The sequence below is a fragment of the Chenopodium album genome, chromosome 9, assembly GCF_948465745.1.
Source record: "Chenopodium album chromosome 9, dcCheAlbu1.1, whole genome shotgun sequence".
NCBI lineage: Eukaryota > Viridiplantae > Streptophyta > Magnoliopsida > Caryophyllales > Amaranthaceae > Chenopodium > Chenopodium album.
The window spans coordinates 53,618,625-53,690,713 of NC_137842.1; the positions used below are offsets into that span (position 1 = coordinate 53,618,625).

Here is a 72,089-nt window from a genome sequence, read left to right on the forward strand (position 1 = left end):
AACAGAGAATGCAAGTAGAATTTTAAAAGCATTTTACAGTATCTCTGTAGTAGATCAAAGTAGTATTTTCACATCTAATAATTGGTGTTTGTGCAGGCTGACTGTCTTGCAGCTACTGCACTTCAGCTCCTATTAAAGCTGAAGAGGAATTAGAAGATTGTGTACAATTTAGATGATGTTTGATGTCAAATTGCCAAGTAAGACTATGACAAGTATAATTTTAGCAAGGCTGGCTCAGATGGTCTATTATCAACTACTGTATTATCATTTATTCATGGAATATAATTTTGGGTTTTGAATCTTTTGATTCGAGGCATTATGTATTGAACCTTTTTACTTGCTATTGAAATGAAGGGAGTTGTTGGGCATTCTCCACAATTGCTGCTGTGGAGGGAATTAACCAGATCGTTATTGAGGATCTGTTATTGTCTGAGCAGGAACTTGTACATTGTGATGCAATTTACAATTTTGGATGTGATGGTGAACTTATGGGCTACGCATTTGAATTCATCGATAACAATGGGGTGGCATTGATACTGATGAAAACTATCCCTACAAAGGAACAAACAGCAAATGTGATCAGTACAGGGTATGTATTGTCTTATACTTCAATTAAGAACACTGAATATACCTTCCATGTATCCGATACAAGATCGACACACATATTGACACTCTTTTTTTCTTCCATTCTTGCAGAAGAATGCCAAGGTTGTTACAATTGATGGGTATGAAGATGTCCCTAAAAATGATGAAAAAGCATTGCAGAAGGAAGTTGCTCATCAACCCGTTAGTGTTGCCATTTAAGCTGGTGGCAATTCCTTCCCGTTTGATCAATCGGTATGCATTTCCCTTTGCCATCCCTTTTTCTCCTTGGAAGTGAACTGTTTGTTGATTGTTCTGCTCCTGAAGAAATGTGAATGACCAATGTTTAAATCAAATGCAGGGTGCTTTTACCGGAAGATGTGGAGCAGATTTGGATCATGGTCTTATGGCGGTTGGTTATGGCTCTGACAACGGGAAGGACTACTGGATCGTGAGGAATTTATGTGGTGCTGGTTGGGGAAATAGTTAAAAAAAAATAAGAATGAAGAGGAATGTGGAGCACTTGAAAACTGGTAAATGTGGTATTGTCGTGGATCCATCATACCCAGTCAAGACCAGCGAGAACCTCCCCTAACCCAGGTCCCACTCCTCCATCTCCCTCTTCTCCCCCTTTAGAGGATGTAACTTGTGATCCTTACTACTCATGCCCTTCTGCAACCACCTGCTGCCGTGACTACAAATATGGCCTTTACTGCTTCGCTTGGGGTTGCTGCCCATTGGAGGCTGATGTCTGCTGTGCTGACTACTCTAGCTGCTGCCCTCATGACTATCCCGTCTGCAAAAGGAGAGATGTAGAAGAGAAATAAGATTGAGAAAGGTTAGGATCAGAATAGAGAAATGAATAGTGAAAGGATAGAATGATAGAGATAGATGAATAGAGAGAGAAAAGAGAAATTAGATAGAGGATAGAGAAATGAGATAAAGTGAGAGGATTGAAAAGAGAAATGAGATCCATCCAGGTGTGCTTTCAACATATTTAGATGCATTTGCAAGCAAGTTGGAGGTTCGTGTGAAGATTCTCCAAAAATATAGATTTGCAACTTTTCAAGTTATGGAGATAGATTGATGAAGTGAGAGTTCGATGTATGTGCTTCAACATATTTTAGGTAGATGAATCAATGATTCATGAAATTGCATATTTTCACATAAACCATGTTATGGTGTTTTAAATTTTTATTTAGTTTATCTTTTTTATTTTGAGTAACCTATTATGGTCCTAACACTTCCTTCGTTTCTTTTTAGTTGACACGTTTCTTTAGTCACGTTTGCCGATGCACAAATTCAACTGTTAATATCTTTAATTGACGAGAAGCAAAAATTATAAAAAGTTGATGTTTTGAAAATATATAATGTGAAGACTCTAACAAGACTCTACATGATTATAATCTTCATTACGTATAAATCACAAAACATGGTAAAAAAATTGTATGAATAGTGCTAAAGTCAAAACGTGTCAACTAAAAAAAACGGAGGTAGTATTATATTTGTTCTGATTTGTGTACATTGCCTCTATTAAGGTGATGTAGTAAAGACAAGATTTGAAATGGTTGGATTTGTTTGATGTGAAATTAATTATTTTAGGACTATTTAGGACTATAATTAAGAAACAATGACCTTACAAAAACACAATAAGAGCGCGCGCGCGCGCACAGAGAGAGAGAGAGAGAGAGAGAGATCACTTAAAATACATGATTAGCTTCGGGAAAAGTTTACTGAAATGCTTAAGAAATAGATAGAACAATTAAGAAAATTATAGCAATTATTTAAAAATACAAATTCTTTCCCAAAAAAAAGAAAAAAAATTTTAAAATACAAATTACCACCTTATCATATACATTCTTTACCCAGTAGCTATAATAAACTTTTTGAAATTGTCTATATATTATTCTACACTTTTCTGTCAACCTGTATTTTTGCCAAAGCATAAATGAATAACATCACATAAATTCAAAATTCGTGACAAGTAAATGACTAATCAAATTTAGCATACTTTAGGTTACTTTTTTCTAATATGATGATTTAAGTTGCTTCTTTTTAATACAATGATTTAAGTTACATTATTCTAATATGATAATTTAACTTTTAATGTTTTCCTTTGACATTGACTTTAATAATTTAAATGCATACAAAATTAGACGCTACGCAAACATAATTAACATGTAACAATACCACCATATACATAATTTACGAATTATTATCACCACCATTGGGGGACCGCGTGCGCAGCGCGCGGGGCCACAACTAGTCATTTAAAATATGTATACATTTGAATGTCCATCAAAATTGAAATAGCAATACTATCAAAATAAAATTGCACGTTTATATGTACGAAAATGAACATTTACGGTGTATCAATATCACAATGTATATTTATTAAATGAATTGATCATGTATCAATATGTAAATGAACATGTATCAATATGAACATGAACATTAATGATTTTGAGAATGAATATTAAGATAAGTGTTGGCATGACTCTAACCTAGTTTCAACCCAGTTTCATCTTAAACTATCTTTTTACTCAGCCATATGAAAATATTCACAAGCAATGTTTTAGGACACTACTCTTCCCACTAAGGTATCGGTCCTAAATTTACCCATTCTATATTATTGTTCGGGGCAGTCAAAAGACTATCACGAAGTTGCTTTGAACATTTAGTTTTATGTTTATGAACATATTGGTTTTCTAATATATATGAGCATTGAATTTTGTATTATTGATCATTCACGCCAGGTTTACCTTTCATAAGGAACAGCAATCAATAATAGAAATATCATATGCATGCTCAAAATGTTTTGTATCATCTAGCCACCAATAATTAGAATGAATTCATAAATTAGAAATAAGCATTTATTTAGCTTCCAAAATGTAAATTAAAACTTGTCTTTCAAATTAAAATGAACATTGTCTCTTATATTTAATTCTTGGTATTAATATTCAAAGAATGTTTTACATTATAAAGATGAACAATTATTAAACTCGAATGAATATTTTTTAATGTGCAATTGAACATTTAATTACATTATATAAAAATCTATCAAACTAATTTAATTATGTGCATATATGTGTGAATGAACATTTACCAATATGTAAATGAACATATATAAATACAAATATGAACAAAATATCAAAATAAATATGAACTTCAATTACCATTAATTTCTATACTAATATACAAAGGCAAAAGCTAATGAGCGCCCCGGGGCGTTAGATAAGATAATTAAAGTGCAAATATTAGAGTAAAATTAACATTAATTACACCGAACGACGCGTGATTTTGTCATGAATTCCTAACTTAATACCCTTTCAACCAATATAATTACTCCTTATCTAACGCCCCGGGGCGCTCGTTAGCAAGATCCTTTCCCAATATATACTTTGACCTCTTCAACTTTCTTATATAAATATCATTTATAGTAAGAGATCGATTTTTTTTATTAAAAAAGTTAATAATCATTTGCACATACTAATATAAACACATTAATATTATAAAATGATCATATAGAGTTTAATATGAGAATGAACAAGTATTAAAATATAAATGAAGATCTTTCACTACGAACATGACCAAATGTTAAAAGTCAATCGAGCATCAAAAAAAATTTCACTATCAACAAAATTAATTAAACCTATAGAAAATATATGAAGAAATTGCCAGAAAATAGACATTATTAGAATTCTAAAGATCGTCATGTGAATGAACGTTTACTTATATATGAATGAACATTTATGTAAGCGAAAATGAACATTCATCAAAAATAATTTTTACTACGAACTAAATTTACATTGTTATACTCCAATGAAATAGATCAAATTATTTATAAAATAAGGACAATTAAATTGTGTTTTCAATTTTTTATGTCCATCAATTTCAAAATCAAATAACACACTATAATTTTTTTTTAGGGAAAATTCAACACAAATAGAGTATATATACCAAACATTATTCTCATATAATTACAATAAATCACTTTTATGATAAAAAAAAAAAAAATAAATTATGAGAATTCAAGAGCTATGACAAGCTAAAGTCGTATCACCCAATCAAAAGTAATTCATAAATCCTCTAACTAATGCAGATAGGGAAGTAGGGTCGAATCTACAGGAAAACTGGTCTTTCTATTCCTAATTAACTAAAGCAATCTAAATTATTAAGTAACAAATTAATAATATGGAAGGGAAAATAAACTACTAAGATTAGGGGTAGAGAAAGTCAAGGAATAAACTTTTCCCTCTCATTTTTTTAGCTAATAATGAGTTGTCAATTTTTAATTGGTAATGTATGTTGGGACCACATACATATAATGTATGTATATCATTGTCCTTCGGTAAACTCAATAGACGTGGAAAAGGAAACCAATTAAGACTCAAAGCAATTGGATCAATGTGAAACTTTGAGCCTCCAATTTATACACTTGATGTTGTGAAAATTTGAGCCTTCAATTTATCCACTTGATGTTGTGAAACAAATAATATGGCAAATTAAGGTCACACGATAACTTCCTTAATGCAGTTTAGGATTACCGGTGCGCTGGGCTAAAATAGTAATTTGAAATTGTTTGATAAAAGAACTGATAGAGAGAATTATATAATAATCAGTTAACCACAATGCTTATGTTCTTTGTTTGGATTTTTAGAGGGAAATGTTTAATCTTGAGAAAAACAACCGTTGTTTTCTTTGTTTGGGTCAAAAAGAGGGTGACGTTTGAGCCGGGGGGTGGGGGGTGGGGTTAGGTCCTAGACGTCCTCGCTAAATGCACGGCTTGCATCACTCTGCAGCTCTCGATTTATGTGTTGTAGCAATGGCAAAGTATTTGATGTGTAGGCCAGTATAGGGCTTTAGTTGACAGTCTTGCCAGTATACACACACAAGAACTAAATGGAGGGAAGGATGGAGATCACAGAGGAATTAGTTTCCAAGTATTAATTAATTAATTACAATTATACAGTATCTAAATTACAAGAGAACAATTTGGTCAAAATCTTTATAGGTGATGCTATATCTTGGTATAGAGGAACAAGTACACCTGGTTGTATATGTATATAAGCTTATACTGTAACAGCAGAAGCAGTTGCTGCAGGTACACGGTTTTCAGGAGGAATCTCGGTAAACTCAGCCAGAAGTGCGCGGAACTCATCCCCACTCATAGTTTCCTTTTCTAGAAGAACATCAACAATTTTGTCCATGGCTTCTCGGTTGTTTCTTATGTGGGTCAAGGCAATCTGATAAGCATCATCTGTGAGTTTCTTCACGGCAGCATCAATGTCCTCAGCTAGCTTTTCCGACATGGAATTTCTTGCCATCATTCTCATGATGACATCTCCACTTTGTGCGGATGAATCCATAAGAGACCATGGACCAATCTCAGACATTCCAAAAGTAGTCACCATCTGTAAGATTATACACATTAATGCATCAGTTTCCTAGTCAAAACCATCAAAAGATCTGGCAAGAGAATACAATGAATTGGCTTCAACAACCTCAAAGACATTTACAAGTTATTCACGACTTCGAGCTACAAACTAAGAGTAATCACGATCTACTTTAACTTAATTGCTACTAGTTCTTAAAGACGATCAATAAACCATATCTAAATAGCGATATTCATATTGGTTTCTGTTGACCAAGGGCACAGGAAATAATGATATAATCAAGCACTTTTTTTTTTTTTTTTTTTTTTGACTAGAATGGAGGTAATTCTCAGGCTACCTGCTTCACATTTTGAAGGGCAATCCATAAACTACTACTGACAACAGGGAAGACAAAAAAAAATGAGAGAGAGAGAGAAAGAGAGAGAGAGAGAGAGAGAGAGAGAGGGGTGGGGGGGGGGGGGGGGGGGAAAGAGTATCAAGATCTTGACTAATTAGGGGACAATCTGGACCTAACCATTGTTTGAAACTGGCAGGATTCTTTGTACTTGTTTTTATTTATTTGGGTTGGGGTTGGGAATTGGGGGGGGGGGGGGGGGGGGGGCTGGGGACTTGGTGCAACGAAGAATAACACAGATAGCACTACCGCCAATCCGCCATCTATTTTCACCAACAGAAGAGGAGGTAGTTGCAAAGTTACCTGCTTAGCCAAACCAGTGATTTGTTGTAAATCACCAGCTGCTCCAGTGGTGACTTCAGGTTCACCAAATATAATTTCCTCCGCGGCTCGGCCACCTAGACCACCAACAATTCTCGCAAAGAGTTGCTGCTTTGAAATGAGGGTTGGGTCATCTGAGGGAATGAACCAGGTAAGTCCTCGTGCTTGACCACGTGGTATAAGGGTGACTTTTTGGACAGCATCATGTCCAGGAGTCAAAGTTCTGCAGCCACATGAAAAATTGCCACAATTATTAATATTAGCTTTGTGAAAACCAATAAGCTCAATTTTTTCTGAACATTTATTGATGACAAATGGACATACATCTTCGACAATAATATTACACTTAAACAAACAAGCAACATGATAAAAGTCAGTGACCTGCTTTACTGTGATTCACAGATACTTGTGAGCTAAATTTGACGGCAATAAGAATGACAAGAAAGTAAATGGAATCCACATAAATATTAGCAATGTTGTGGTGATAAAGCAGTTCATACAATGAAATACATATAATATGTCGAAGTTCACACAATCAAACCAGAGAGAACATATAGCAACTAGAAATGGTTAACTGAAGAAATCCAAGCTTAATCACATAGATTAGTAACAACCAGATACCAAAGCCAGACAGTTTATTCCACAAGCCATAATGATCTGGCAGAAGGCCAACAAAATCCATCATTGTTAAATTCTTTATATTATCTGTTTTTTATGACAAGCAAATATTACATCTTTCATGCTTGATATTAAAGTTTACCTCCATATCTAAGTAAACATCCAAATTTAGCAATAGAGGGCATCCAAAAAAAATAACTTTCAAAATTGCAGCAGTACTCTTTCCATTATTATCTTTCTAAAGTCTTTGCTACAGAAAGGACCTAAATTACTCAAGACACTTTTTATGTCAACTGTGTCTACAAAATCAGTCAAGACACTCTTTTGACCGTATCCTCGTATTGGCTATCTTGGATAAGACATCCAACAAACTCAAGTCTGTGCGACATAGGACCTAACACACTTCAGAATTGGCAAAAGATTTTACAATTATGACCAAGTACTCTGGTTTTATTTTGGAGGAAGATATTATTATAAATAGGGTTTAGGTCCTTTGGAGTTTGGACACCTAGCTGAATAGGAACATAGTAAAAGGGAGAAATGATATTGTTAAATAACAGCAGAACAAATTTTCTCAGGGCCAGGAAGTCTTATTTTAAAACAGGAACAAAAAATCAAATTCAGCGACCTTGATACCCATTGATTCTAATTGAAAGGAAAATTAGGCAGACATGAAAAATAACGAAAACAAAGTATGACTAACAAAGTAATGATTGCTGGAAAGTCAATCACTGATATTGTTTAAACTCAATCACATTTAGCTAAATTCATCAAACATGTTGGGCTTGATAAAACAACTAGCAAGAATATATCAAGTTGTTTATTTAATTGTACTCCAATCATTCAAAAATTATACCTACATATCATAAATTGAGTAGTATGTCTTTTCCACTTACCCACAGATGGCATGTCCCACTTCATGATATGCCACAAGACTTTTGCTTTTTCCATCTGTCATGACTGTTCCTTCCATTCCAGCTACAATCCTGTCAATTGAATCATCTATCTCTTTGGAAGAAATGGCTGTCTTCCCACGGCGTCCAGCCAATATAGCTGCCTCATTTAACAGGTTTGCCAGATCAGCTCCGCTGAAACCAGGTGTCCGCATAGCTATCACATCAAGGGAAACATCAGTGTCAAATTTCTTATTGCCAGCATGAACCTTCAAGATCTCTGTTCGTCCACGTACATCAGGAACATCTACTGATACCTGTATAAGAACAAAGATTAGTTAATACCCTATACCTGTAAGTAACCTGAAAGACATACTAAAAAATCACAGAGATGGGTCTGCTTTTTAAGCATAGATTTACCTGTCTGTCAAAGCGTCCTGGCCTCAACAAGGCAGAGTCAAGAATGTCTGCCCTGTTAGTTGCAGCAACAACAATGATACCAGTGTTACCCTCAAAGCCATCCATCTCAGTTAGAAGCTGATTCAATGTCTGTTCCCTTTCATCATTTCCTCCCCCGATTCCAGTACCTCTTTGCCTTCCTACTGCATCAATTTCATCAACAAACACAATGCAAGGAGCATTTTCTTTTGCCTTCTTGAAAAGATCGCGCACTCGAGATGCTCCCACACCAACAAACATTTCAACGAACTCTGACCCAGAAATGGAGAAAAAAGGAACACCAGCTTCTCCAGCAATAGCCTTAGCCAGTAGAGTCTTTCCTGTCCCTGGCGGACCAACAAGCAGGACACCCTTAGGGATGCGGGCTCCAACAGCAGTAAACCTTTCAGGTTTTTTCAGGAATTCCACTACCTCCATAAAATCCTGCTTTGCTTCATCAACTCCAGCAACATCATCAAAAGTTACCCCAGTATTAGGCTCCATCTGAAACTTGGCTTTCGACTGGCCAAAGGCCATAGGGAATCCTGGACCACCCGGACCTCCCATTCCTCCAGAAGAACGTCTAGAGAGAAGGAAAAGACCCCCAATTAAGATAAGTGGGAAAGCAAGATTTCCTATCAGATTAAATAGCAGGGAACCAGAGTCCTCTTGTGCATTATGTGCCGAAAAGTCAATATTTTTCTCCCTAAGCTTCTGTAGCAGCTCCTGGCTAAGACCTGGAAGTTGCACCCGAACTCGTTGCACACGGTTACCTAGCTCAGGAGATATGGCCTCAACAATAGCTATGGTTCCATTTTCAAACAAATCTACCTTCTTCACCCTGTCTTTGTCAAGGTACTCCAAAAACCTCGAGTATGACATCCTTGAAGAAGAAACTCCTTGCTCATCAGCATAAGCATTTCCAGTACCGACTAAAGTAGAAGCAACTCCAGCATTCCCAAGCAATAATTTTAAGAAGCCTCTTCTTCCATTACTTTGTGCCTTGTCTGAAGATGCTTTTACAATGAAAGCTTTTTGTGATCTTAGCAATACTGAACGTCCTGCAAGTAGGTGCCCATGAAAAAGCCTTTCTTTCAAAATAGTTTTACTGCTTGAGGTTGATGAACCATGTCCCAAAAGGCAGGCTGATGAGGCAGCCATTTCACACTATCTGCAAGTGATTGCCCTATTAAAATGAAGGACAAAAATCAGCTCAAATTCCTCAAAAGAAAAATAATATGAATATTAAAAATAACAATTGCTCAACAACATTTAAGAGGAAAAGCCCCACATCTTGCTTATAATGTATTTTACAGCTATAAGCCCCATATAATAAAGCATTTTAAAGCAGCCATTACCCCTTTCTATGATGTTGCAAACCTATATTTTGCTTAGATTATATATTTATTTGGAGAACCAACTATCTTTAGTTCTTGGTATTCTGTAATGAAAACACTATTCTTTCGTTTGTGAACACAGTACCTCTACACTACAATACAATTCGCAACCTGATAACACTCTTAATCGTCAAATCTGAAGATTACTGATGCAGTTTTAACATAAAAGCCGGTATTGACCTTCATTTACTGACATGAGATGGGAAGGTACTTCTTTATCTTTATCAGAATACAAACCTATGCCTTATTTCATTTTAACAATATGACTTGGTGCTTCTGTAATACTCTCAAGCTTTGCAAGCTTTCAAATTTGAACCTTGATATAAACAATTCTATAAAATCATAATGTCAGATTTTGGTAAGGTATATATTAGAGCCTAAGGGTTAATGTTCGCAAAGTTTGAGGTTATCATACAGGGATGAAGCAAATTTCAATGTAATTCCTTTGATGCACCGGCAGCACCACTGAGAGAGTTACTATTAATTGCAATGCTCTCATGACATCTACATGAAACCTAAGCCCAAAAGGCTATCTTGATTAATGAGTAAATAAGAGCACTAAAGAAAATGCCATCCTAAAAGGTAAAGATAGAACTTGGGCTATATGGCCATATGGAGGTGAATATTTTAGAGGACACTAACAATTCTCCAGCATTGCATTCCAGAATTTTCTTTTCTCGGTGAAAAATATCCAGCTGCATGGAACTTGGAACACAAATCACTAGCAAAATCCATTTCCATCCCTTTAAAACACCATGCCAAACATTTTGAAAGGAGATACGCTTAAATAATTAAAGTGGGATATCCCTAGAGAACTGAGATCTGCAGCTAAGATATCACATGAATTTCATCTATATGGTGGATCAAGAGCAATGAGAAGCATACAAAGTCTAAGGACCAGAGAACTAATTTCTTCCTACTTCTCAGAAAGGCAGGACTATAGAAGATTCACTACTTGGTTTGCATAAGCAGTTGGACAAGGCACTACCGCGGATGGAAAATTCACCCCTATCATGAATAAGAAAACCCAATTTCTCATACACATTCAAGATTATTTTAGAGGGTTTAAAGTCCATTACTATAAATCAATCACACTTCAATCAATTATTCACTTGTAAAGCTTCTTAAAGTAACACACTTTGGCTCAAATTAAACCAATACTCAAAAACTGCTACAAACTGAAAGCAAATTTTCCTCACCCATGATTGTATTAATGATGAAAACTTTATAATTATCATGGTCAACTCAACTTTTACTATATTCCAGGAAATTATGAGCCTTAAAAAACACTTCCAATATCTCATTTCTAATGAAGCAAACCAAATAGGCAACAAATTCCAAACCCCTCAAAAAAATTCATTCAATTCAAAGAAAAACCATTCAATTAACATAATACCACAAGTGGGTATGTATAATTTTGTAAAAAGTTAGTAAATTTCAAGACAGTATATGAAACTAAGCGGAATTCATGAACAATTATAACAACAATAATAAATTTTAAGCATAAATAAAACATACCCAGAAATAAAATAAGCTAAAAAAATGCAGGAAAAGTACCTGGGTAGAATTCAGAGGAGAGAAAGTGGGGATTTGAGGAGGGAAAAGGGTGAAGAAGGATACAAGAGAAGAGGGGTTCGTTGAGTATTTTAGAGGAAGTGGATGTGGTTCGGAATTGGTTACGTGGCATACTTATAGTGGTAAGTGATGATCCTTTAGTTGCCTTCTAAACTTTGAGATTTTTTTGTTAGTGTTGTTTTGCTCTTGTCTACAAATTCTTTTGGATGCATTCATGGTTTCAAATTTACGATTGGATCCGTAAAAATAACGAATAGGTTTGGATTTGTTGACAAAAGAATTTGGATATTTAAATCATTGAGTACGCGTAATGGACAGTGATACACATACTTTCAGTGTATGTGGAGCCCACATACATTCCCAATGAGGTGCTGCCACATAAGCAAGAGCCAAAAAAAGGGAATATTAGGGGGAAAAATTTCACCCTCAATGGCGCTAAGGACCTATTAAAGCGGGAAAATGGCTGGCGAAAATTCTTGACGCCTAACCGCATTTAATGCACAGATGATTTTTTGTTTTTTTTTTCCTGAAATTTCTATTACTTTATCATTGATGGTATCACAACTATTATACAGGTTGATATGATAAGGACACCGGAGAAGATGAATAAGACGCCAGTGAAGATTACGGAATCCAGCGCCGACAATTATTACTCAGATCAGAATTTTCTATCCGCAAGCATGTTTATTGGACAAACAAATTCGATTTTGGACAAACAACAATCCACCATGATCGATTTATTTCTAACATTTCTTCAATTTAATTAAATGAATTTCACTACACTTATCTATCTCGCTTTTCCAATTAAAGAATTGACGGTGAACGGCTAATTAAATTCCAGTATATGATATCAATTTAGATAAAACATACTTTTATATTGAAATAATGTCATTCATTTCTCGTATTAAGATTTCCACGAAATTTCCAAACTAGATTATGAACTTGAACGGGTAATTAACTTTCAGTCCTTGCGACTTTCATGGCTAATACTAGGGATGTCAGTGGGGCGGGTCAAGTAGGAGACCCGCCCCATCCCCGCCCGGGTCTCGGTTTGGCGGGTGGTGGGGCGGGGATGGGGATAAAAACCATACCCGCCATGGGTGATGGGGCGGGGGTGGATTTTAAGTTGTACCCACCCCATCCCCGCGCCGCCCCACTTCGTACCCGCCCCATCCCCACCTCATACTCACATCTATATATCTTTTAAAGCAAAGTTACATACTTTTATTCTATTTATAAAATAATTACATGAAATACAATATTAATTATAATATTTTGTATGACACTTATATTATAACACAAAAATATTTATAGAATGTTTTATTTTATAATTCGTATTAATTATGTAAGATTGTGTATTTTAGATACGGATATTAGGTGGATCTTGGGTGGGATTAGGCGGGTCTTTGGTGGGGATTAGGTGGGGATGGATATCCAAGTGGGGGGTGGGGCGGGGATGGTTTTGGAGTTGTACCCGGTGGGGCGGGGATGGGGATGAAAATTGGACCCGCCGCGAGGATGGGGATGGGGATGGGGATGAAAATATTTGGTGGGGATGGGGATGGGAAGGCCAACATCCACCCCGCCCCGCCCCATTGACATCCCTAGCTAATACATAGATACATATATTTAGTAACAAAGACAATTGTTTAAGTAAAATAATATTTTTCCACTAATCATGTACAAATTCAAATGTGTTAGATACTAATCAATTACTAATTAAATCAGTAACAAATCCTATACCGACCTTTATTAAGAAAAAAATTAACTATTTATATTAGCGTATACTAAGTATAAGTAAAATAATTAACTATTTATATTAACAATTTGCACACTATACCCTGAAACCCCGAATACAAATGGCTTGTTAGGTTATGTTATAATTACAAAAATTAAAACTAACCAAACAGTTATTGTTACTATATAATCATGTCAAAAACAAAATAATCTTAAACAACAACTATAATCAACATAGCTATCCTTCAATTGTATAATAATAATAATAATAATAATAATAATAACAATAATAACAATAATAATAATAATAATTAATTATATATCTTTTAAAAAATAAACTATCCAATCCCATTTATATACAGTACTAAGGGGATGTTCTCCGCAACATATTTTAAATTCAGTTGAGTTCAATTCGGTTTTTAATATAATTCTCTCATAAAATAGTTCAGTTCAGTTTAGTAAATCAGAACAGACCATTACAAAAATTCTATTCAATAAGTGCATATGTATTTCGCATGGGACTTCCCCGACAGATCCAGAGCTAGATAGTTTTATAGTAACAATAACAATTGTTTAAGAAAAATCATATCATTTGATTGAGCGAGTAAAAATTAAAACGTCCTAGATACAACCTTCGTATTATTCATTTCATATTTAATTGCTAATTCATTTAGTAAATTTACCTATCCCGGCCTGTATTATGTACAAATTAACCACTTATATTAGCGTTATAGATACCAAATGTTCTAAATTTTCTTTATTTTATAGTTATATAGTAACAATAACTCCCATTTTCTTTATTTTATACCAAATATTCTAAATTTTTTATTCACATGTTCTAAATTTTAAATCAGATGTTCTAAATTTTAATCATATGTTCTAAATTTCATAAAGCAATTTTTTTTAAATTTATACTCACATGTTCTAATTCTTGAATCAGATGTTCTAAATTATTGCTCACACACACGTTCAAAATTATTAGTCATATGTTCTAAATTTAAATTTGAGTCGCATGTTCTAAATTTTTACTCGTATGTTCTAAATTTTTACTCACGTGTATCGGATCCCTCCCCTATATATATCCCATATATATATATATGTGTGTGTGTGTGTGTGTGTGTGTGTGTGTGTGTGTATAATATATATATATATATATATATATATATATATATATATATATATATATATATATATATATATATATATATATATATATATATATATATATATATATATATGTCGGGTGATGGTCCTGTCATTGTTTGTAGATAAAAAAAAGTAAAATAAAATAAAGTGCAATGTATTGGTTGTTTTACGAATTTATAATAAAACGTCACTAATATATATTGATAATATCGTGTCTTTAAATTATAATTTATTACATTTTGTTTGATGCCATCGAGGAAAAAGGAGGTAGCCAGGAGAGGCTAAAATTAAAAAGAAAAAAGTAAAAAGTTGAATTGAATAAGGGAGCTGAAGATGAAGTATAAGTTTAATGAAAGACTTACAGAAAGACTTAAAAGATTAATAAATGCAATAAAACATTTGGTACTTGGGTTAGAGAAAAAGCTACAAAAATGTAATGGGCTGGGAACATGTGCCGTTACTAGTTAGAGTTTTTGAATACTTTCTGTAGGGAATATTTCGAGCATTATCCCTAGCTTGAACCCCACTGTGATCATACACTAAAGTACAGTGGCGTCCAAAGGGAAAGAAGATAGAGCAAAAGAGTCGCCAACAAGTTTTAGGAACTTGTAAACCGTTCACGAGGTGAAGGTTACACCCCTTAACGATCCAGGAGATCGTCAACTCCAATAGGTCTGGAACCATGACTGGTAGTTCGGGGATGAAGGTACAAATTCTACCTAAAAGATTGAACCTGCCCTAATAATAGGCCTCTACTTTATTCTGATCGTATTCATGTGCGCTTTCTGAATAACATGCAATCAATAGGTTTACCTTAAATCTGTTTATCTATGTTGGTTGAATATAATGCACAAATAAATCTATTATTGGTGATCACTTGAATTATAATCAAATTAACCTAAACAAGATTATTAATTATCTTATTAAGCATGATTACAAGTACAAATTCCCTTTAAACATGCATAAAAGGCGTGATCAAGCAATAACAATAAATATCAAGCAACATAATAATAATCAAAATCATAATAATAATAACAATAACAATTATTATAACAATTATAAAAATAATCTTGTTAAAGCATAATAATAGCAAGATCCTAGGCATGATACTAACAAGATTAATAACAAACCCTAGCATGTCACTAAACAATAAAAATAAAGCTTTAGCCCTAACATGATACTAACATGAATATTAGGAAAAGAATAGGAAGCATCGCAGGAAACGCAATTATCATATTTGATAATAGAAATTATAGTTGTTACCCTAAACATGATACTAGGAAGATCAAAACACCCTAACATGATGCTAGGAATCATAATAACAACCTAGACATGATTTCTATATCATAATAACAATGCAAACAATTAAAAGCATTTACTTAGATGCCTCGTACCTTTTTCTAATAACAAAATACACACGTTAGTAACTTCAAGGAAAATATAAAACAATTAAATTAAATAATAATTGAAAGAGAAATTTGGGACCAAACCCTCATAAATTAAAACCTTTCACGTCTAGGGCGAATGCAACTTCGAATTTGGCTAGGTGCTTCTAGGTCTTGTGAATGCGGAATTTTGTATAGAAAGTGAGAGAAGAATTCTTAAAAACTAGAGAGAATAAGAAAACTAGAGAGTTGATGATATTTGATGATTGTTGCTGATTGAAAACGGAGGTTTTAGGAGGCTATTTATAGAGAAAATCAGCCAAACGGATAGAAAAACAAATCAAAGTTTCGACGAGAATAAAACAGGTTAGCGCCAGACGCTGAACATTAGTGCCAGACGCTAAGGCTAGCGCTAGGCGCCAAGCATTAGCGCCAGGCGCTAATCCTTGTCGTCAGGCGCTAACAATTATTTTCATGCGGTTTCTTAATTTCGATAAAATTTAGCCGTACAGAGGGGCAAAATCGCATTTTCCTTAAAAACACTCTTTTATTCTGATTAAAACTCTAAAAAGTCAACCAAAGGTAATTTATCAATGCTAATTGAATTAGGAATGAAAAGAACCTTCTAGAAGAATCTAGAATACTAAAATCAATTCTAATAGCATTAGGAATGATAAATCCATATTAGGCCCTCCTCTAAATCATTGGACCGCATATAAGTATCAAAAAGGGCCCAGTTTAGTAATTTAGTCATAACTTCCTACAAATTCTTGGCTGCATTCTAGTGCAGCCAAGCTAGCTGCAACAGCAATAAATATGAACATATAGTACGTTAAAATGAACATACGTTTTTTTTTTCTTCCCTATATCTTAATCCTCTTTCTTCTTCTTCCTTAGCTCTATTATTTTCTCTTTCTTTAGTTTTCTTCTCAATTTAAAATTTCCTCTTTCCTCTTTACCTCACTTCCCTTCAATCTTTAAAGTTTTCTTCTTCTTTATATAAAATTTTGAGTTAGTAATTCGTGTTTTGATGGGTATACTCATTTCTTTCTAAATCTATGAGTTTCAGATTCAATCATTTGGCTTTATCAAAGAGGAAAGAAAAAAATGGAGGAGAGAGAAAGTTGAGGTCAAAGAAAACAATGGAGGTTAGATTTTATCAATTTGTAATTGTATTTTGTATAATTTCGTTGATCATGCATGATGATTTATTGTTTGATTATTTGAAATTATTATGAGTTTGTGATGAATATCAATTAAATTGCTTAATTGTTAATGAATATCAATTGTATTGCTTAATTTGTAGTTATTTTCTCTCTCCCCTATCTTTCTCTCTCTCTTTTGATTTTTTTTCTTTTGATTTCTAATCATGTTACAAATCAATAATTATTTTCTCTATGATGAATCAAGATTAGATTTAAGGTTTATAATCAATTTTTTAGAGTTTCAATAATTACAATCGATCTTGAATATAATTTTTGTAAAAAAAACTGAATACGTAGGAATTTAAAATGAACATCTTTTACAAAATGAGCATTTAGTACACCGAAAATGAATATTAAATACATAAAAAATGAACTTATTTCGACAATTTATTTTATCTTTATTTTTCATTAATAATTATGTACAATGAATTTGAACCTTTATGAAAATCATGTTCATTTTAATATCCTAAATGTTCATAACTTTTTGTTACATATTCATTTTATAAGTGTTCATTTTTTAATACTAAATGTTCATTTTTATTAGGTTGAAAGTAAAATATAATACGTTGAAAGTTAAACTATCTGAACTTTTATGTTGAAAATCTGAACAATTTATTATGAATATATATGTTTCGTTATTCTTTACGAACATATCTGTTATTGATTATGAACACATATGACATATAGATTATAGAGTGAATATTATTTATATTTTTAAGTATTGTATTGATGATTATATATTATAAACATTCTAAATAATTATTATAAAGATATTTTGTGATGATTATGAAAATTCTGATTATTTGTTATATTTTAGTGAGTACAGATTAATTGTATTTGTAGAAGACAAAGACTCTGAATTAGTGAAGAAACAACTAAGAAGTGATGAAGAAGTATATGATATGTACAATGAATTTGCCTTTAAGTTGGAGAATTTCCAATGTATATGATCCCAATTTTATGGTTGTATGATAAAGGTTCATTTCTAATATACTAAATGTTCATTTCTTTTTTTTTGACATGTTCACTTTTTATTACTGAATGTTCATTTTTATTACTGAATATTTTTTTTTTTATGTGTTCATTTTTCTAACTAAATGTTCATTTTTAAGGTCGTGGTCTAGCAAATTTATGATTATATGATAATTAGATTCATTTTTAATAAATTATCATTTCCTTGTAACATGTTCACTTTTTAGTATTAAATGTTCATTTTTTTTACGTGTTTATTTTTTGTTTTTATATGTTCATTTTTTTTTCATGTTCATATTTTTCAACTAAATGTTCATTTTTTATTTGGGCCACGCGTTTTGGGCTTCACTTGTTGTAGCTATCTTAGCTGCACTAGAGTGCAGCCAAGACTAGTCGATAACTTCCTCATTATTCATCGGAATTGGGCTTATAATATATCGTTGGAAAGCATTCAAACCCCATCCAACTACACCATTATTGGACCCTTGTTATGGAACAAACCAAACTGGATTGACTATTTTCTTAAAATAGGTTTTCAAAATTAGAGAGAGGAGAAAAGAAATTAAAAACTATCCGCAACACTAGACTTTCCACACTTTCACTTCATTCGATTATGATTTGACACGAAAGGTACTCATCACTGGGTTTGGTTTTGGGGAGACACAAATGGGTGTCTACACTTTCAGATTTAGATAGATTTGATTTATAAATTTGATTTTGACAAACTACTAATACATAACATTTTATTACAAAGGTTTAGAGAACCCCATTAAGAACATGTGTGAAGTTGTAGTTGATTTTATCAAGTTACATATTATTTTTGTAACGAGGTACAAAATTGTAGTATCAATAGATACTAATGTGAAAAATGTTTTGAGTTTTAGTTGGTCTTACTACTCTTTGTAATAACTATATTTAATATTTTATAAGTAACATGAATATAAAATATGTGCCATAAACTACTAACAAAAACATTATTATTGTATCCTAAAGTATCGTATCTTATCACTTCATGGTTAAAACACTATTGATGTTCGGGACAACTCCCTTAATAATAGGTTCAAACAAATTTATCTAAACGACAAAAAACTAGATCATTCAGCCCATATCTTATTGAAAACCTACGTTACGTCATAATTCAGATAAAATTTGTTATGTACATGAGTTAGTTTAAAATTTCATTACGAATGAACAATTTCAAATGTGTTAAATTTTCTATAGATATAAAGACCATATACGTACATCTCTCATTATATAATTGGTCCAAAAGTATTTATTGATTATATGTATAATTCAATACGTACTTAAAATAAACACTACAGTTCACATATGCTAGTAAATACAAAAAATTCTAGTAACATCAACGTATTAATTGATATTCACACTTCATACAATTATAATTTATAAATTAATACATTAATTTAAAAAATAAATCTCTCCAATCCCATGTTTTTACTTACATAAAACCTATGAATTGATTGTACATATTCAGATATTCTTCGTATGCAACGTTCCCAGCTGATCCAAAAATAGTTATTTATTTAGTGACTATAATAATATCATTTTAACTAGAATATGTAAGGAGTTGTAATTGATCGCTTCTTCTTCTTCTTCTTCTTCTTCTTCTTCTTCTTCTTCTTCTTCTTCTTCTTCTTCTTCTTCTTCTTCTTCTTCTTCTTCTTATTATTATTATTATTATTATTATTATTATTATTATTATTATTATTATTATTATTATTATTATTATTATTATTATTATTATTATTATTATTATTATTATTATTATTATTATTATTATTATTATTATTATAATAATAATAATAATAATACATACTTGTGTTACATTACAAATGAGTCCTATTCACATGTTACATTAGTAAAAAAAAATAACTATAAAAACATATGCATGACATAACATATCTTAATATATAATGATAATAATGAATTAACACAAATAATACTAATAACATATCATAATTAATACAAACAATGAACCAAAGAAATCTATATACAATTGAACGTATTTTTGTCCATCATCACTGTCGGAATTCGATTCTTCATCACTACATGGATCGAAGTTGTTTGGTCTTTGAATATATGGTGGAATACACCAAGGATCACCCATGGAGTGCCTCCAATTGGGTATAACCCTTCCCCATTCCCTGCAAACTACCATACACTTTGCAAGATCTTTTTCGCATAATTTCAACCATATATGGTGCATAACAGATTCATCCCCTACAAAAGACGCTAATCCATTTTCATCATTTGGTAGGAAATCATGCCTGTCACATAATTGAAAGAATAAACCTTTTGACTTCGGTGATGCACCAATCGAAATCAACTTCCTCATTATTTTGATCCTCCTTTGACAACAACATTTTACCATCTTTTTAGCGTTCGAACACTCTCCCTATAATGTAACAATAATAATGTACAACGTGTTCATATAGTTAGTTGTTATACATGGATGGAATTTTTAAAAACAAAATAAACCAAACTTGTAATGTAAAATATGACAGTATATGACATCACCTTCTCGAATTTCTTTCGCTTATGAGCCTTTGAATCAAACATTTGAAATGAGTCTGCTTCTAAAAGCAGCCTCTTTCCTTTATCTTTGTTATGCTCATCCAATTTAGATTTTTTCGCTCATCATTGGAACCCTCCATTCTTACTGACCAATCCTCAAAACTGAAAAAAAAATGTTTCTATAATGTTACAACTGTATAATACTATGTATATATATATGGATACATTGAGACGGTTGGAAATTATGTGAATAGGTAACGGTTGACAATTATGTAAATAGGTAACGGTTGGTGAACACTTCACTTATGCTATTAGATACATAATATTCTAGTCACCGTAAAGTATTAATTGATATTTGCAGTTCACGCACTATTACAATTTATAAATCAATTCATTAATTTAAAAATAAATATTTATGACTTTTTATTTTACAAAAATTATCTCCAACCCCAAGTATGTACTTACAAAAAACCTATTCATTGATTGTAAATATTATTTGTATGCGACTATCCTGGCTTATACAAAAATAATTATTTATTTAGTAACTATAACAATCGCTTTATAAAATCATACTTCATATTTGGCAACTAGAACATGTACGGTTTACCTATTAATGTTCTCAAGATAAGATTTATTGTCTTAACAAAGACCCATAATAATAATAATAACAACAACAACAACAACAACAACAACAACAACAACAACAACAACAACAATAATAAAGAATGATAATAATAATAATAATAATAATAATAATAATAATAATAATAATAATAATAATAATAATAATAATAATAATAATAATAATAATAATAATAATAATAATAATAATAATAATAATAATAATAATAATAATAATAATAATAATAATAATAATAATAATAATAATAATAATAATAATAATCCGGAGCAATAGAAGAAGAAAAAGAAAAACAAATAACATCACAACAACAACTACTGTAAGAAAAACAATAACAATGTGGCCTACATTTCCTTTATTTTCTGAGATCATAATAAGCTTACAACTTTGATCTAAGTTGATTACTTAGGGATAAAGTTAAACAGTATTTCAAAGAGAAGGAGAGTGTAACCGTCTTTCATTATTATACATAAGATATGTCGCATACGTATACAAATGAAGAATTTTTAATTACATTTTTTGTATAAGGAATGAAACACAATCAACGATTAATTTTTCGACGGAACTAATCATATCTCGATGCTAGTCTTGTAAGAATTTGAGAAGAAATAATACATTTATTGTAATTTTATACTACGTTACATAGAAAGTTCCTTTGGCAAGTAAACTAACGCTTTTTAATTGTTTGAAGGTGATCCGTCGACAAGATTTATATTATTTTCATTGTTATTTTGCTCGTGTATGACACTATGAACTCTTAAACTAAATGATTATTTCAATTGCTAAAAGCTTATTATTGCTAAGATTTTCCATTTTGTTTATAACTAATTTCATGAATCAGAATTTCCTGTTACTAATTAAGAAATTTATTAAATTAAAATTTTTCTTTTACAAGTACACGGTTAATAATTAATATACTAACATATTGAACAAAAATGGGGTGAGTTGGGGGGGGGGGGGGAGGGGCTTAATAATAATAATAATAATAATTTTAATAATAATAATAATAGTAGTAGTAATAATAATAATAATAATAATAATAATAATAATAATAATAATAATAATAATAATAATAATAATAATAATAATAATAATAATAATAATAATAATAATAAGGAAAATTTGTCAGAAACAACCTTTTAAAGTGTCCACTTTATTTAAAACAACCTTTTAAATTATTTTTTGCAATTTCAGACCACATTATAATTTTTTTTTTATCAAAGACAACAAATGCTACTTTCCGGCATTGACTCTATTTTTCCCGATGTTGACCACTAGTGTGCAACGCACATGAACTCGTATGTTGCTTAATACACCAATTTTCCCTCTAATTCACTCGTACTAAAAGAGGGATGAAAGAGAAGCAGGGGTTTTAATAGGAGTTAATTGGAGGGAAAAGGGGAGTATTAAGCAATATAGGAGGTCACGTGACTCGCACAATCATGGTCAACATCTGGAAAAATAGAGTCAACGTCGGAAAGTAACATTTGGTTGTCTTTGATAAATTTTTTTTTAATGTGGTCTGAAATTGCAAAAAAAAAATAAAAATAAAAATAAAAATAAAAATTAAAGGTTGTTTTAAATAAAGTGGACACTTTAAATTAAAAGGTTGTTTCTGAAATTTTTTCCTAATAATAATAATAATAATAATCCGGAGTAGAAGAAGAAGAAGAAAAACAAATAACATCACAACAACAACTACTATAAGAAAAACAATAACAATGTGGCCTGCATTTCCTTTACTTTATGAGATCATAATAAGCGTACAACTTTGATCTAAATTGATTACTTAGGGCTTTAGTTAACATTATTTCCAAGAGACATAGAGGATCAGCGTCTTTCACATAAGGTGTGTCACATACGTATACAAATGAAGACTTTTCAGTTACATTTTTTTTATTAAAGAATGAAACACAATTCAACGATTAATTTTTCAACGGAACTAATCATATCTCGATGCTAGTCTTGTAAGAAAGTTCCTTTGACAAGTAAACTAACGCTTTTTAATTGTTTAAGGTGATCCATCTATAAGATTTATATTATTTTCTTTATTATTTTGCTCGTGTATGACACAATGAAATCTTAAACTAAATGATTATTTCAATTGCTAAAAACTTATTATTGCTAAGATTTTCCATTTTATTTATAACTAATTTCATGAATCAGCATTTCCTGTTACTAATTAAGAAAGTTATTAAATTAAAGTTTTTCTCTTACAAGTACACAGTTACTAATTAATATACTAACGTATTGAACAAAAACGGGGTAAGTTGGGGGGGCATAATAATAATAATAATAATAATAATAATAATAATAATAATAATAATAATAAAATAATAATAATAATAATAATAATAATAATAATAATAATAATAATAATAATGATAATAATAATAATAATAATAATAATAATAATAATAATAATAATAATAATAATAATAATAATAATAATAATAATAATAATAATAATAATAAATATAAAAATAATAATCTGGAGCAATAGAAGAAGAAGAAGAAAAAGAAATAACATCACAACAACAACTAATGTAAGAAAAAAAAAAAACAATGTGGCCTGCCTTTCCTTTATTTTATGAGATCATATTAAGCTTACAACTTTGATGTAAGTTGATTACTTAGGGCTTAAGTTAACATTATTTCCAAGAGACGTAGAGGATAAGCGTCTTTCATTATTATACATAAGATGTGTCGCATACATATACAAATGAAGACTTTTAAGTTACATTTTTTTATAAAGAATGAAACACAAATCAATGATTAGTTTTTTAACGGAAGTAATCATATCTCGATTCTAGTCTTGTACATATTTGAGATCTAATAATACATTTATTATAATTTTATACTACGTAACATAGAAAGTTCCTTTGACATGTAAACTAGCGCTTTTAATTGTTTGAAGGTGATCCATCGACAAGATTTATATTATTTTCTTTATTATTTTGCTCGTGTATGACACAATGAAATCTTACACTTAATGATTTTTTCAATTGCTAAAAACTTATTATTGCTAAGATTTTCCATTTTGTTTATAACTAATTTCATGAATCAGCATTTCCTGTTACTAATTAAGAAAGTTATAAATTAAATTTTTTCTGTTACAAAAATTCGGTTACTAATAATATACTAACTTATTGAACAAAAATGGGGTGAGTTTGGGGGGGGGGGGGTGGCTTAATAATAATAAGGAATAAAAATAATAAGGAAAACAATAACTTCGTGACCTGCCTCTGCTTTATGAGCTCATAAAAAATTTACAACTTACTTTTGACCTAAGTTGATGAATAAGGTCTCAAGTTAAACAATCTTTTTTTTAAAAAAAAAAAGAGATTATAGTACTGATAACTTCTTTACAGACTTTCAGTATTTTATATAAGATATGTCGCATATTAATAAGGACTATATACAAATGAAGGCATTTCAATCAAATATTTTATATGAAGAATGAAATACAAGCCAATGATTATTTTTTTCAGGGGACCTTATCAAATCGTGATGCTTGTCTATTAAGGATTTGAGATTAAATAATACATTTATTACAATTTGATATTGGGTAACATAGAAAGTTCCTTTGACAAGTATACCCTTTTTAATTGTTTCAAAGTGATCCGTCAACAAATTTATAGTATTTACTTTATTATTTTGAATTGGCGTATGAAATTTTTCACAATAAATGATTATTTGAATTGTTAAAAAATCATCATTGCTAAATTATCCATATTCTTTACGTGATAGGGTGGCCTTTTTTCCTCTAAACATGAATCTATTTTAAAGAAATACAATTATATATCATGAACGCCACTTTAAAATTATAAATATTTTTTTGTAACCTTTGGTAGTTATAATTACCAAAATAATAATTACACAAGATCACTATAAAGGTAAAAACAAAAAAATAAAATAAAAGGGAGAGACAAAGCTTTCAAATAGTCACGTAACTCAAAATCGATATGTTCTTACCAAATTTACTTTCCTATGTTACTAAAAATCATATAGTATGAATTGTTGTATCGTTTTCAGATTTTTTGCGTACCAAATATTGTTTCCTGAGTTACTAAAACAATATCTAAAAACAATGTTCGAATATTTTGGGGGTTTTCCGCCATCGTCGTCGACAACCTAAGCCCTTTTTCAACCATTGTTGTTGTCAGCCTTCGAATCTCTTAATTATCTAATATTCAATATGCAGTCGGTTACTTATGTGCCTTTAACAATTATAACAAAAATCCAAATCCATTTGAAATCGATAAAAAGAGAAGACTCATTTCACTAATTCAATTGAAAATGGGTATATTCTGCAAACATACTCATTTACGAATTGGATACGATTAATGGAGGAATAATAAGTCAATTACACAATAACTCTGCAAATAATATATACACGTTTACATAATTAACTGGAATAAATCCAATTCGTAAACCAAATTCCGAAACCTAATTAACTCGAATTTTCTCAATATTCTCGGGTAAACAACGATTAGGTTGTTCAATTAAACCGAATAATCTTTGCGGTTGATGTAAATTTAAGCAATTCGCCATATAATGAAGCAGCTTCAAGTTTTTTTTGTTCATCTCCAATTAATATCCATCGTCGCCCATTTCGCCATTTCGTCCATTCCTTTCTCCTCTTCGCTGTTCGTGTTGCAGAAATGAATTTTTTTAAAAAAATAATATTAAATTAATTGCATGGGAAATGACAATTAATTTGAATTTCAAACATCTGAAATTTTATTCAAATTTGAATGAAAATTGAAAATAAGTGGAAATTGGGGCCCATCCAAAGAACCAATGAAATGCTGCCAACTTTGAATGTATGTAGGCTCCACATACAGTGAATGATGTGTAGCTTTTTCGTACGCATGATGGTAGAAATTCTACTCTCAAATTGACCAAATTGATATAAAAATTAACATATTTGTGACATATTGATATAAAATTTAACACAAGCGACAAATTGGTATAAAAGTTAATTAGCACACTTACGATATATTGGCATAAAAGTTAGCAAATAACGACATTTGCTGTTGCCGAAGGAAGCGCGTATCATATAATTGCTTTTATTATTATTATTATTATCGTTGTTGTTGTTGTTGTTGTTGTTGTTGTTGGTGGTGGTGTTGTTGTTGTTGTTGTTAACATGTATAGTATTTTATGGTTATTGAAAAATAATAACAACAAAATTTGTAAAAGCAAATAGAATTCTCAAAAAGACAAATTGAAAAAGAAAGAGAAAGTGATAAATCTGAGAGAGTCTACAGAATTACATGACGTGCAATGCTATTTACTGTAACTGATCTGTATGCTATGTATTAGTAATTTTTTAATTTTTTTTTAATTTCTTTTTAAAGTTTTTTTTTTTTTTTTTTTGAACGGGAAGTAATAATATCATTAAATAATAGCCATACGGCATCTACAGTAATAAAGATCTGTAAACCACAGATTTAGAGAAAATATCATAACTTTTACAATCAAAATCATAACTAATTTGCATATTTGGCATAACTCATACTCCACCGCTTCAAGCTTGACGCGAGCAATGATTTTCGATGTCTTTGCATCTTTCCAAGTTGAGACCTCCGCAATCTGCGCTGATGTTTTGATCGACCAGTTGATGACAAATCCCATACCCATAGGAATCCAAATCACCTTCCCAATTATTATAAGAACCCTAAAAATAAAATTCTCATCCATAGATGAGAATCAAAATCCCAAAAAATTGGGAAAAACCCAGAAAATTGGGAAAGACTCTCACAGATGGAGAGAACAAAACACAACAAAACGTAAAGCAAAATAAAAAAACTAAATTGAATTAAAGAAAAAGGGTCGGAAATAGTCTAATTTCCGAAGCGGCCTAAACGGCCAAGAAAACTAAAACCCTAGAAAAGAGAGGAGAGAAAAGGAAAAAAGGGACGGCTATATTGATGAGTATAACATATTACTACCTATTAATGTAATTTCTTTTTAAAGTTAATACCTTTTAGATTCCTTTTAAATTTATATCCCTTTGTTTTTAGTTGGATATTGTTTTTTTTTCTTTACCGTGCAAAAAATAAATACTATATTTAATTAAATTTATTAGTGGTACATTGTGGTACGTTGATTTAGTATTACATACCATAGAATTTTCAAATCTGAAGAATGGGAAAGAGGAGAAAATGTGTGAGAGAATAATTATTGATCAATATTATGGTTCATATTGGCATATTTTGTAGACGTAGCAAGTAGCTAAATTATATAATTTGGAGTTTTATTTAAATTGTTATCCATTTTTTTATACTTCATATACTGTAGCTAATTATATAATTTAAGTGAGAATTATTCTAGAGAAGGACTAAGATTACATGTCTTAGAGCTTTTTTTTTGGAAATCATGTATAGAAATTAGGAACAAATTTATTTGTATACTCTTTTATATTCAATAATCGAAAACCCTATGTAAAGCCAAAAATGAGTAGTTAAATCTGAATCTTGTAATTTTTCTTGAATAACTCTACTGCATTGTCTTAAATTGTACTCTATTTTATTTGATTCCATTTTTTCCATTTTTTTTTAAATTTTTGATTCTCTGGCTATACTTTGCATTTTTAGAGTTCTTACAAAAAAAAAAAAAAAAAAAAACAACAGTAAACACTAAGAAAAAAAAAGTATAAATTTAAAAATAATATGGTACACACTTACTTCGACATGAAAAAAGGGCTAAAGGTCGTTATTTACTAATTTATACCGATTTGTCACCTTACGCGAACTTTTATACCAATTTGTCTCATTTTGCTAACTTTTATACCAATATGTCGTCGGCTATAATTTTTATACCAATGTGTCGCAAGGGTTCTAGTTTATATACCAATGTGACTAATTGGCCCAATCAACATAATAATATAGGCAGACGAGGCGGTATTTCGTGAGTGATTTAGAAATTCATCAAAAGAAAAACTCGCTAGTTTAAGTGGGTGTTTATAATTTAAGCAAATGCATTGGTGAAAAAACCTGGTTTGCCATTTAGGCAAGTAGGTAAAGATGGGCACGGGCCCGACACGATTCCGGCACGGCACGACGGCCCACTTGTGGGCCGTGAACAAAATTCTGGGATCCGGCACGGGCACGGCACGAGGCACGACGGCTGGCACGTGGGCCGGCACGCCAGCACGGCCCGTCGGCCCGGCCGGGCATGGCACGAGGCCCGCAAGGCACGTACGATTTTTATTTATCATTAATTTTTTTTGTATTATTAATTTATCGTATCGGCTACCGGCATATAATAAAATAAGTTATACTTCAATTTTTTGTGTTTTCAGATTATCGCACTCGTATTGTTTTTTTATTATATGCATTGTTGTTAATTGCTAAATTAATAAAATTGTTTTTATTTGTTTATATAAACTTAAACATAATTAGATAAATGATTTATATAACCCAAATTAAAATAAAGTTGTTCAAAAAATCAAAAACAAAACATATTAACATTAACATAAACATAAACATAAATTAATCACATTATTTATATAAAATTAAGTTGTACTGAAAAATATATATATATCGTTTTTTATTTACATTTATTTTATTTAAAAAAATAATAAAATTAAAATGGCACGGCACGGCCCGCAAGGCACGTGGGCCATGCCGTGTCGTGGGCTGGGGTGTGCCAACTTCAGACGGCCCGCCGCGGATCAGGAACGGCACAGCACGACCCCCACCGCGGCACGACCAGGCACGGCCCGTTGCCCATGTTTACAAGTAGGCAATCTTGTTCCTTTAAATTCACGAAAAATTGTTCTTTTTTCTAGATTTGTCACTCACCAATTAAACCACACAAAGCATTGAGTGAGGCTTTACCAAACTATTGGTGACACGACCCTCATCTTTACTCAAATAATCTCTTAATTCGAAATGAACACAGATTTTGTCACCCTACTTCGATTTCAATTTTAAACTTCAAATCTAAGAGTCGCATGATCTAAGAGTTGCATGCAACTACAGCACGGATCATGTACACGACCTTTTGGATTGCGTTGGATATTGTATGAGTATACACTTTTTTGTTTCCAGATGCAAAATTATTGAGAGTCGCCGGCGGATGCTAAGTGTCACATTCAGAATCACGTGCAAATGTTGAGCATGAAATACACTTTTAATAATTAAATTTCAATTATAAAATACACTTTTAAAGTACTCATACCTTCCATCAAAGCTAAGCCACTAAACTATAGATGAAAATTTAATTCATCCCATCATCATCTCGTCTTGATCATTGTGCATTTCTCGTCTTTCTATTAAAGTCTACCCCTGGATTTTTTTGGTGTGTTGTTGATTCTAATAGGTTTGAACTTTGTTTTTCTTAATGTTTTACCTCTCCACATGATTCATCTTATGAAGCAATTCAATGAGCATTAATAGCAAACAAAATTAGATCGGTTATATAGAAAATATTGTGGTGTGACAATAAGTCATCACTATCTTAAAGTTGAATTTATCCCACATTTAGCAGTCGATCTCCATGGATACAAGACCCCAACTCTTCAATGTATGACAAAGAGATTGATTGAGAAAACCTTTGAACAATAACCAAAAAAAAATTTGAGAGATAATATTAAGAGAAATGAAGAACTCTATTTATAGTGTATGAGATTGGACTAGATTGGATGAATTTGGCCACCATTCATTGTGAACCATTGCGGAACTCAGCTTATTTCATTATGCTAATGGGAAAGCCTATTTTTATACAAATTCCTACGATGCTTATGTTGGGGTATTGATATGTCTATTTTATATAGTGATTTACCTTCGTCCCTTGGTCATAATTAGGAGTATTTTTGGCTCTTTAGAGCCACTTTTATTACTAATATGTATTTTTGTAGTTTTGGTATTGTTTTATTGGAAATTGCAGATTTGGAGCATTTTCTCGGGATTATTGGAGCCACTCCGAGCATTATAGAATCACGACGTCTTTTAAAGCCCAAGGCCAGTTAGATCATCAAACCGGTGATTATGGGCTCGATATAGAAGGAATGCGGCAATGGACCGAATGACTAAAGCCTCAAAGAGGAAATTCGGATCGGGCCTAGACTTGTAGCCCAATCAAAAGGTCCAAAAGTTTGCCCGAGAGCTCGCTCGGTTCAAGGGTCCTCGCCTTGAGGCGCTCCCGACCGGGCAAGGTTGAAGAAGAAGAAGAAGAAGAATCAAGCCTCGCGCCCTGTTTCGCGCCCGACCAGACGCGAGAGAAGTACCCCTGAGGAAAAAGGTGGGCCCGGTCGAGCGAGATGGCGCCTGAGCGGGCGCGTGATTCTTAGAGTGTTTCCCGACGATTTTACTTAGTTTCTAATTAGAATTTGGAAACATTATTGTATAAATACGTTTTGTTTAGTTTTGATACGATTATCACTTTCATTAGCTAAATTCTCTCTTACTTAGTTTTTAAGCTTAGACTTCTCTCTTGTTTCTCTCTCTACAACTCTTGGTTTATGCAATTCATTATTTCCGTTAATTTTGGTAATAATTTCTTCCCTTTTTATTTTCAGTAATTTAATTGCTTTGATTCATCATTCTTGTTTAATTCCTTTGTTTAGTTTAGATTTAATTATGTGTGAGTAGAATATTTTCTAGGGTTGTGGGGATCCATAAATAATATGAAGGGGTAAATTATTATTGTTGATTATCAATGGTACGGTTAATTAATTTCCTATTGATTGATTTAATGCTATGCAATTAGATTAGGCCTGGTTGAATTGTATGAGTTATGCAATATTGATTCGAAATTCGAGAGATAAGAATTGATGTTTAGGCTTAATTTCAATAGGCAGGTAATTTTATAAATGGTTAAGTCAAGATTCGAGAGATGTGATTTAATACCAGTAGAATAATTCTGTAATTGTAATACGTAGCGAAAGCCCTTTATAATCCGATTAATTATTGCATTGATGATTGATTATTATGTTTTACCCTGGAATATTGTTTATTGGTGAACCTATACCCCAGGCTTTTATTCATTGATTTTTTCCTACTTTTATCTCCCTTATTTATTTCATCATATCTATAATTTTTTTTTGAAACACATCATATCTATAATTTAGTTACTCAATAATTTAGATTATTTTAATAAGTTAGGAGTCGAAAGACTAGTTTCCCTATGAATTCGACCCTACTTCCCTATCTGTTTTACCTAGAGGATTTAGGAATTAATTTTTTTTTGAGGGAAGAATTATTTTTGATTAGGTAATACGACTTTAGCTTGTCGAGTATGGATCCTTTCCTATGTGAAGAAACCCATCCATTTGATTTGGTAATTGTATTGGAGCAAGTAGCATAGCTTATGCCCAAATGTAAAAACTTCTTCAAAAAGCTTCTTTACTTTGACTTTGAGGTGCCTTTGCTGTAAAATTGGATGGGCGACAAAAGTCCTTTAGTTGGCTCACTTGTGGACAATAGAGTGAGATTGAGAAGAAACAAATTTAGTGAGAGAAAGATACTTAGGGTTTCATAGAGTAGCTCATTCATGTTTTTCAATGAACAATCTAAGAATTCACCTCTGATCGAAGCTCATTCATGGTCCAATTTAACTCAAATTTTGACAACTTGTCCTGGACAACGAGGGCTTCATCTTTAACGGTGTAATTTTCGTTTTATCTTACTATTTTTGAGTTACAACTTCTAGACATAACTCCGTTATTTAGTGACATTTTTACAATTTCTTCCTCTGTAGATTAGCTCTTATGATTGTTGTTGTTGGGTAAATTGAGTACCCACTTTTGAAACTTGAAATTGTGTTTGTGTAACATTTCTTTATCATACTAAGAGCACTTGGGTGGACTCCCTAATTGTCTCGTGGTTTATACTCTTCTCTTTGAAAAGGCTTTTCATGTAAACATCGTGTGTTCTTTCCTTGGTTGTTTATGCTCGTTCATTGCTATATGTTTATGTGTTGATATTGCTGATCTTGGACCAAATATCATATTGCTTATATGTTGGTGTGACATTGAACAAACTAGTGGCGGGAACTTGCTTGTGGTTTGTTTTGTCACTTGATTATTCCGCAAGAAGTGTGTTTACTTCAACAACTTAACCTCAAGGGGTGGAGTGCCCTTTAACTTTTCTTATTTGATTAAAATTAGTTGTCAACTTTAAGCCATCAATAGATTATGGACTATTCAATGGATTCTCAGGATTTTCATTGTTTGCTGACTAAATATACATCGAACAAATTCAAAGTTAAGCTTATCTGTTTCTTGTCCTTACCTTCATCCATGTAATATGCAGCACCTAAAAAATCTGAAATGATCATGTCATACAATAAAATCCCAACTACAAGTTTGGTATCTACACTGTAAAGATTGTACTTCTTTGTTACGCAACAAAAACCTTTTTGAGTAAAACAGCACATTAGTACTAAACCGTAATCTTCTATGTCATGACATACTTCCAACAGGAAAACAAAATCTAAAATCTCCAAGGAAAAGCTTCATCTACAGCTTGAATAAGAGAAAGAAGCTCGTCAGAAAACAGAACACGCTGATCAGCAGGCTGAACCATTGGCGGTCTACTATTGTTCAGTGCTGAGCCATTTTCTCTCCGCTCACAAAAATTGGCCCTACAAACAGGACAATGTCCATGATTTTTCACCCAAGGTACAATGCATTCTTCATGAAACATATGACTGCAAGGAGTCAGCATCACTTCTTCTCTAGGCTTGAAATCCTCTAAACAAACAGCACAGCTTTTTCCACCTTCATCTCTATCCTTTTCCATTGCTGAGGTACTAGTGCCATTGTTAAGATCCCTATAATATAGATTCACTCTTCTTGCCAAGGTTCTAGGCGTAGGATAGTAGATTTCTTTCTTGAGTTTCTTAAGGACGATTTCTTGCTGTTCTTTTGTTAGCTTTGAGTCATCATTTTCTGTAGGTACATGAATGGTTTCGTTGCCAGTCTTGCCACTGAATCTGGGCATTAGCCCGTGTGAAGCTTGTGGAAGCCTGGGGTTAATTCTGTGACTCGTGCTGTTGCTGAAGACTATGATTCTTGTTGTAGGATAAGAATCCGAAGGAATACTGCAACGTTTACAACATAATTAGGCTTGTGTTCAAGAAATCAGAAGCTACATATATAGCATCAATAATCAGCTAATTATATAATGTTTTAAGCTTACTAACAGATTTTATCAGCTACTCACATACAATTTTGATTCAACGAGACATTAGTCTTTCAGTTCGTTTCATGGATTATATATTTACAAATATCTAGGATCATGTATTTTCCACACACAATAAGACTATGCAATACCATGCTGAACAAACTCTACTTTACAGACATAAACTGGGTACGCTAGATCTACCTAGTTCGGCCATATGCCGGTCTTATGGCAGGTCTTTCCGTAAATGGCCTGTATGCTGCTGGTGCACCATATCTTGGATTCTGCAATAAAAAAATACAACAAACATATGAGGGGAAAAAAGTGTTTCAACACTTCAAATAAAGTTAAAAAATCAATTCCTTACATCTTGAACAGTCGAATGATGATCCCATCTGAGTTGTTGATCGTCATGCAGTGGAGAGTCTCTATATCCCCTGATCATTTTGCCTTTTCGTTCGTTCAACTCTTCTAGGTTCGAGCAACAAAACTTAAGTGTATGGTTGCTGCCAAGTGCAGACGATTCTTATAGCTTCACAGCTCTGGATTTTTCTTGAAGTTTTTGGCCTCCTAAGCCTTGTCTTTTATATTGTTCTGCTACTAATATCCTGATTAAAAGCTTTATTCTGTGCCTGTTGAAGATACTCTGCAATTTGTTATAGGTGTCAGAGATAATGACTTTGATGGATATTAAAGAAAGAATCTAGTTCTTTTGTGGGGTTCATGACAAAGGCTTCAGCGGTTTTAGTTGCATCATTTTTCAGTTGTGTTCAGATTGATTAATCACCATTATAAAACCAGCAAAGTTGCTTTTGTCAAATCATCAAATCCAGAATAAAATACAAAGTATGTCTTAGGGCATGTTCACATTTACTCAGTTCAGCTCCAATCCGTTCAGTTCAACTCATAATTTGCCTCTCTCATAAAATATTCATTTCAGCTCAGTTCAGCTTAGTTCAATTCAGCTCCACTCAGTTCAGTACTTCAGTTAAGCTCCAATCAGTTCAGTTCATTTCAATAAATGTGCACAGGTCCTTACTATAGTCATATACAAATTTAACTTTAAGGATCCACTACTATCACCAAGGAAACACCAAGCTTTGCTTGGTGGAGTTGGTGGGGAACTCACTTTGTGACTTTAAGGTCACAAATCGAGTCCCACTAACTAAAAAATGCTTGGGAGTAGAGAGATTACGGAGCTGGGCTGGCTAAACCCATGAGAGGTGACGGCTTAATAGAGTCCTTCTTTTTACTTTTTTTTTTAAAAAAAAAACTACGGAAACACTAAAACTTGACTTTTTTATTTAGACTTAATTGTCACATTGTCCTTTGTCATGAACTGGAGATCAATGTAATATGTACTTCGTATAACTTCTACAAAGAGATTATTGGTACAAACTTGGCCAATATATGAATATGTGTCTACGTATGTCATATTAGAAAACTAGGGATTATTAAACAACTTTTATTCGGAATTTATACCATGACTCGTGAATCCATATCCATGATGATTGCAGATGCCCAGATAGAAGACACAGTAATGTACAGAAAAATAATGTTTGATAAGTATAGTTTTAATATATCTCATTGGAAAAATTTCCAACTCCAGTTTGAAGTTGGTGGCAATAAATCAGCCAGAAATTTTTTTTCTTTCATTTTCATCACAATTTTCTGATAATATGTCAATTCAGTAAAACGAAAGCAGGGCAGCACGCAACCTGGCCAGCCAAAAACCCAAAGTCTGGCTAAAAAATTGAAACTTTTATCTGAACCTAAAGTATTACAATTGGTTCTGAATTTATCAATCCAAAAACTAGTGAAGATCAATACTTCTTGGCCTGTTTAATCTGAAGCTATTAGACGAGTACCTAATTACTGAACTTCAGAAAGGCAGGAAACTTGGAAGGATACCGAATTGCACATGGTTTGGGAATTCTTCTCATAATCTCATGGCAAGATACCTTGAATGCAGCTTTACTTGGTCATTGTAGAAGAGAGGATAAAATTCCAAAAGATGGAACCAAATGACATGAAAGCCACCCGCGTCTGAAGAGGAACAACCCTACAAATAATCACGGGAGATAATTAATTTAAGAAACAAAAGACAGGTCAGCCAAAAATCTATATGCTAAAATTAATTGGTTAACAGGTCTAAAATTCTCAGTTTGGAACAACAGATATGTTAGGTACTCCATTGAAAGGGTGTGCCTATTATTAATTATTTTCTTAGATGTTGCCAAATTATTTGCATTCTTTCAAAATCTATATGATCAAGTAGTTGATTTCTCATCTGAACCCGACATGTATTAACACTTTCATATGTCAAAATTTTGCAGCGGTTTTTATTCTTTTCTTTGTTTCTCATTTTCAAATTTACCAAAGAATAAAGGCAAAAATCTATCACTTTAGTTAGAATACATACATAACATACTTAACAGGCATATTTCATCAACTAGCAAGTACTTAAAATTTGAACAAATGCCTAAATTATCCCACATTATACATTTTTCCACATCTTTTTAAGTCACTGAAACAAGGACAAAGGTAGAAGCAATACCAAAAGTTCAGTACACTATATGGAACCCAGAATCTAAATCCTGCAAAAAACAAATACAGATATCAAACTTCAGCATCCACGGTGAGCAGGACAGGATATCTTGTCCTTGAAAAAAAAGGCAACTTATAATCATTTGAATTTACATACTTACCAACAAGCAGGGTAGGAAGGGCATCCTTTTGATATGTTCTTGGTAGCTCACATAGCTTCCCTTGCCATAAATTATTCCATGCAAAGACAACAGCAATAACTGATGGACCGAGAATTATTTGGTTTAACAAAACCTGAGAGTTGGTGAATCATCAACTTCAGATATCACAAATACACAATAGCATGTCTAGAGCAAACCATCAAAGAGAGTTTGCAAACATCAGGAATCATTCAACAATGAGAATGCGAGCATGGTAACATCAGAAGAAACAAAGGTAACATTAATGATAAATTTATAAGAAACAATGACAACACTTACAAAACAATACCTTTGTCAGTAGGTTCTGAACTGTTGGCTGAGGAAAATATCGATCTAGGGTTTGATACCACACATAAGATCCAGGGCCATAAAGCAAAAACCCGTAGGAAGTCATTCGAAGGGCTCGTAGCCAGTCATGACTTGAAAGAAGACTCTGGATAGTATCCTGCAACCAAAACCTAGGTTAAAGTTTTAAACTAATATGTCATAATGCATAGCTTAAATATAGTCCTCACTCCTTAGTGAGTTAGGTACTCAAGATTACCCTCCCCAAGGCTGAACACTCAAACAGAGATATTGAGGCCAAGCCCTCACTCCCTCAGGTCCCCAGGTACTTTAGGAGGGAGAGGGTTTAATCTCAGGAACTTTAGTCTCGAACCTCACCCTACCCCATTAAAAAAAGGAGTATTCTATCTATAGTGCAACATTCTATAATAAACTAACCTAAGGAGGGGCTATATGGGTAGTCTAGTATTATTAGGTTAATTGTCTTAGCTTTATCATAAACAGAGGGAAGAGAAGGAGAGGGAAGGCAGATATTAGGAGTGACTTTTTAAGAGAGTTATGACCTCAAGTCACTATTTGGAGAGTTGTGAGCTAAAGTCACTCTGGAGCTTGATAGGCTATATCTATTGATTGTGTAAACCATTGTTCTAATAAGCAAAGCCTCAATCTTTCTTTTCTATTTTACTTTTCTCTGTTATTTGGTTGTGCTTGGCTTGAATCTACTACACATTTAGTACATGAATAAGAGATAAATTCACATCTAGCCAGCGAAGGGACATACCATCTATCAATGCCCATGCTTATTAACTAGCCAAGCGAAGGGACATACATCTAGCCAAGCAAAGTAACCCAAATCAATCACTAAACACTGCCTTCATGATTGGTTAGGGATAAATTGCCTACATCTGGATATTCTCTTTATAGTATGCCCATGCTTAATGAACCTATTAATAGATGACTCAAATGCATCTATCAATGCCGTATAGTATCACCCCATACTAAACTAACCTGTCATGGCCCTATGGTATGCCCCATGCTAAACCAACCTATTACTCGGCCACGCAAAGCAAACCTGTCACTTCCCAATAGTTTGCCTCGTGCTAAACGAGCCTATTACTCGATCACTCAAACGAACCAGTCAGTGCTCTATAGTGCCCTCATGCTAAATGAACCTGTTACTCGGGTCACTCCAACAAACCTATCACTGCCCTATAGTATGCCCATGTTAAAATATTGTTTTCAGACTGTGAATACTACTAGATATGCCCAAAACTCAATACAGCCATCACTAGCATGAATGCATGTGCTAACTATGAAATTCAATTTAAGATCACAAAGCCCATAAATCAACAAAATCCCATAAAAGGCACAAAATATCTTTAATTACCCAATAAATTTCTTCCCAACACACAACAATTCAACAACAAAGAAACCACAATTCAAGAAATTTTACCCAATTAGCTTCAGAAACGCACAAATTCACAAAAATCCACATACCATTAACAGCAAATAAGAGATATAAAGATAAAAATGGGAAAAAAAAAAAAAAAAGACCTTATCAGAGTCATCAGTATCGGATTTTTGGGTGATAGAAGTCCAGCGTTGTCGGAGCTGAGCAATGGTGTCGCCGGCCAAGGCGAGAGATCCAGCAGTCAGCGCTTGCTTAAGCGGGAAATGGTGGGCGGAGTTGGGCTGAGCAGAAGACTCCGAAGAAGAGGCGTTGTGCTTGTTCTCTCTTCTTCTTGGTTTTCTTCCTCTGTGACGAAATTGGTTGAAAGGGTGAGTGCTCCACCATGAACCTCCTAAAGCATCCATTCTACCGTAAAATACTTGGAGAACCCACTCACCTACTCACTACTTGGAGTTTGCCGGGTAAAGCTAAAGTGCTAGACCCAGCAAATTGCTGGGGTTTGTTTTCCCAGCACAAGCTGTAGCGGGCCCACTTTTGTATTTGGGCGTATAACTATACTCATGCGGGCCCACGTGGTAAAGAAAATACTCGCATGATTGTTTTTTTTTTTTTTATTTGCATCACTTCTATATATATTAGTTGTTGACCCGCTACGCGCGCGGTCCCTCAATTTGGTGATCTATCCTTGGTGATTTATGTGTAATTATGCGATGATATATGTGCAGATTATTTATAACGTTTTATTTGTAACGAAGTTAGGTATAGATGTTGAAGTTGATCAAAGTTGAAATATGATAAAATAGATTGTGCTGCTAAGGAATTAGTGTAATATATGGGTATATTGATTAAAATCATTGAAATGTACACAATTACATCGGTGTGAGCCTGTGATTGGGTTCTTAAAGGATTGATAAATTTGGTGTTGTGATTGGAGGATTGGCAAAATGGGTGATGCGATAAAGGAGATTAGAGGATTAACAAACTGGGTGTTGCAATTAGGGCGATTAGAGGATTGGCAATTGGGTGGTGCAATCAAGGCGATTGGAGGATGGGAAAACTGGGTGGAGCGATCAAAGTGATTGGAGAATTGGCAAAATGGGTGGTGCGATCAAGGCGATTGGAGGTTTGAGTGGAGGATTGGCAAACTGGGTGGTGTGATCAAAGCGATTGAAGGATTGACAAACTGGGTGGTGCGATCAAGGCGATTGGAGGATTAGTAAAAAGGAAGTTGCTTGCATCAGTTTAATGTTTTAATACCAACCCTTACTCAAGAACATAGACAAGTGTGGTTAGACTTCTAATTTAAGGATAAGTATTTTGTATATAATACAAATACTTATTAAGATTAGTATATCCCTACCTTATAAAAAGTAGGAGATTGTTCTTATGAATAGTGCACGGACCATTATATCCCTCAAAATGTTAGTTTACCTTATTACCCCCAATAAAGTAGAGCTTGGTGACTCTATTAGATGGATGAATTTGAAAGACCCACAATTAGTTAGAAATTAATTGGAGAATGGAATAATAATCTTTAGAATTCTTTATATTGAATGAGGTTATGGTATAATTACATGACAACATTAGTCAATGGACACAAAATGCATTGCATTATGTGGGCGTCTTTTTCTTTATTTTGTGAAGGAAAAAAATAACGACTAACCCATAATTGTGTTTAAAAGAAATTGAGACTAATGAAATAACCTATGATTGTGTCGAAATAGATATACTAGGTAGTTAGGAAACCAAATTGACTACGGTGAAAAGGGGAAGAAAGCAAGAAAGGATTCAAGGAAATTATCAAGGATGGACAAAGAGGTTACAAGTAGAGTTGCATAGAGCTAATATTACTGCAAAACTAAATTCTTAGGAGCATTTTGTCCGAGTTTATTTTCCAATTATTTGTTAACTTGGGCTTTGTTAAATCATGTGTACCTGAGTACCGAGTATTATATATAAATGCCAATACTATGTATTGTGATGTACCTTAGACTACTTTATGTTGTACCTTGTTGTTTCCAATTAGGTCAATGAGCGCAAACGATATATTAGCACCGTAAATTCCTATATAAAGTGTTAGCATGTTGCTTCTAAAATCGTATGTTATCTTTATGAAAAGCTACTGGATCGTCTGGATGCTTTTTCTTCCTCACTACTATAGTATTTGGTATTTCTGAGTCAAATATCTTGTCTTTTTCATGTGAAGTGCAAACACAAGCCAAGAAAAATTAAGTCAAAACAATAGATAGATAAATCTGGTCTTACCAGTCCTTTAGCCATATAAAGTGCAAACATAAGCCAAGAAAAATTAAGCCGAAAGATCTTATCAACCCGCGCGCAACGCTCGCGTTGACTGCCCTAGTAAAATAAAATTTGAAAGTTACAAGCAAGAGAGGGAAGTCGGAAGAAAGATGGAGATAGAGAGAAGCTGGGAGAGAGAGAGGGATCAATTTCTTCTTTCTTTTCTCCTAGACCCTCTCCCCTCTCGCCCCCTCCCCTTCTCAATCTAGCATAATATCTTTGTTAAAAGTGCTTATATATAATTCATGTTGACTAAGAGATAATTAATAAGTTTATTTCAAATAAATCCATCTCCTCCCAATCTCTCCTTTTAGCACTTATTTCAAATAAATAAATCAATCAGTTCAGCTCAGCTTAGCTTAGTTTAGCTAAATTCAGTAAATCTGAACAAACCCTTACTCTCCTCCCAATCTCTCCTTTTAGCACCTATTTCAAATAAATACATCTCCTTCTCCCTCTTGCCTTGTATCCTTTCTTTTTTTTTTTTTGTTTTTTTGTTTTTTTGTTTTTTTGAAACCCCTTGAACCCTCTTTTATATATTATTGACATTTTTTGAAATTCATATTCTATACAAAATTGTACTATTTCATATTGCAAGATATCTTCAAAATGCTTTTGATACTTATTGCAAGCTAATAAATTAGTTGATGACGATGCTAAGTAAATAATTATCTTTAAGGCTATTCGTTAATTATAACATGAGTAGTTAGTTGAAACTTAAAACTGATTGATGGCCTATATATGTACTTTTTTCTTTAAAATTTCTTTATTTTTTAAAAAATATCTTCTTATATTAAGAATTTTATCTAAATGTTCAACGAATGAGAAAGAGGATTAATTTTTAACAACTTACATAATAATTTTTTTAAATAATAAAAATTTATTAAAAAATTGAAAAACTAAAGAAAAATTGAAAATTTATGTAAGTTATTTACATTACTAATGGCACATGTTATTTACAAAATTTCCTCAATTTTTCAAATTGTAATCTACAAAATTTCTTCTACTCAATACAATCTGACCGGGCCCATCAGTCTCCAATTAAATAACCAACTTTATGCCATTAAAACCTCGTAGTTGCTTAATTAAGTCGGTAGAAGAATGCAGCTATGTAGAATAACTTGAAATATTACAAAGACACAATTAATCTTTAAGTAGCCACAATATAAAATAGGAAACTCTAATTATTCACTTTAAAAATGGCTTAAGACATATTTCAACAACCACTAAATTGTTATTGAACAATTAAGATATGATGTTAGCTTTTATTGCAACTGGATATCCAAAATTAATTGTCCTTGTTCATTTCCATAAAGAAGTAAGACATTGCTTTTCCAAATTTTAAAATGAAAGCAAGTTTCAGAAAGAAGTAAGCATCTACAAACATTAACAATATTCAAAATAAAAAAAAAAAATATTTTTTTTAAAAAAAAAAACTATCAGTTGAAGTAAGAAAAAGCTTTAGATTCTACAACTTGTGAACCAGTTAATAATTATAAGAGCACTAAAAGTAGTAAGGTATTTCCCCTTTTTCTCTATTTTTTAAAAATAAATTTATTTTATACCCCAAATTCTGGTTATATCATCACCACAAACAAAAGTTAGCCTTTTGACTCTTACATTGAAGACTTAGATACACCTATACACATTTTCAAGCAGACAAGCACTTGATCTTGAGACCTTAGACAACAACCCTGTATATTTGTCTATCTTACGACATTGCGTGTACTGTTAGAGCAACAATTGGAATGTGAACACTTGTTCCTAATTCAAATATTCGAATCTCTTTCGTTGATTCAAACATCTTCTAACAAACTGTATATTGTAGGAAATCAGGAACTTATTAACTATTCTGAATACATTGGATAATCAGTATAATTCAATGAAGTGTATTACCTGACAGTCCATTAGATTTAAGTCAAATGGAGGCTGGGAAGTTCTGGCATAGAATTGAAATTATACTTGCTGCTCCTTTTGGTAAACTAGGGAGATGTAATGCAACATCCTTCGTCATTTAGAGAGGATTTGAGAGTGTTTATTGCCTGTAATCCATATCCGACACCCATCAACCTAGCTCCTACTTTTCCCAGCATTATGGTAGCCACTCTAAAGATCTATCTTCTACAAGGAGGATCTTAATTCCTTCTAAGGATTTCTTCTATTCCTCGAATTCTTTGCAAAATGCACATCCTTCCTTTCTTAAGAAATCAGAACTACTACTAATCTTTTGTTGTTGTCGAAATCTCTCGGACTAAGTATGGCCCATACAACCTTAGAATTATCATCCCCCTCCATCTCCCTATCCTCTCTCTCAGACTAAGTATGACCTTCTTCTTCTCTCCATCCCCCTCCCCTCCCTCCCTCCCTCCCTCTTTACCTCTCTCTCAGACTAAGTATGACCCTCTCCTTCTCTCCATCCCCCTCCCCTCCCTCCCTCTTTACCTCTCTCCCCCTTGCCCCTTTATAGTTCTTGGTTTTTTCTCTATTTCCCTCTTTTTTCAAACCTCCCTTTATTTCTTTTTCCTCCGACCTATCTTTCTCTTTATCACTGTATCTCTTTCTTTCTCTCTATTGGCCACTGTAGACACCCAAATGTGTCTCCCCAAAACCAAACCCAATGATGAATACCTTTCATGTCATTTGATTATCAAAAGAAGTGGAAGTGTGGAAAGTCTAATGATGAAGATGTTTTTATTAAAATATTTCTCTTTCTTTTTTTCAAAAATATTTCTTTTCTTACTCTATTTTATAAAATAGCCAGTCTAATTTGGTTTGGTCCATGATAAAGGTCCAATAATAGTGTAGTTGGATTGGGCTCGAAAAGAGCTTTCCGATGATATATTATAAGCCCAATTCCGATAAATTATGAGGAAGTTATGGATTAAATTAAATTAGGCCCAATGATTTTTAATGAAGCCCCATGATCTAGAGGAGGGCCTATTAATTATTATTCCTAAAGTGATTAGGATTGATTTTAGTCTTCTAGGAATATCTAGAAGGTTCTCTTTAATTCTAATGAGGTTAATAATTATATTTTTTCTTTTTAAAAAAGATGTTTTATTTTGAATAAAATATATTAAATCTGATTTTAAATTTGCTTGGACGCATAATTACCTGCAACCGATTTGAAAGGTAATTACGCGTGTAAAAGCTCGTTGACTTATAAACCAGCGTGAGATGACATGTCACCAGGTGCTGACTTTCATCCCCTGGCGACGAGCTTGTCGTTTGACGCTGACTCCTGTCGTTTGCGACATGAGGTATTTTATTCCGAATATGATTTTCTTTGATTCCGTGCTATTTCCTATAAATAGGGGTCGTATCTCCCTGTTTTCAAATCATCAACACCCATAAATCTCTCTCTTTCTCTCTAAAAGCTAGAAGCTTTTCTTCTCTCTCTATTCTTTTTCTAAACCTTCCTTTTTACAAAATTCCTCATACATTAGTTCTAGACACACCTAGCCAAGTTCGAAGTTGCCTTCTCCCTAGACGTGAAAGGTTTGATATTTTTGAGGGTTTGGTCCCAAATCCGTATATCAATTATTTAATTTAATTGTTTAATTTTTATTATTTTCCTTGAAGTTACTAACGTGTGTATTTTGTTATTAGAAAGAAGTACGAGGCATCGAAGGATGTAATTTAATTGCTTTATTGATCTTTTGATATAGAAATCATGCTTAGATTATTTTATTGATTCCTAGTATCATGTTAGGATGTTTTATTGCTTCTTAGTATCATGTTTAGGGTTAATTAATATTTCTAATATCAAGTATGATTATTATGATGCTTCTTATTGCTTTCCTAATATCATGTTAGTATCATGTTAGGGCTAAAACTTTAATCTTTGATGTTTAGTGACATGCTAGGGTTTGTTATTAATCTTGTTAGTATCATGCCTAGGATCTTACTATTATTATCATGCTTTGAGATTGAGAACATTATTATTATGATGATTATTATTATTATATTGCTTGATGTTTATTATTGTTATTGCTTGATCACGCCTTTTATGCATGTTTAAAGGGAATTTCTACTTGTAATCTTGCTTAATAAGATAATTAATAATCTTGTTTAGGCTAATATGATTATAATTTAAGTGATCGCCAATAATAGTTTTGTTTGTGCATTAATATTCAACCAACATAGATTAAACAGGTTTAGGGTTAACCTATTGATTGCATGTTAGTCAGAAAGCGCACATGAATACTGATATATCCCATTTATATAGTGTTCTACCCCCGTCCCATGGTCATAATTAGTAGTGTTTTTGGCTCTTTAGAGCCACTTTTATTACTAATTTGTGTTTTCTAGTGTTTTCGTAGTTTTAGTTGTATTTTACAGGAAATTGCACTTTTAGAGCATTTTCCCGGGTTTTCATGGATCAACTACGGAAGCTAGAAGGACACGACCACTCTTGAAGCCCAGTATCGGTGAGAGCCGATGATTAAGGGCTCGGTGTGAGATACCGGGGCTATTGGATCGATTAATCAAGACCCGATGAGGAAACTAAGATTGGGCCGAGGAATTGAGCCCAATTGAAATCCAAGCCTCGAAGAAAAAGACCGGGCCCGATCGGGCAATCATACGCCCGATCGGGTGAGCGTAAGCTCGATCGGGCGCGACACACCAGCAGCGGGCAAGGCAAAAAAGGCGGGCCCGATCGGGCGGCCCTTCGCCCGATCGGGCGCGTGTTTTTCTCAGAGCTGATTAGATTAGTTTTAATTTTTGTTTTGAGGAATGTTTAAGTACGAATTATGTACGTAATTTTGGATTACCTTCTTCTTTAGACTTTCTCTCTCTACTTAGGATATTTCTCTCTCAACATTTGTTCTTAATTACTTTCATTAATCCAGATTTCTTTTGGTAACAATTTCTTCTTTTCTAATTTCAGCTATTTTATTTACTTCTTTGAGTATGCTTTGCTTTATTTATTTGATTAGTTTAGTTATGATGATGCTTGAGTAGTTTTATTTCTAGGGACTAATTTATAAATGGTTAAGTCGAGATTCGACAGATGAGATTTAATACCGGTAAATTAACTATGTGATTATAATACGTAGCGAAAGCCCTTTATAATATGATTAATCAATGCTTGATGATTGCTTATTATGGTTTGACCTGGAATATTGTTTATTAGTGAACCTATGCCCTAGGTCTTTTAATATTTGATTTCCCCCTACTTTATTTCTTTCGACCTTATTCATCGTAGTATATAATTTATTCACAATAATATTGGTTACTTAGATAATTTAGATTATAATAATTAATTAGGAGTAGAAAGACTTGTTTCCCTGTGGAGTTCGACCCTACTTCCCTATCTACTTTAGTTAGAGGACTTAGGTAATTACTTTTGATTTGGGGATACGACTTTACCCTGTCAAAATTTGGCGCCGTTGCCGGGGAAACGGTTCTATTTTTATTTTCTGATTATTTTTTTGTAGTATAGATTATCCCCTTTTGTCTCAGAGAACGTTAGTTCTTTGAGGAAATTCTCATATTTGTCTTTTAGTTCCTTGTTTATGCCCAGGTGTTCCAGATCAGGTTACATCCCATTCGATCCTGAGATCGAGCGCTCTTTTCATAGGCAAAGGAAAATCTATAGACAAATTCTGACGGGTTCCGAGGAGGATAACAGTCGAAGAGATCCTCCCTCTGATTCTAGTGACACAGATATTCCTTCAGATTCAGAATCAGAGATGACGGCCCAGAAGAAACTCAGTGACTACTCGCAGCCGAAGCTCACAGATTTCCCGCACCTTACTCCCACTCCGTCACTAGATGGAGTTCAGTTCGAAATCAAGCCCCAATTTATCACTATGATAGAGAGGAAGCAATTCAGTGGAGCTAAGGGTGCAGATCCTAATCTTCACATCGCAGATTTCTGCCAGTATTGTAACACCATCAGACAAGCCGGGGTCACGCAGGACCAAATCAGGGAGATTCTTTTTCCTTTTTCATTATGTGGAAAAGCTAAATTATGGTTTAATGGTTTGAATAGAACTGCACTTGGTATTACTGACTGGGAAACTCTTGCTTTGAATTTCTATAATAAATACTATCCTGCAGAGAGAACAGCGGTACTAAGGAGTGCTATTCAGAATTTCGCTCAAGAGGCCGAGGAAACGCTATATGAGGCTTGGGAGAGGTTCAAGGATCTACAGAGAGAGTGCCCCCACCATAATCTAGCACAATGGCAATTGATCCAAGCATTCTACAATGGACTTGGAAATTCTTCTAGATCGGTGCTAGATTCTGCAGCCAGTGGGAGGTTCATGAATTTAAATGTGGACGATCCAGGACAGGTTATCGAAGACATGGCAATACACAATTCCCAATACGGGAATCCGAGAGGGTTTGCAAATAAAGGAAAACATAATGTTGATTCCGTATCCTTTTTACAAGCTCAATTAACGTCTATTTGTCAAAAATTAGATAATCTTACCGTTGCTCCTAACTCTGCAGCTAATGTTTCTGCTGTTGCTAACAATGAAGCTTTTTGTGAAAATTGTGGAATTGTAGGGCATTGGGAGCAAGATTGTAGGAGCTCTATGGAACAAGTTAATGCCTTTCAAACCTATAGGCAGAACAACCCATATTCCAATTCCTACAATGCCGGTTATAGGAACCATCTGTATCTTTCATACTGGAGCACCAATGTACAAAACCCTCCACCTCCACAACAACCACAACAACAAACCCCACCACAGCAAAAATATTATCATCCTAATTCCGGCCAAAAAAGCCAAGCATCACCCTCATCATCTTCCGACCCTGCCATGACAGAAATTAGAGCAATGCTTGCTAATATGCAAAAGCATATGGAGAGTAGGGATGCGCAAATTGATTCCATTCTAGCCCATAATAATATCATGGACAATCAAATTTCACAACTTTCATCTACCCTACAATCCCGTCAGCAGGGAGCTCTACCATCACAACCTATCCATCCTACAGATCATGCCAATGCAATCACTTTAAGGAGTGGTTCACATTATGATGGACCTCCTATGCCAAAGGAAGATAGACCAGTTCCTGTTCTAGATTCCTTTATACCAAACGCTAATCCTGCTAGCCCTGCAGGGCTACAAATAGATACTAACTCTACTAATGTTTCTGTGCAGGGTAAATCGCAGGATAAGGGAGGAGATGTGCAGAGCCCGGTTATCAAACTTCCATTCCCTAATAGACAACTGAAGAGTAAGTTTGATAAACAATTTGGTAAGTTTTTAGAGGTTGTGAAAAACCTGCAGGTAACAGTTCCTTTTACTGATTTAATCACTCAAGTTCCTGCTTATGCTAAATTTATGAAAGACATTATGACTAGGAAAAGGGCCTTTAATGAAGTAGAAACTATAGCTTTCACAGAGGAGTGTAGCGCTTTATTGCAAAACAAATCCCGTCCTAAATTAAAGGATCCCGGTAGTTTTTCTATACCTTGTCATATAGGGAATGTTTTTATTGATAAAGCTTTGTGTGATTTGGGTGCTAGTGTCAGTGTCATGCCATCGTCTGTCTGTGGTAATCTTAATATGGGAGAATTAAAAGTTACTAATATAACTTTGCAAATGGCAGATCGTTCGGTAAAATACCCCTTAGGTATTTTAGAGGACGTCCCTGTCAGAGTTGGTAAATTTTTTATTCCTGTTGATTTTGTTGTGTTAGACATGGCAGAGGATACGCAAATACCCATTATATTAGGTAGGCCTTTTCTCCATACTGCAGGAGCAATTATAGATGTTAAAAATGGTAAACTAACCCTTTCTGTAGGTGACGACAATGTTACTTTTAATTTAGGGAAAGTTTTGAAAGGGCCTATGCTAGAGGAAAATTGTTGTTATATTGATGTAATTGATATAATGGACGATATTTGTGATGATAGCTTGCCACAGGTTCTTGCGAGGGATCCCCTAGAGGAAATTCTCTGTGGGAATCTATCTAAAGACAATGCAAGCGTTTGGGGTAATGAGGTACAAGATATTGAAAAGGCTCTTTCCTTAAAAGAGTTAAGCCCCAGGGAAACAATGAAGGTAGTAAATTTAGTTCAGGAATCAAAACCTGCAGAGGTCAAGAAACCTGAGCTAAAACCTCTCCCTTCTCATTTAAAATATATTTTTCTTGATGAACAGGAACTATACCCCGTGATCATCAGTACTGCACTTACTGACCTACAAACTTCCCAACTTCTAGGGGTTCTCAAAACCCATAAGAAAGCTATTGGGTACAGTATTGATGATCTCAAGGGTATTAGCCCTGATTTTTGTATGCACAGGATACATCTAGAAGACAACTATAAGCCCTGCATTCAACCCCAACGAAGATTAAATCCCAACATGCAGGAGGTAGTCAAGAAGGAGGTTATGAAATTACTTGATGCAGGTATTATCTATCCTATTTCTGACTCCAAATGGGTAAGTCCTGTGCAGCTAGTGCCAAAAAAAGGTGGGATGACTGTGATAACCAATGAAAAAAAATGAATTAATTCCCACTAGAACTGTAACAGGGTGGCGTATGTGCATTGATTATCGTAGATTAAATATCGCCACTAAAAAGGACCACTTCCCTCTTCCCTTTATAGATCAAATGCTCGAGAGGCTAGCTAACCATAAATTCTTTTGCTATTTGGATGGGTATTCAGGATTTTTCCAAATTCCGATTCACCCTGAAGATCAGGAAAAGACTACTTTTACATGCCCTTATGGCACTTTTTCTTATCGTAGAATGCCCTTTGGTTTATGTAATGCACCCGCTACCTTTCAACGTTGTATGATGAGCATTTTTTCTGATTTCATAGAGTCTATCATGGAAGTCTTTATGGATGATTTTAGCGTGTATGGTTCTTCATTTGATTCATGTTTAATTAATCTCGCTAAAATTTTGAAACGATGTGAAGAGTGCAATTTAGTTCTTAATTGGGAAAAATGTCACTTTATGGTGACAGAGGGAGTAGTTCTAGGTCACATTGTATCTGATAAGGGCATACAAGTAGACAAAGCTAAGATATCAGTGATTGAGCAATTACCTCCCCTAGTTAATGTTAAGGGAGTTAGAAGTTTCTCGGGTCATGCGGGGTTTTATCGCCGCTTTATCAAAGATTATTTTTCTAAAATTGCTAAACCACTGACTCAGCTTTTGCTCAAGGATGCTCCTTTTATTTTTACTGACGAGTGTCTTGAGGCTTTCAACAGGATTAAGCAAGCTTTGATATCGGCACCCATCATATGTGCTCCCGATTGGAACCTTCCTTTCGAGATCATGTGTGATGCAAGTGACTTTGCGCTAGGAGCCGTGCTCGGACAGAGAAAGAACAAGGTTTTTCATGCTATTTATTATGCAAGCAAAACTTTGGATGAAGCCCAAGTCAACTATGCCACTACGGAAAAGGAGTTTCTTGCAGTTATTTATGCTTTAGAAAAATTTAGATCATATCTTGTTGGTTCTAAATTCATTGTTTTTACTGACCATGCAGCATTAAAATACTTGATAGCTAAGGCGGAATCAAAGCCAAGGCTACTCCGATGAGTTTCTCTTACTCCAAGACTTCAACATAGAAATAAAAGATACAAAGGGAGCAGAGAACGTAGTGGCAGACCACTTGTCACGTATCAGGTATGGTGAGGGTAAGGATTCTCTACCTATAGATGATTCTTTCCCTGATGACAATCTCTATGAAGTTGTAGAGCGACAACCATGGTATGCGGATTTTGCTAATTATTTAGTGGGCGGAACTCTACCTCTTGACTTGTCCTACCAACAAAAAAAGAAATTCCTTTCTGATGTTAAACATTATTTTTAGGATGATCCTTTTTTGTTTCGTGAGTGTGCAGATATGATGGACTGTGTTCCCGAATGGGAAGTCCACGGTGTGCTTAATAGTTGCCACACCTCACCATATGGAGGACATCATGGCCCCACTAAAACGGTGGCCAAGATTAATGAGTCGGGATTCTATTGGCCTACAATGTTTAAGGATGCTAACATTTTTGTGTAGGCTTGTGACTCTTGCCAGAGGACTGGCAACATCTCGCGTAGGCATGAGATGCCCCAAATAGGAATTTTAGAAGTTGAAATTTTTTACGTTTGGGGTGTTGACTACATGGGACCGTTCCCTTCTTCAAAAGGGAATCATTATATTCTTGTCGCCGTCGACTATGTATCCAAGTGGGTTGAGGCCATCGCCACTCCTAATAATGATGCCAAGGTGGTCCACAAACTTTTCAAGAAGACCATCTTTCCAAGATTTGGCGTACCTAGAGCAATAATAAGTGACGGAGGATCTCACTTTCATGAACGGAAGTTAGACACCCTCCTTAAAAAGTATGGTGTCTACCATAGGACAGGTTTAGCCTACCACCCCCAAACTAGTGGCCAAGTTGAGGTTTCTAACCGTGAGATCAAGGCCATTCTAGAGAAGGTGGTGGAAAAGTCAAGGAAAGATTGGAGCGACAAGTTGGACGACACCCTATGGGCGTACAGAACTGCATTCAAGACCCCTATAGTTACTACTCCGTATAGACTCGTGTACGGTAAAGCATGTCATCTCCCGGTTGAATTGGAATATAAGGCATATTGGGCTATTAAGGAGCTCAATTTGGATGCCAAACTAGCGGGAGAAAAGAGGTTACTTCAACTTAATCAACTCGATGAGTTTAGGTTGACGGCCTATGATAGTGCTCGAGTCTACAAAGAGAAGTTGAAGAAGTGGCACGACAAGATGATCATTCCGAGAGAATTCAAGGAGGGTGATAAAGTGTTACTATTCAACTCTCGACTTAAACTTTTCCCAGGAAAGTTAAGGTCAAGGTGGTCGGGTCCTTTTATTGTAAAAAGGGCCAATAAATTCGGTTCTATGGAGGTTTTTGACGAACATGGTAACGAGTTTAAGGTTAATGGCCAAAGACTCAAGCTATATCATGAGGGGGCAACAATTGGTGCAGTTGAATCACTTCACCTAAGCGGTTGCGATTCACTCTGAGTTTCACTGTGGTAAGAGGGTCGTGCGGGACCTAGATAAACCAGCGCTTTGTGGGAGGCAACCCGTATTTCTTGCTTTCTAGACTAATTCTTTATTTTATTTTTATTTTTACTTTTTCTTAGAGAGGTGAGGAGAGTGAATTTTACCTTTTATGAGTGTTTTGTACAGGTTTTAGATCAAAAAGTACGGAGGTTTCAAGAAAAAAAAAAGAATAGGCGAAGAAAGAGAAGCTCCAGGCCTGGGTACGGGCCCGATCGGGTGACCCTCGCCCGATCGGGCGCGCACCTTAGGTCAGAACTGAAGAAAAATTCGCCCGATCGGGCAAGGAGGTCTGATCGGGTGCGCAATATTGATTTTATCGGAGCGTAATTTCGCCCGATCGGGCAAGGAGTCCCGATCGGGCGCACAAGTTAGGGAAGAAATTGAGAAAAATTTTGCCCGATCAGGTAGATTTTTGGAGAAATCGAGTGCCAAAAAAGAAGTATCGGGCGAAGCTCGCCCGATCGGGCGGGCGAAATGGCGATTCCAAGGTCCGTGTTTGCGCCTGATCGGGCGCGCACTTTGCAAATCAGCATAAGCCACCTTCGCTCGATCGGGCGAGGCTCGCCTAATCGGGCGCGCCTTTTTAATCCGGGGTTTTAAACCCCCTTCTCCCTTTTTCTTTTCTTCTTTCTCCTTCACACTTTCTCTCTTTAAAACCTCCATTTTCAAACCTTCAACTCCACCTTCAATCTAAGATCTCCTCAAATTCACCCATCAAAACCTCAAATTTCTTACATATTCTTAATACTCACACCTTCCTCTACATTTTCCACCCATTTTCTCCCACTTTCTCTCATACTTCCTTCAAACCCTTAGAGAGAGAAAGCTTCATACACCCAATTTTCCACATACAATGGCTTCCAAACGTTCAAGGTCACAAAGGGGTGAAAGTTCGAGGGCACAACAACCAACGGTCAACCCGGAGCTTCAAATACCGGGATGGGAGGAGGTTGTAATCACCTCGGAGGAGCAACGGGCTAGGATGCTAAACCTCATTGATCGACAGGTAATCTCAACCCGTTTTGTTCATCATCCCACACTAGCTAGATTAGGTATAGATAAATATGTGGAAAAATTGTTTAAAGGTATAGGCATGAGTGGTTTCTTTTAAATGTGCCATGATACTTATGACTATTTAGCATTAGAATTTATCTCAAGTTTTAATGTTATTAAAATGAATGCATTAATCACTCATGTGCAATTCCGATTATTAAACAACGATGTGAGACTAACTCTTAAAGAATTTGGAAAGTTGTTTGATTTGAAATCGGATAAACCAATTGAACCCTCTCAAGACCACACCGCCGTAGTCTATAAGAGGCTAACTGGGGAGGATTTGGCTAACCTCCAACATGCCAAAGGGACGTGCATTCAACATCCCGTCCCAAAATTTTGGCAAAGATTTGTCGGCCTCACTATTTTTGGGAGGCACGAACCGGCAAATGTGAGGAGGGATGAATTGGAACTATTGGCATCCTATGTAATTCCTAACGCTGAAAAATTGAACATACCCCATAGGATAGCCAATCACTTCCAAAGGGCGGCCAATGCGGCCGAATCAAGTAGGTCTAGGGCACCTATTTATTTTGGGGGGTTAGTGACCCATATTGCCAAAAAACACCTAGGTTGGAACCCAGATGGGCATAGGAAAGTTGTAGGCTCAAACCTCATGGACCTAGCCTATTTAGGGAGTCTAAACTTGGTGCAACCCGTGGGGGGTGACACTCGGTGGATAGTCCACTGACAATCGGGTAGGAGGGACCAAGTCTTCACCTTACCCAACCCCGCCTTGACTAAATTTGAGAAGGGGAAGCCTTCTTATACATTCGAGATTAACGGTCAAGGTGAGGTTCAACCACCTCACCCTTCACCACAACCCCACCAATCTCCCCAAGACCATTCCCCCCATCACCATTCACCACACTACCCACCACCTCCACCCTTCACCTATGGCGTACCTACTTCCTCGATCGACTATAACGTCGACCCCAATGCCCCTTATGAATTTTCGGCTTTTAGGAGCCAATTGGACCGTATCGAGATGGGGCAAGGGAGAGTTGAGGGTATGATGCAAAGCCTAGATTCTAGGTTAAGCACCTTGGATGGTCGGGTAGGACACATAGAGCGAAACCTCAGGAGGGGTCTTTACCCCATGTACAATGACTATGCACGCCGAGGGGCTATCCCCCCCGAGGCACTAGTTCCCGACTAGTTCCAATACCCCCAAGGAGGGTATTCTCACCCCGGTGCATATGGTACTTATGTGGAGTACTCTTCAGTCCATGGATATGGGGGTGACGCTTATTTTGGGGGTATGGGGGGGGGGGAATGTGGACCCTAACTACTTTGCAGGTGGTTCGGGTTATGGTGGTGCTGGACCGAGCCAGGGTGGTACCGGCTCGAGCTATGGAGGAGGATATGAGAGGATGGATGACGATGAGGAGTAGCTTCTCCTAGCTACCCTCCCAAGTCAATGAGGGCATTGCTTGATTTGGCTTGGGGGGAGATTTCTTGTATATATGGTAACTTTCTTTCTCTCTTCTCTATTTATTGCTTTCCTAGTGTAGTTTTTATTGCTTTCCTTTATGAAAAAAATACAAAAAAATTTGAAAAATAAAAAAATCCAAAAATATGTTCCAATGAATTGTAATTCATGCTTCCCTGTGTCCCATACTTAGAAAATATTGTTTTGATTCTTGGTATATGATAATGAGCTTTGTGAATTTGTTGATCATGATTTAAAGTTTAATTGTTTGGATTCCTAAACATGCGTCCGTTTTGCCAATTATTTGTGAATATAGTGCTTGACTAGTTGATTTGGTTAGGAATGTGTGATAGTTCCATAGTTACTGGTATGTCAATGAATTTGAGTATTGGTTTGCAAACTATTAGTAATGTTTATATAGCTCAATATTATGCACATTGAGGAGGACGAAGACATTTGTTCTCTTAGGAAGCCTTCAGACAATATTAGATACATTTGTTCCCTTCTTGTTACCCATGTTGTTGCTTGTGCCCTTTCATTGTTTATTTAGCCACATTACAAGCCTATATGAGCCCCATTGGTTACTAGTCCCAAGCTTGGCTTGGGGGAGCTATTAGTTGGTGAGGTGAGGGAGTTGTGGTGTGCACATTATTTGCACAATGTGGGAATAAAAGAAGAGTGATTGTTCTTTGATTTTATGATTGGAAAATATTGATATGCTGTGTTACAGAGTTGAAATTTCCAATATGAGTTAAAAATAAAAAAAGAAGAGCAAAGAAAAAAAAGAGTTCAAGTTTGAAAAAAAAAAAGAAAAGAAAAAGAATAAGTGGTTCAAAGTTTGTTTTAATTCACTCTATTCCGTATTATTATATTCTTATGAGTGAAAATGTAAGTGTTGGGATTGTTTATATTGTTTGGAGTTGTATTTGGTGGATTCTTGTTGGAGTTAGTTATGTTGTTGGAGATGTATGATCATCATTTATTTTGATCATGGGTTTAGTATGATTTGGCTCCCTTAATGCATGGCTTTACTCTCACATTTTCCTAAATTTTTCCTACCCTTTACCCTAGCCTTACATTACAAGCTTTAAAGACCTTCCGACCTTTGTGCATAGAGTTGTATGAATGTGAAAGTGTTGTTTATCAATGCAAGTTATGACTTGACATATTTCGAGTCGACTAGTAGGTTGAGCGTTCATTGTTTTAAACACACGAGAGTGTGAGATGGGTGGGCATTGTTCACAAATAAAGGGGTTGGTTGGAGAGCGATTGAGTACATCTTTTACTCACCACATAAATGAGAGTTGAGTGTGTGAGCACTAGTCTTGAATTCTATATGCTCATGTGGTTTGCTTTACTTGACAATTGTTGGGGATGAATGATAATTAGATGTTTGAGATTGATTGACATTGAAGCATGTTCATTAGATTTATCTTGAATCGTTTGTGCTTGATTTTGTTTATTGGGATGAGGCATGATTTATATGTTCATTGATGAACTCTTTGCTTAGGGACAAGCAAAGGTTTGGCTTGGGGGACCATTTATATAGTGTTTTACCCCCGTCCCATGGTCATAATTAGTAGTGTTTTTGGCTCTTTAGAGCCACTTTTATTACTAATTTGTGTTTTCTAGTGTTTTCGTAGTTTTAGTTGTATTTTACAGGAAATTGCACTTTTGGAGCATTTTCCCGGGTTTTCATGGATCAACTACGGAAGCTAGAAGGACACGACCACTCTTGAAGCCAAGGATCGGTGAGAGCCGATGATTCAGGGCTCGGTGTGAGATACTGGGGCTATTGGATTGATTAATCAAGACCCGATGAGGAAACTTAGATTGGGCTGAGGAATAGAGCCCAATCGAAATCCAAGCCTCGAAGAAGAAGACCGGGTCCGATCGGGCAAGCATACGCCCGATCGGGCGGCTGCGCGCATAAGGACCCTCAAGGAAGAGGCGCGCCCGATCGGGTGAGCGTAAGCTCGATCGGGCGCGGCACACCAGCAGCGGGCAAGGCAAAAAAGGCGAGCCCGATCGGGCGGCCCTTCGCCCGATCGGGCGCGTGTTTTTCTCAGAGCTGATTAGATTAGTTTTAATTTTTGTTTTGAGGAATGTTTAAGTACGAATTATGTACGTAATTTTGGATTACCTTCTTCTTTAGACTTTCTCTCTCTACTTAGGATATTTCTCTCTCAACATTTGTTCTTAATTACTTTCATTAATCCAGATTTCTTTTGGTAACAATTTCTTCTTTTCTAATTTCAGCTATTTTATTTACTTCTTTGAGTATGCTTTGCTTTATTTATTTGATTAGTTTAGTTATGATGATGCTTGAGTAGTTTTATTTCTAGGGTTTATGGGGATCTAATAAATGATATGAAGGGGTAATTTTGTGATTGTTAATTATCAATGCTTGGTTAATTTCCTATTGATTGATTTAATGCTATGCAATTAGGTTTGGCCAGATTTAATTGTATGAGTTTAGCAATATTAATTCGAGATTCGACAGATGAGAATTGATGTTTAGGCTTAGTTTCAATAGGCGGACTAATTTATAAATGGTTAAGTCGAGATTCGACAGATAAGATTTAATACCGGTAAATTAACTCTGTGATTATAATACGTAGCGAAAGCCCTTTATAATCTGATTAATCAATGCTTGATGATTGCTTATTATGATTTGCCCTGGAATATTGTTTATTAGTGAACCTATGCCCTAGGTCTTTTAATATTTGATTTTCCCCTACTTTATTTCTTTCGACCTTATTCTTCGTAGTATAGAATTTATTCACAATAATATTGGTTACTTAGATAATTTAGATTATAATAATTAATTAGGAGTAGAAAGACTTGTTTCCCTATGGAGTTCGACCCTACTTCCCTATCTACTTTAATTAGAGGACTTAGGTAATTACTTTTGATTTGAGGATACGACTTTACCCTGTCAAATACGAGATGAATAAAGTAGAGGCTTATTATTAGGGCAGATTTAATCTCTTTTAGGTTGGATTTGTACCTTCATCCCTGAACTTCCAGTCATGGTTCTAGACCTATTGGATTTAACGACCTTCTGGATCGTTAAGGGGTGTAACCTTCACCCTATGAACGGTTTACAAGTTCCTAAAACTTGTTGGCGACTCTTTTGCTCTAGCTTCCTTCCCTTTAGACGCCACCATGCTTAAGTATATGATCAAAGTGAGGCTCAAGTGTGGGGTGGCTTGAAATATTCCCTACAGTTTTTTGGCGACTCTGCTGGGGAGGATTTCTATTTTAATTCCTAAAGTTTATTTTGTGGCAATGATTTAGAATGAGTGGATGAGACTCGAAAAGTTCTAAGTATTTCATGTGCGTAACTTTGATTGACATTATTGGCATAAACATAAAAAGGTTCTCATTGGAAAGACCATCCGTAATGAGTAAAAAACATAGGATTTTTACATGTAGGAATCTAGGGATATATCTTTCACAACTAAAATCAAAATAATGCTACGAAAAAAACTAGAAAATTCAAGAATAGAAAGCTGCCGAGGTATGTAGGAATTAACGCTGAGAAAACAGCGTCAGAGCCAAACGATGGTGCTGTCGTCTGGCGATAGTGCCAACGTCTGGCACCGACGCTATTTTCTTGTGCCAAATTCTTCCACTACAGAGCCAGAAATCTACCTTCTTGTTTCGACTAGTTTTCTAGTACTGTTTGCTCGGTTTTACTTCCTGATTGAGTTTTTCCCTTTTTTCAGAAACCCATATGTGTTCTACATATGGCCATAACACTTTGGGAATTCATGCTCCATCTTCCTAATCGAACGCTCCTAAAAACGAAGGGTACATCCGAGTTTGTTGAATTCACCAAACCATGGAAGTGAGTTTAACTCGCGGGGTCCCATCCACACGCGCCAACCCTTCCAAAGGTAAGGCTTCCATGAAGTGCATCCGGACTCATAACCATAGAACCTTCTTGACTAAGGTGTACCGTGTCACGACACATTTTGCCGTGTCGCGACATTATTTTTAGGGTTTTTTTTTTTTTTTTTTTTTTTTTTTTTTTTTTTTTTTTATCTTTTCAGGGTTTCGTGCGTTCCCTCTACTAATTTTCCCTATAAATACCCCCTCCTTTCTACAGTTTGGGGCATCAAATCATTCTCTCTTCCTCTCTTCTACACCAAAAAAATTATTCTCTTTCTCTCTCTCATATTCTAAGCCTTAAACCTATATTTCTAATTACATCATTTCTTCCCTTAAGCACTCCAAGGAGTCCATACTTGACCCGAGGTTCCGTCCTTAAACCAAGGTGTGAAAGGTACAAATTAAGTAACTGAGGGAATGGACCAAATCAAATTTACATTTATTTAATTTAATTTCCATTTGATTAATTTGTTTTTATTGAAGTTACTAACAATTTATTCATGATGTAGCAATTTCAAGGAAACGCGGAAAGTGAGTAATTAATCACTTATTTACTCTTATTTTATTCTTGTTGCTAGTATCATGATTAGATTTATTATGATTTGATTTGACTAACAAGTTATTGTTGAAGTTGCTTCCAATATTAATGTGTGTTCTATTATTATTTTTTATCATCATATTGCAGGTTTAAATGGAATATGTAATTGAAAATCACGCCTAATAAGATAATTTGGACAACCGGTTTAGGTTCCTTTTTAATCTTGTAATTAAATCAAGCGATCAAAAATATTTTAGAATTATGTGTTGCATTAATATTAAACCAATTTAGCTTAATAATAGTTTGAAGCAAATTGAATCTTTGTTTGCATGCCTTTGAGATCGCAGGAATCACTTTTCACTATAAGAATCGAGTAGAGGCTAATACGGGCGAATGTGACTCCATGACTCACTTCGTACCATCATCCCCTATCCTCCTTTCGTGGTTCTGAACCATATGGATTTATTAATCTCATGGATTATGAATGGGGTGTAACCTTCACGGGTCAATCATTGTTGCCTGTCGTTGTCCCTTATTCGTGGTTACCTTAAATGATCCGTGAACGGTTTACAAGTTCCTTAAAAACTTGTTGGAGACTACCTAATTTATTTGTCCCTAATCGTATATGTCAATTCCCACTTCCTATGAGTGCCAAGCATATTCACAACATGCTTAACGTAGGCGCACTTCGAACGACGCCTATACTCCCTTTTGGTGAATTTGAAGCTAATAGTGAGTTTTTGGTACAACCATGTGAGGTTTCATTGTTTTCAAGCCTTCTACAATTACTTGAATGAGCAGCATGGATCCTTGACTATTGCGGACCTAATCTTGAATCTTGACTCATAATTCTCAAACACGAGACCGAACCATCTAGGGAAGACATAGACATCTTTTCGGGGTGGTAATTATTCTTTTCTTGGATAATCTTCTTTCTTTTTAGTTCTTGGGTTTCCATTTGCCTAATTGCTAACCATTTGAGCCTTTTCCCTTCTTTTCAAGCCACAGCTTTAGAACTTTGAGCCTTTTGTTTCTTTTTGTTCCTTTTTTGGTTTTTGTGAAGCAATTGATCATGTTCTTGGAGATTGTGGTATATGAGTCTGGATATTGGTTCTTATTTGTAAGCAAGCTTGTGTTTTGTATATCTTTTGAATAATGGCAAGTGAATAAATGGAAAAGTCGTCCAAAGTTATAAAAGGCAAGGACATTCATATGCAAAGTTGAAAAAGCCGTCCATAGTTAAAAGAGGCGAGGACAATGAATAAAGTGAATAATGAAAATTTGAAAAAATGAGAAAAAGCAAAGCAAATTCAAAAAGCTTTGGGAAAAACTAAAAAAAAATGAAAAATGAAAAAGTTCAAAAACATTTTGATGAAAATGTTTCTCCCTATTTTAAGCATTAAGGAAAATGCTTTGTTCAAGCTTGGGGGGAAGTGTTCATACGCGTTTTGTATATATGATTGTGGTTATAGCTTTGAATAAGATTGGGGGTGTAAGTTTCTTTTTGTTTGGTGATTACTTGGTTATGAGGAGAAGGTTTGATCACCCTTTGTCTTCACTAATTAGGAATACCACCAAATTCTAAATTTTAAACCTACCCTCACCCTTTGCCCTTACGTTAAAACCTTTGGGAAAGCCCTTTTGACCTAGAGGTTGAGTCACATATCGAGGGAGGGCATTTTGAGTTAAAGCATAAGGAGAGGGGATGCAAAGTCAAGATGTTGAGAAACCTCAAATCTATTTGTTTTTCCGGTTCCTTCGAGGAACTATAGAGACGCTCACTAAAAAGTAGATTTGAAGCTATTGGGAGAATGTGCTAAAATGTTTTGAGATGAAAGTGAATCGTGTTTCATTAGTTTTCTATGCTTAGCATATCCTATGTTTCAATCAACCTTAGATATCTTAGAACGTGCACTCCCTTACTTGTTTAGAAAGATTTGCATTAATTTATGCTTGTACATTTGCAAAAATTCCACTCTTGAAAATTTGTTTTCTTTCCTTTTCTTTTTGTTTCTTTTTCATGATTTGCCTTGTTTGTTTAGTTTGTGAGAGTTATGGGACCCTTACGAGAGCATAACTCGTCGTCTAGGGCGATCTAGGGGTTTAAATGACTTGTCAATTGTTGCTAAAATTGACCGTGATTCCTACGAAAGTGAGTTAGTGTATATTCTTGTCTCATCTCTTTTTCTTTTGTTTGTTTGAATAAGCTCATCATTTCTCCCTTGGTTTTGTTTTGCTCGAGGACGAGCAAAAGATAAGCTTGGGGGCATTTAATGAGTGTCATTTATGGCACTCATTTGATGAGCATTTAGGTTGTTTTCACCTTCTTTTCATAGCCTTCTTTCTTAATAAATGCTTAGTTTTATTCTTTTTCCCTTTATTTCCCTTTTCTCTCTTGTTTTGTGTTTTTATGGTTTTTTTAGTCTTTTCTCATTAATTTGTTCTCTTTTCGTTGTTGTAGGTATTGTACGAGGTTTGGGTCTCGATAGTGATGATTTTCCAAGTTGGAAGATGCTTGTGGAGTAAGCTCATAGCATTGAGTAAGCTCAAGATGCAAGGAAGTGGATGCTCCAAGTTCTAGCTCTTGCGCTCTCAAGCCGTGCTCCCATGAAGAATTGGTGTTGAACCCACCAAAAGTGCTTAAACTTACTGCCGATACCATCATACAACATCCAGAGCTTGCGAGTTCATTATCGAGTGTACGAGCGGCAAAGAAAGTCAGAAAAAAACCCAGATCAGAGAGGGCGCGCAACCCTACAGCGCAGGCGTGCCACCTTGCAGCGCTGGTGTGCGTGGATTGGAAAGGCGCGTGCCTCTGCCCGCGAGGGTGCTCCTCCCTGTTTCTGGCTTCGATCGATTTCCTTTTCCGCGCCTCTATAAATACCTTTCTCTAACCTATTTTTGGGAGAGTATTAGACATAATTTTGATCATGTTCTTAGCTTAGTTGAGAGCTTCTCTCTCTAATTTTAGAGTTAGTTTAGGAGTAGATTTTAGAGAGAGAAAGTGCGGAATTTCAATGGTGATTGAGAGATTGAAGATTCAATGGTGACAATTATGTTGAAAATCTTCTCCATTATCAATGAACATTTCTAACTATATCTCATTTTATTGCTTTGTTTGATATTCTTGTTTATTTGGCTTGATTTTGATATTTGATTCTTGATTAGTGTAATGATGATTCTTGAGTAGTTATTTGGCTAGGAATAGAGTGAAACTTGTATGATTCATTGATTCTGATTAATTTGGGAATTGTGTTGATTGATTGTTGAGATTCAAGTGATTAATGGAAATTGTGCATGTATGTAATTCGATTAGGCCATGAGAATTATGCTAGATTGCATTGTAATTGCTAATGACACGAGCAATTGATTTAGGAATTGCAATTATCGATTGGTTTGGATTGTGATTCTCTTAGTTTGTTATTAGTTTGTAATTGCTAATTAACGATTAGAGCTCTTTGATTCCAATTGATTGCTCTTATCATTAGTCTTCACAACCATTGAATGACATGTTTGTCCCAAGTTGTTGCAATTGTCATGATTACTTGTTGATCCCCGTTCCTAGTATTTTATTTCCTCGGTTGTTTGTTTAGTTAGTTGTTAGTCTTCTCTATTTATCTTTGGCTTTAGCTTAGGCGCCCAAATCGAAAGCATTTGAACATTACCGTTCCTTTGGGTTCGACCCTTGACTTGCCTCGATTCTAGTATTTAGGTTGGTTAAGTGTTTATAAATTTAGTTTGACTGAGGGAGGATTAGTTTCAACGACTTAGTTCCACCCCTCGTCACCAGGGGAATCATGGAACTTACACTATCGGTACTTGTATTTTTGGTGATACCAATGTGAGAGTGGTCTCGGATTTTTGTACTTTTGCTCTTCCTTTGTCACGCTGTATATTTTTGCGCGAGGGAGGATGAGAGGAGTATAGGTTTCGAATCTGCCTGTGTGCGGGGAAGATTTTTCTTTTTTCGGCTCGACGGCCGAAGATGATTTTGAGGCTTTTGCCTTTCCTTTCTTCTGGCCTTGGTCATCGAACTGTTGTTTTTGTTTCCCAGCCCCTGTTTAGGGATGGGTTTTTATTTTGTTCCATTCCTCGGCTTGAACGAATTTATCCGAGGCAACCAAGGCTTCTTCTTGAAAGGAATGGTGTCCTTCGAACAAGTGTATTATTCCGATAGAGGGTTTAGAATTATTAGAAAGCTAATTATTCAGTGAGGTCAAGTGATCGGAATGCATGGGTGGAGAACGCTTCCGATTAGTAATATTAATGAATAATTAATATTACAGCTTAATCTTGACTGAACCATTCCGGTCACACCCAAGCAACTAGCAAACCGAAGCGACGAATTAATTCGGAAGGAATTGATGAGTTGCCCGAGTAATTAATATTTAGACGTCGGAAATTCAAGCTTAGAGCGTCAAAACCGAGCATCAGAAGTCGAGTAAAAAATAATAAAAAGACGAGACGAGAAAAACTAATAAATCAACAAATTCCTAAAACACCCTTAGCACCGGAATGCCTCGAGCAAACCGAGTGCTAGGGGCATATAGCCTAGCATGGTGGCTAGCATGCGCACCAAGCCGAGCCTAGGCTAGCTGGTGCGTGCTAGCGCACCTGTGCTAGCATGAATGCCGCAGCCATGTGAACGCATGGGGGTCTGTAGCAGCCGGCACACTTGGTGTAAGGCATGTTGGCCGAGAGTGCTAGCAGCAGCCCACGGCTGCAGCAGCCCGCACACGCGTGCTGGGCCTGCTGGCCGTGGGTGGCCGCAAGCATGGAAGCCAACTTGGGGTGCCATGGTGCCCAAGTGGGGATGCCATGTGTCGCAAAGCAAGAGGGTGCAAGGAGAGTGTGGTGGTCATTTTTTACAAGGATAGTGGGGAGCAAGTTTGGTCCCCCCTCCTCCAAGTGGTCCTCACCTAACCCCTTATGTGAGTTTGACACTTGTTGATTTATTAGTAGTTTGCTTATTTATTTTATTTTATATTTAAAATAAAATAAATAAAATCAAAATCTCCCACATGGAAAGATGATGGGAATTTTGGGAGCCTTTGCCTATAAATATTAACTTAAGGAGTTGGGAATTCTTCACTTGAGTAAGTGTTGAAAAAAGCATCATAGTGCAAAAATCTTTGAACACTAATTACTCGGGTTTTGAGATCGGCCTTGCTAACTTCAAGGCATTAGACCAGATTTGGTGCTCGTGTTACGGGTGGACTTCAAAGGAGGTCGCCGTGTGAGCGGGACTTGAAGGCTTTCAAGTAAGAGCTCATTTTTTGTTAGCGAAGCACACTACAAAGGTAATAATTACTTACTTAGTCTTTTGTTTATGTTAATTATGTTTATGGTTATAATTATTGTTAATTTGGTTTTGGGGTCGGGTTTCCTTCAGCGGTTAGTCAGACTCACCGAAACCTAACACTTCCAGGGTCTGCCGGGGATGCATGACCATGAAGTCGAGGAACTTGCCAGCTTGTAGCCTATGCTGCAAAGCAAAGACGAATAACCCTTGGTCCAACCTCGTGATGGCGGATGACTGGTTGCTGAAGCGAGTCATGTAGTCGTTGAGACTCTCGTTCTCCCCTTGCTGCAGGCCCATGAGCTCTGTAGTTGTTTTCTCCAGGCGGTTTACAATAGAAAACTTGCTTCTGAACTTTTAGGAAAGGTCGTCCCATCCGGTGATAGAAACTTTTTTGACCCCCTTGGTGGTCCATGCATGTGCGACACCTTTGAGAGTAGTAGGAAAGTAATTGCATCAGATTGCTTTGGACCTGGGGTTCATATGCATGTGCCCCTCGTAGGAGGCAATAGGGTCCTTCAGATCTGAACTCCCATCATGGGTAATGTGCGATGGGATTTTCACCGTTGGCACACGCTCTTCCAGAATCCATTTCTCAAATGGAGAACTGGTGGGAAGCATCACATCCTTTCCCTTGTTCCTAGTCGGTGGGACTACGCTCCGTCCTCTCAAAGACGTAGAAGTGGTTTTCGTCCTCGGCTAGGAAGTCTTGAGATGGGCCTTGGTATTATTAGGGTAGGAGAGGCGGCTATGAAAACTCAACTCCCTATAGCCGAGGCGTTCAAGGACGCTTCGGCGGGCAGACTCTGGCTGAGAGGCAGAGCTACTGTTTTTGTTACTGTGATAATTTTGGGTATTGGACTCCTTGAAAAAGTGCGAGTTCCTTTTTTCTTTCTCCCTTGGTTCTCCAAGTGTCCTCTTCCCACTTGTCTCCCAGCTCTTTAAATGATGGAGGCTTTCCCCCCTCCCCTTGATCAGCTCTTCTGCGCAACTGCCTCGGCCGCGGAGGTGAACCATCACGGGGCGGTGGAATGGGATTGGCTTGGGCCTTCATGACTGCCATGAGGGTCTCTACAGCCCTTGCCACCTCTTCTGTTGAGGGCCCAGTTACAGGGGTCCTCGGCTGAGAGTGAGAGTGGATGCTATGAGGATGACTCTTGGCATCTGACCTGCTCCGGTGATGCGAGCTTATCCGCTGTCGAGAATGATGAAATAGAGATGGAGATGAAGATGGAGATTACTCCGAAGGCGCCCTCATCTCTCCAAGCTAACCCTCTCATGGAACGGGCTGCACGGAAGGGGCGAAGGGGATGGTGTGGAAAATGGACCTTTCCCAACCGTCACATTGATTAGGTTCCTCCTCGAAGGGAAAAAACCGTTTTTGTTGGAATTTTTACTGTTCTTGCAATTCTTAGCCATTGTTAATGAAAATTGCGTAGAATGATTGAGATTATATTGAATTTTGAAAGTCTTTCCCCACAGACGGCACCAAATTGTTTAAGGTGAAATAATGGGAATTCGACAAGGTCCTTTCTGGTGGGCTGAAGACTGGACTCGAGCGAAGTGATAACTGGGCCAAGGATTTCCTACACAGCAAACACACGTAAACTGGCCTCGGGGGTTGTGCCGAGGAAGGACCTTTCGATGCCGAAGTCAGTACAGTGTGGAGAGAGAAAGTGTTATGCAAGAGAATTAACTGCTGGATGCTATTTGTGAATGAATGTAATGTGGGAGAAGTGAAGGCTTTTATACCTTAGCACAATTGGAGATATGGGCCGCAAGCCAAGTGGGCTTGCCACGTTGACTGGGCTGCTTGACTTGACTTGACATGGATGGAGACTTCGACCTTTGACCTTGGGCTTGTAATTGAATCATTTATAGACTGGCCCAATTGGTATAAATTAGACCAAAACACCATCTTTTGTAGATAAATTGTCTAGGAAAGTCTCCATGATACGTATCAGAGAGAAAAAGCTGGCAAGCTGTTGTTTTACTGGTGAAAGAATCCCAATAACAGAGGGACTAATGTCATATAGATGGTAAATCAGTACTTGCAAATGCAAGCAAAAGAAGCAAAGGATTTTGCAGTTTGATTTATTTAGTTATAATAAAACGACTCTTAAAACTCACATGGCATGGATTTTTTAGTTAGTCATGGAACCTAAACACATCTTCAAATGACAAACACCAAGAGGTTGCTGATAAAAAACTTAGACGAGATTCAGAAGATGCTAAAATAGAGTGCTTCAGAATTATAGCTAAATTAATATTAGAAACATTAACAACTAGAGACCTAGAGTACATAGTATTATCTTGCATTAAAACAACCTAACAAGGCCACAACATCATAAATAATGAAATAGCTAGATACAATAAAACAGCTAAGATTACATGCTCATAATCCATCTATCTATCTATCTATCTATCTATCTATCTATAAGACAAGCACATCTATCTATCTATCTATATATTATTTTAAAAGACAAGCGCCTCAATGTGAGACTGACAAATGTCTCTTTATGATTCGCTGTCTTTATTTAATTTTTTATTATACATTTATGTTTCCATATAAAAAAAATTCTAAATTATTTATTCTAAATAACTACATAAAATATTATAGTAAAGTCTAGCAATATTATTTCTAAAATGGTGTTAAGATTATATTTTGGGATATTGCCTTTATTAATAGCATACTAGCTGTAGGGAATATTTCAACCATCCCACACTTGAGCCCCATTGTGATCATACACTTAAGCATGGTGGCGTCCAAAGGGAAGGAAGCTAGAGTAAAAGAGTCGCCAACAAGTTTTTAGAAACTTGTAAACCGTTCACAGGGTGAAGGTTACACCCCTTCACGATCCATGAGATCGCTAACTCCATAGTGGTCTGGAACCATGACTTGATATTCGGGGATGAAGGTACAAATCCAACCTAAAAGAGATTGAACCTTCCCTAATAATAAGCCTCTACTTTATTCTTCTCATATTCATGTGCGCTTTCTGACAAACATACAATCAATAGTTTAACCCTAAACCTGTTTAATCTATGTTGGTTGAATATTAATGTACAAACAAATATATTATGGGCGATCACTTGAATTATAATCACATTAAACTAATCAAGATTATTAATTATCTTATTAAGCGTGATTACAAGTATAAATTCCCTTTAAACATGCATAAAAGGTGTCATCAAGTAATAACAATAATAATATATCTAGCAACATAATATATTGACAACAATCATCATCATCATCATCATCATCATGATAATCTCAATCTCATAAAATCATAATAATATTAGCAAGATCCTAGGCATGATACTAACAAGATTAACAAAAAATCCTAGCATGTCACTGTAGGGAATATTTCCAGCGTTAATCCCCAAACTTGAACCCCACTGTGATCATACACTAAAGTACGGTGGCGTCCAAAGGGAAGGAAGCTAGAGCAAAAGAGTCGCCAACAAGTTTTTTTAGGAACTTGTAAACCGTTCACGAGGTGAAGGTTACACCCCTTAACGATCCAAGAGATCGTCAACTCCATAAGATCTTGAACCAAATAGGGTTCGGGGATGAAGGTACAAATCCAACCTAAAAGAGATTGAATCTGCTCTAATAATAGGCCTCTACTTTATTCTGATCGTATTCATGTGCGCTTTCTGACTAACATGCAATCAATAGGATTAACCCTAAACCTGTTTATCTATGTTGGTTGAATATAATGCACAAATAAAACTATTATTGGCGATCACTTGAATTATAATCAAATTAACCCTAAACAAGATTATTAATTATCTTATTAAGCGTGATTACAAGTACAAATTCCCTTTAAACATGCATAAAAGGTGTGATCAAGCAATAACAATAAATATCAAGCAACAATAATAATAAACATCATAAACAAAGTAATAATTATAATCATAATAATAATTATAATCAATAATCATATTAAAGCATAATAATAATAGCAAGATCCTAGGCATAATACTAACAAGATTAATAACAAACCCTAGCATGTCACTAAGCAATAAAAATCAAATATTTAACCCTAACATGATACTAACAATCATAAATATTAGGAAGAACATAAAAGGCATCATAACAATCATATTTGATATTAAAGTTACCCTAGACATGATACTAGGAATATCATAATAACATCATAATATGGTTTCTATATCATAATATCAATTAAACCATTAAAGTACTTACTTGGATGCCTCGCACCTCTTTCTAATAACAAAATACACATGTTAGTAACTTCAAGGAAAATAATAATTAAAACAACAATTAAATTCAATAATTGAAAGAGAGATTTGGGACCAAACCCTCAGAAATAAAACCTTTCACGTCTAGGGCGAAGGCAACTTCGAATATGGCTAGGTGTATCTAGATCTAATGAATGTGGAATTTTGTATTTGAGAGAAGCTAGTTTAGAAAATGAGAGAAAAAGTAATCCAGAGAATCTTGATGAGAGTTGGTGATTGTAGGTGATTGAAAACAGAGTTTTTACGACGCTATTTATAAAGAAAATCAGCCAAAAGATAAAATATCAAAATAGAGTTCTGGCGCAGATAAGAATTAATTAGCGCCAACGCTGGATATTGGCGCCAGACGCCAACATCAGCGCCAAGCGCCAAGCGTAGCGCCAGGCGCTACAGCTGGCGTTTTGCGATGATTCAGAAATTCACGCGTTTTCTTAAAATCAGATAAAAATTGCCTTACAGGAGGATAAAATCGTATTTTTCCTCAAAATGTTCTTTGATTCTAATTAAAACTATGAAAAGTCAACAAAATTCAATTTATCAATGCTAATTGAATTAGGAATGAAAAGAACCTTATAGAAGAATCTAGAAGACTAAAACCATTTCTAATTGCATTAGGAATGATAAATCCATATTAGGCCCTCCCCTAGATCATTGGGCCGCATATAAGGCTCAAACCGGGCCCAGTTCAGTAAATTGGCCATAATTTCCTCAATATTCATCGGAATTGGGCTTATAATATATCGTTGGAAAGCTCTTGTCAAGCCCCATCCAACTACACTACTATTGGACCCATATCATGGACCAACCAAACTGTATTGGCTGTTTTTTCTTAAAATAAGTTTTCAAAAACAGAGAGAAGAGAAAAGAAATTAAAACTATCCGCAACACTAAACTTTCCACACTTTCACTTCATTCGATTATGATTCGACGTGAAAGGTACTCATCACCGGGTTTGGTTTTGGGGAGACACAAATGGGTGTCTACAGAAGCCCCCACTTTGACTGAGTTTGGAGAAACGCAAGTTTCGAAAACAAAAGTCAAAGTATCGATAGGGACGGAGAATGATTCAGAACGTTCTGCGATTCTAAACCACTCTTGTAACGCCGATATCTGCAAACTAGCATTAGTTAAACAGATAAAAGAGTTAAGAAACGCATATCTTGCACCGTCGAGCACACGTCTCTGAAAGTAACCGATTTGCTGCTGCTATACTGTTGTTTTGATGACCTCCTGCCAAGAGAATGTCATCCCGCTTGAAAACCGCTATACTTGTAACTTCTTCCAATATTGAAGATTGCTTTGCTTGAAACGATCCTCTTCCGCTTTGATAATATTCCATGTCCAAGGGAATACTATCGAAGATTGCTTCGCTTGAAACAATCCTCTTCCGTTTTGATAATATTCCACGTCCAAGGGAATACTATCGAAGATTTCTTCGCTTGAAACAATCCTCAGTTGTTTTTTGACAATTCTCCACAATCTAGGGAACGCCATCCTGCTGTTTTGATGTTCACCCGTCTCTGAACAAAGAGCTTCTTTTGGATATGTTCACGCGCCTCTGAACAAAGAGCTTTGATTGATATAACCACGTGTCTCTGAGCAAAAGAGCTTGATGATATGTCCACGCGTCTCTGAACAAAGAGCTTTGAAAATAGGATGCCCACGCGTCTCTAATCAAAAGAGCTTGAAAAATATGTCCACGCGTCTCTGAACAATAGAGCTTGAATAATATGTCCACGTGTCTCTGAACAATAGAGCTTGAATAATATGTCCACGCGTCTCTGAACAATAGAGCTTGAATAATATGTCCACGCGTCTCTGAACTATAGAGCTTGAATAATATGTCCACGCGTCTCTGAACAAAAGAGCTTCGATAATATGTCCACGCGTCTCTGAACAAAAGAGCTTCGATACTTGAAAGTTTGTTGCGATAATATTCTGAAGAAAAATTTCCGAAGACCAACGCTTGTCGATCTCTAAAGCTCGCTTGAACTTTGCTTCCGCTATGCCAGTACGTCGGCGGTTTGCTGCTTGTGAACCATTATGTCCGTGATAAGCCAACTCTTAGGCGCTTTAAGCTAAGTGAGACGATCTTTCATCAGGTCGATCACTTAATGTGACTGTAATCAAACCGACTACTTAATCATGTCAAATTGCTTATAGGGGCTAACTGGCGTACCAAGGAACCCGAAATTGCTGTATGAGGTCAAAATCACCTTTCTGAGAGGCTTTGGGCTCTGTCGCTGCTAAAATATCTCTGGCGCCAAGAATTGACTCTGTCGCCAGACACTGGGATTTAGCGCCAGGCGCTAAAAACTGTTGCCAGACGCTAGATGTTTTCGTCTGGCGCCGGGGTAGAGTCTTCCCTATTCTACTGCACCTGTATTTATTTTTGACTATGGAACTTTTCTAATATCTTTAATCATCTTAGGGTTGACCTAAGGTTTAGCATTTCTTGACTCATTGACTTGACACAACTCAAGGCATAAACTTGACTCACTGTGATTGACTCGAGGTTGACTCTACTCAAAGTGTTTTTGACACATGTGTTAGACTCAAATCAAAGTGACATGACACGACATGACTTAATGTGTACATGACTCGTGTGTGCATTGTAATGTGATCGTGCGACTCGAAAATGCAAAAAAGCAAAAATTTTCCGTCATTTTTATGGAGGGTACCGACTTTCCCCGAAAAAGAAAGACGCAAAAAAGAAAGAAGCGAAGTTTTTGAAGGTGCATGTTTAATGAGCTTAGCCAAATGTTGTTTGATACTATCTCTCAAGGTGCAAGGATTAACCCATCCTAGGATATCTCAATGGTTGACTCAATGATGAAAGCATTTGGGTAACTTAGGCACGGAGGCTAAGCACTTCATACTTCGTGATGCAATGACAATTATGATTGATGAGTGATGTTGATATGACAAGGCATGCTTCAGCGTTGTGTTAAGATTTCATGACAAAGGGTTCTTAAGGGAAGTATATTTGGTCATGTATCTGTGATGTGTGTGAAAGTGATACTAAAGTTAGGCCGCAAGGGCTAAGTGTGTGGAAAGATATTATTTGTTAAAAGAGTCAAATGGTGGTGACTCTTAGGCTAGGTAAGCTAATGATGTAGGGATCAAGCCCCCAAGTCTAGCTCTACATGGATAGGGATGAGAATAGGAGATCCCTTGATATGATCATGGTGTAAGTGTGTGAATTTGAATATGAATGCATTTTTATTACGGCCGCACCTCAATGTGAGGTTGCCTACGTATCCGTTAGGAATCAGGCCGAACGTAGCTCTAGCTGAACCTCGCACAAGTGTGTGTATACCTCAAAAAGGTCTTTTTAAGGGTTGTAACGTGGTTAGGCTAAAGGTTATAGAAGAAGGGGATAAAAAGGCTCAAGACCCTAGATAAGCCCCCAAGGTGTGCAACCTTGCTTTTGAGTCTTTATATTTTTATGCTTGAGGCTTGCTTCTCTTTTTTTGCTTTATTTTTTTTGCTTTAGAATTTATTTTATTTTAATAAGTGTGGACAATCCCGATCATGCGGTCTATCACTCACTTGGCATTCATGTTTCTCAGGCACGGTACCGAGCACTCGATAAGAGACGCAATCTGAGACGTGTTCATATCGAAGACATTTTCATGTCAAAGACATTGGAACACTTACCCTTTTGTACACTTTTATTTATTTATTTTTTCTTTTTTGCTATTGCTTTCTATTTATTTTGATCTTTTGAAATCACTCAAGCTTTTTAGAATTGCATAAGTTGCACACTGTCCCATCCCAAGGTTAGGTAGATATGGGTTGGAAAATGAAAGGTCTATCATTAGACGAGGCTAAATGTGGTTTATGAAGAAAGGATTGTAAATTAGAAAGGTGAAAGGCAATATGATGTGGCTACAAGGGGTGCCTCAAATCATTGGTATACCTTGTGTTTAGTTCGACATGAATTTTTATTTTTTTTTTAATGCAATATAATGAAATGATCATATGTAAGAGAATAAATGCTCATTTTATTAAAAAGGGAAAAAGAAATAATCTACAAAATTAATCTAAGGGAGAAGAAAAGTGCCTATGCTAGACTTATTGAGGAAAGGATACATAAAGAAAAAGAAAAAAGATGTCAAGAAATCTCGTCGTTTGAAGCTCGCCTTATGTCTTGTATTGTTTGCTTTATCATCACTCGCTTATCTTGTTAACTGGAGGTATGGGAAGTTTGTTATTATCAATCAAATGTTGGATAGCCTCCTTTAGCTTCCAACATCTCTCAGTAGCATGACCTTTACCTTGATGGCACTTGCAGCGCACATTTGGATTCCAACTAGGCACTCTCTTCTCAAGTGGGGGATCTTAAAGAGGTCCAATAGGAGTAATGATTCCCTTGGCATGGAGTCGATCGAAAGCATCATCGTAGCTAATTCCAATAGGGGTAAAATCCCTTTTTTGTTGCTTTCTAAATCCTAAGATCTCATTAAGGTCGAAAG

At 35.3% G+C, this 72,089-nt stretch overlaps 3 protein-coding genes, 1 non-coding gene and 1 pseudogene across 5 annotated transcripts in view; 1 reads left to right on the forward strand and 4 right to left on the reverse strand.

Moving 5' to 3' along the window:
* The window catches only part of LOC145558574 (oryzain alpha chain-like), a 5,410-nt pseudogene extending 3,603 nt beyond the window's left edge, over window positions 1-1,807 (forward strand). Inside the window, exons 2-5 of the transcript XR_014092552.1 lie at window positions 1-197; window positions 355-589; window positions 697-837; window positions 944-1,807. The exon at window positions 1-197 is cut by the window's left edge and continues 798 nt beyond it. The product of XR_014092552.1 is annotated as an oryzain alpha chain-like (transcript). The remainder of the gene's footprint in view (window positions 198-354; window positions 590-696; window positions 838-943) is intronic.
* Window positions 1,808-5,514: 3,707 nt separating this feature from the next.
* Window positions 5,515-11,751, reverse strand: LOC145558575 (ATP-dependent zinc metalloprotease FTSH 2, chloroplastic). Its single transcript, XM_081619857.1, has 5 exons — window positions 11,597-11,751; window positions 8,625-9,828; window positions 8,208-8,521; window positions 6,676-6,916; window positions 5,515-5,996 (listed from the first exon to the last, which is right to left on the reverse strand). The coding sequence occupies exons 2-5, from the start codon at window positions 9,801-9,803 to the stop codon at window positions 5,655-5,657; spliced, it is 2,076 nt and encodes a 691-aa protein (XP_081475983.1). The 5' UTR covers window positions 9,804-9,828; window positions 11,597-11,751; the 3' UTR covers window positions 5,515-5,654.
* A 20,753-nt stretch (window positions 11,752-32,504) lies between these two features.
* Window positions 32,505-33,939, reverse strand: LOC145559876 (uncharacterized). Its single transcript, XM_081621155.1, has 3 exons — window positions 33,733-33,939; window positions 33,570-33,649; window positions 32,505-33,285 (listed from the first exon to the last, which is right to left on the reverse strand). Exons 1-3 carry the CDS (start codon window positions 33,808-33,810, stop codon window positions 32,676-32,678), a joined length of 768 nt encoding a protein of 255 aa, XP_081477281.1. The 5' UTR covers window positions 33,811-33,939; the 3' UTR covers window positions 32,505-32,675.
* A 1,168-nt stretch (window positions 33,940-35,107) lies between these two features.
* LOC145559877 (protein SYM1-like) lies at window positions 35,108-38,290 on the reverse strand. Its single transcript, XM_081621156.1, has 5 exons — window positions 37,952-38,290; window positions 36,402-36,557; window positions 36,074-36,206; window positions 35,923-35,962; window positions 35,108-35,427 (listed from the first exon to the last, which is right to left on the reverse strand). The coding sequence occupies exons 1-5, from the start codon at window positions 38,210-38,212 to the stop codon at window positions 35,340-35,342; spliced, it is 678 nt and encodes a 225-aa protein (XP_081477282.1). The 5' UTR covers window positions 38,213-38,290; the 3' UTR covers window positions 35,108-35,339.
* Window positions 38,291-46,186: 7,896 nt separating this feature from the next.
* LOC145561149 (small nucleolar RNA R71) lies at window positions 46,187-46,293 on the reverse strand. Its single transcript, XR_014093725.1, has one exon. It is a non-coding gene; the product is annotated as a small nucleolar RNA R71 (small nucleolar RNA).
* Window positions 46,294-72,089: the final 25,796 nt, after the last annotated feature.

Excerpts from the sequence above, each read along its gene's own strand:
- LOC145559877 (XM_081621156.1), bottom strand. The coding sequence starts at position 38,212 with ATGGATGCTTTAGGAGGTTCATGGTGGAGCACTCACCCTTTCAACCAA. Across the intron at positions 35,963-36,073 it reads CCTTCCTACCCTGCTTGTTG|GATTTAGATTCTGGGTTCCA; the intron begins GTAAGTATGTAA and ends TGTTTTTTGCAG. Across the intron at positions 35,428-35,922 it reads TATAGTGTACTGAACTTTTG|GGTTGTTCCTCTTCAGACGC; the intron begins GTATTGCTTCTA and ends GATTATTTGTAG.
- LOC145559876 (XM_081621155.1), bottom strand. The coding sequence starts at position 33,810 with ATGATCAGGGGATATAGAGACTCTCCACTGCATGACGATCAACAACTC. Across the intron at positions 33,650-33,732 it reads ATCATTCGACTGTTCAAGAT|AATCCAAGATATGGTGCACC; the intron begins GTAAGGAATTGA and ends TTTTTATTGCAG. Across the intron at positions 33,286-33,569 it reads CCGGCATATGGCCGAACTAG|TATTCCTTCGGATTCTTATC; the intron begins GTAGATCTAGCG and ends TAAACGTTGCAG.
- LOC145558575 (XM_081619857.1), bottom strand. The coding sequence starts at position 9,803 with ATGGCTGCCTCATCAGCCTGCCTTTTGGGACATGGTTCATCAACCTCA. Across the intron at positions 8,522-8,624 it reads CAGGACGCTTTGACAGACAG|GTATCAGTAGATGTTCCTGA; the intron begins GTAAATCTATGC and ends GTTCTTATACAG. Across the intron at positions 6,917-8,207 it reads GTGGGACATGCCATCTGTGG|AACTTTGACTCCTGGACATG; the intron begins GTAAGTGGAAAA and ends ATGTGGCTGCAG.